This window comes from Pectinophora gossypiella, chromosome 5 (genome assembly GCF_024362695.1).
Source record: "Pectinophora gossypiella chromosome 5, ilPecGoss1.1, whole genome shotgun sequence".
NCBI classification, from domain to species: domain Eukaryota; kingdom Metazoa; phylum Arthropoda; class Insecta; order Lepidoptera; family Gelechiidae; genus Pectinophora; species Pectinophora gossypiella.
In genome coordinates this window covers 1,339,771-1,410,771 of record NC_065408.1, presented here as the reverse complement: position 1 = coordinate 1,410,771, position 71,001 = coordinate 1,339,771, and the positions used below count along the sequence as shown (strand labels likewise).

The window sequence follows — 71,001 nt, the reverse complement described above, 5'->3', positions numbered from 1 at the left end:
TATTATGTTTTTAGTAAGAAATGAAATGACATAAATAAATGTACCTATATAGTTTTAATATTGCCATGGCTTCACCACAGCTCATGCTGATCCAATATCTTTTCCCCTTCATCTATATTTCAAATTATTATTATTATGGACTAAAGTTTATTTTTACATCATCATCATCATCATCAGCCGTACGACGCCCACTGCTGGGCATAGGCCTCCCCCAAGGATCTCCATTTTTACATAATGTTAATTAATAAATGCCCAACTTCTCTTTAAAAAAATTGATGCACTTCCGAGATTTTGTTTAATAAGCCACGATTAACAAGAGTCCAATTAAATTTAAACTTAGAATGTCAAAGAATTGAAAACCATAAAATATCCACTGTAAAATTTTCCAAAAAAATCGTATGCAATATTTTTCGGATAATTACGAAAGGGGTATTTGACGAGAAGTGTACCTAGTTTAAAGATTCTCACCTTGTGCTAGGCTTATAGCTAACAGGAAAACTGCGAACGTGATTAATAGCCTCATGTTGTTGGTTACACACAATTACATAGACTGGCTTTGTTTTTTGATGTTTACCTTTATATAGGTGGGTAAGGTACATACTCTGGTATTTGAAAAACATGTTTCTTATCCTCTTAGGCTGGCATTAGACTGGTTTGAACCCACAAATATATATGCTGTTCAGTATTATTAGTATATTTTATAACAATGCGTCACGCCTCTATCCCCTAAAGGGTAGGCAGAGCTGAATAGTATACATTACACACCCACACCTCGCTAGCTATGTTTAAGCCCCATGTAATAGGGGGCTAGCCTGTTGCCATTAGCCCGGCACGTATCCTGGTAAACACAGCCTTTGCGGTCTAGTGTCTAGAGCGTTGGGGTCACGATCTGGAGGTCTGGGTTCGATTCCCGATGGGGACATTGTCGAAATCACTTTGTGACTGACTGTCCTTTGTTTCGTCATTGCAGGCTTGAATCACCTGATTGTCCGAAAAAGCAAGATGATTCCGTGTTTTGGAAGGCACGTTAAGCCGTTGGTCCCGGCTATCAACCGTAAAACACCACCAACCTATCTTCAGGTTAAGTAAGCGGACCCTGTGAAAAACGGGATAATGCCTGCTGTGGAGCAGGGTGGTGGAGTATGCTTCATACACCCTCCGGTTGATTGAGGGGAGGCCTGTGCCCAGTGATGGTAAGTATATACTTAGGCAGTTTATGAATCCTGTTATATTTTATACTTAGTAGGTAATTTTGGGTGACTAAACCTTATATTGGGTAGGCATTCCATTTAAAAAAATCTGTAAAAGGCTGGACCTGTCAAATCTTAAGGGTAGGTAGCGGAACCTTGAAAACGGGATGGTGAGACTTTGTATCACTTTATGAATATATAAAAATTTTGAAATAGGTACTTATTCGTGTTTTCATTACGAATAATTCGTATGTACGAATAATTATACCCGGTAACTCCTACTTGTAGTAGGTGTGTATTAGTAAAATAAGAGAGAGAAAAGATAGCTCCTTTTATCACCTCTAAGAGTGGTAATTATAAACGAATATCAGCTGAGACTGCCCTCAAGATCATGCTCAAGTCTCTGTTTTTATATGAGAACTGTCACAATGACATGATCTTGAGAGCAGTCTCGAAGCTGAGATTAGTTTATTAATTATTAATATCACCCTAAGTACCTACTTACTGATCATAATACATACAGGTATTCATTTGTTTTTATCCACCACGGCTGTAGGTACCTACATAACTATAAATATTTATAAACGTTCATGTACCTACCTGATACTTTACTCATCAGGATTATGAGCAATTCCGGGGATTTCCAATTTCCACCTTAAGAAAACCGCATTGAGAAAGACGAATTGCCTGTTAGCCCTATAATAATTGTTAGAGATAAAAAAATTTAAAGTGAATCAATTAACATAGCATCACGCCTCTATCGTCGAAGGGGTAGGCAGAGGTATATACCCTATCCTCGCCAGCTGTTTAAGTCTCATGTAATTGCCATTAATTAGTGAATTCAATCTTAGAAAGTCGAGTCAGTAGTTTAGAGCCCATGCCGAGATTCGAACCGTCTATAGTATATCGAGGGCTTCCTATCTACGCAGTGAATCCTATCTACGTGGATAAACGTTAAATGACTGTGAACCTTTAAACCAATGAGATAAATATATTAATTTATAATAATCATCATATCATTTATCATCCAAAGCCGTGTCTGGCGACGGCGACTCCTAAATGTCTATCCCATAACAATTATAATAATAATAATAAGGGTTTCAACGAGAACTGTAACTGAGCTTTTCAATAAACATTATTATTATGTTTGTCATTTCCATATCTCGGGACTATGGAGTCCCGGACTTTTGGAAGGCGTGCGTGGGGCCGAAGCCAACGAGTTATTCGTCAACTCGTCCCATATGCCTACGGCCCATTTGGGACGAGTTGCAGAAAATCAAAATAAACAAAAAATTCATTCTGCAACTCGGCCCACGTTAGTATCGACATGATAAAATGTACAATCAGAAGCAAAAGTGTAAGGATAGAAATAATAAACAACTATGTGTTTGTTACAAATTATTTAATCATACCGATTTGTCACTGAATGAACATAATAATAAAAAATTACAAAAGTAATAATTATAAAGCAATAAACAGTTAAAAAAGATTTTCATCACAGAGTTTACACCATTTAAACACACAGTAATCAAATTCAAATCAAAGTCCAAAATTCGAAGCCAGAGTCACAGATTTCACAAAGGGATCGGAGTCCAAATTCAAAGCAACGGTAATATTTTTGAAGATGTTCCACAGGCACTGAATAACGTAGCACTTCACTTTTCCTGTCGGGAAGTAGAAAGCATACTAACCCTGTTTTTAAATCAATCATATCTATGTAATATTCCCTCTCCAAGAGCGGCACGTGCAAAGATAAGAGAAGGATCAACAAAGTAATTTTATTACTTTATTGTCTATAAAACATCACTGGACAACAAAAAAAACAAAAAATATTTTGCCGTCTCATTTTTCTATTCATAGGCCACCTGCATCATTTACTTCAAAAGCAAGCGCCACAACCATTGTTTGTTTTCGGCAAGTAACCAAAAGCCATAAATATCTATTGTATTCACTTGTACCTTTGATAAAATTTGTCCATACGTCGGTAAAATGAAACAATGAACTATTTTCGCAGAAAATCTTTAAATCTTTAAATTTTATAATATTAATATAATCAAAACAATGTTGATAAAAAAATCTTAAGAAGACAACAGTTTAAAGGAATACATTTTATATTAACACTTGTCTTGCTGACAGTACTCAACGTTGATGAGGTTTAAAGTTCCACACAGAAAATAAATGGGACGAGTTGCACAATAAAAATGACATTTTTTTCTGTTTTCTTCAACTCGTCCCAAATGGGCCGTAGGCATATGGGACGAGTTGACGAATAACTCAAGCCAACACGCAACAGAGGACCCTTAAGACAATTTAATCTAAATGTTGTGTGATACCAACCGGCGATTATCCCTGTATGCACTATGGAAGTGCACCCAAAGACAATCCCCGGTTCGTGTATACTATTATTATTTATAAAGTATACTTTTGGCGGCAAGGATGTGCTGCCGCCAAAGGATGTTTTCGGGGTATTATTTTTAAACAGCGAAGAAAACATCGTGAGGAAATCCACAATCCCGAGAAATGTGTTCCGGTATGTGACCTAACCTCTAGGGAGCTGGTTTACCCTTCGCGGGTTGGAAGGTCAAGACAGGCAGGCTTATGTAAAAATCCTGACCTGTCAAATCTTCAGATTAGGTAAGCGGACGCTGCGAAGGTCGGGGTAGCGGTAGGAAGATGATGATGCTTTAATTTATTTTCTGTATTCTAATGTCAACATGTAGTTGTCAACATCTTTCATCATGATGTCGAATGTCAGCCGCAGGGGAACGTGGTCCGCGCCTGCGCAGAATGGTGGGAGTACACGGAATGTGCGCAGGAGAGTGGATAGTAGTGTCTTCATTGCTAGCATTGCGAAGTGGTTGCCTGTAAGCATATAATAAAGAATACATAAGGATAAAAAAAAATGGCTCAAAGGCACTTTTTAAAAAAGAGCTTACTTTTATACGCGGGAATTTCAAATTGCTTTTTAAATTAGTTGCTTCAATGTGGTCTTTTTAGAGAGCAGGCCTTTCCAAAAAAAAAGACGCTTCGACTCAGTATGTCTCCGAAAACGACACGTCCCATAGAACAAAGTGGAAGAGAAATACAAAGAAGGCAGACTCCACTATCAAATGGAAATACGTAATAAATGCCAAGGGGAGAGGGAGAGAGAGAGAGAGGACGCGACCTTTTCAGACCCCTGGATGCTTTTGAAGACTGGAGAGATCACTCTGGACAGAGGCCTTTGTCTAATAGTAGGATACTATAAACTAGGAGAAAAAAACTAACCCAAACAGTTTCGTGGTCCGTAGCTGAAGGGCATGAACTGCGCGGGATGCGTGAGCGGCGTGAGGAACCTCTCCGGCCGGAACTGCTCCGCATCAGCGCCCCAGTACTCAGGGTTGCGGTGCAGCGCCCAGATGTTCACCAGGACACCACTACCGGCTGGAAGGACGATGCCTGAGGCTACAATAAAATTGTAGGTACGTAAGTGATTAAATTATTTTGAAAGAGGGCTTACTGCGTTTAAGTAACATTGTAATGCAGGTCCAATAGTAATCACTCATTAAGTACCTAATACCTAAATACTAGGTATAATACTAGGTCCGTGTTGCTTTATGAGTGAGTGCGCAGGCCGACTGCAACTAGTTTTTATAAAACTACCTGTCCTGTGAACATATAGGGTCGCAGAGGGGAACGCCTGCGAATAATGTCTACTCCCTTCCGTGTTGCTCTTTGAACAAATATCGACTAAGATGCAAGAAGATCCCTCCTTATCACAGGAAAATTAAAAATCTTACCATGGTCGGCTTTTTATCAAAAAAATACTTTTGTAAGTATGCAGTAAGTATTTTACGAACAGAATTGATAATATTGCAGCCTATCACATAAAATAGGTATACAAAGAAAATGACAGATATAACTTAAAATAAAATTAGATGGTATTTACAGGAATTAGCACCATTGCCGGTAAAGTGGCTATGGAATTTGAGAAGCAGTAGACCTATCGTACTTATCTGTTTGCAGGAGTAGGTATTTAGTAGTAAAAGAGAGTGGAGTTGAACCGATGACAGCGGTTCTCATACAAAATGCGCGTTAGGGCTTTTCCAACCTCTTACTTCTATTCCGTGGTTTTTATCACAAATCCGGGAAGGTAATACAGGAGAAGCTTCTTTGTTTTAATTAGCTCCCAGCATCAGGACTACTTACGTAATTTGACATCTTCTTCTACTTTTCTCAACACGACAGGAGCAGGTGGGTACAGTCTCAGAGATTCCTTCAACACTAGATCTAGGTACTGCAGTCTAGGCAGATCTTCAGCTGTCAAAGAACGCGTGGAGTCACCAAATACTTCTTTTAACCTATGAAACGTGAACAAAGAATTCAATGAGAAATACTAAGAATGCGCTAAGCCATAATAATGTGCGTACGTAAACTACTGTTTACATACATACATAGTACATACGTAAATAAGCACGAACCAGTTTACACGTAGATTTATCATTACAGAACCCCGTTACTGACTCCGTCGGCGTGGTCGACGATTTCCCTCATTCAGCGCTTATCGCTATCGACCCACTAGTGTCGATTAATTATTTCAAATATAATCCCGTAGTCACAGGTTCGCGCCCAACTGGGCACCCTCAGGGCTGTTGTCTTAAATTATGTACCGGGTGAGAGCCCGCAGTGCTCCCCATTTGTCCGGTCAAGTAGTTAATGCCATTTGCGACAAAAAAAAAACGTAGATTTATTGACAATCAGATGTAGTGGGTAGCCTTTAGTCTTTAGAAAAATCTCGTAGTTGCTCATTGCTCGTGCGGCGAATAATCTACCTCTATCTCTGTTGTTTGGCTACGCTCACCTTGGCCCTTCCAACTGCTTTCTTCTATTTCGTGGGTACCTACGTATCTTCCTACTTACTCGTCATAAACTTTCAGCTGTACATCCTGGTGTCTAGCCAGCATAAGCAGCGTGAAGCCAGCACCGGAGGCCGACGTGTCGTTACCAGCTATCATAAACGTCAGGGTCTCTTCTTGAAGCTCCAAGTCGGTGTACCCTTCACCTTCTGACGTCACTAGCATCAACTCAAGCACAGATCTGGCTGGAATATGGTAAGAAAGATTTTTTTTCTATGGATTCTCCGGGGCGTGGCAGACCGTTTAATCTAGGCGGATTATATTAAGTATCATTATTATGTCGCTTTACCGTGCGAGCGAGACTGTCAGTCCGCTAAGGTGTAAACCTTAGCTAAGTCACACCCCGGACACTTCATACAAACAACCTCGAGGAGCTCGGTCTGCGATTGTTGAAGTAAAGCAACTTTCGCAGAGGCCGGTCATAAGATGGGTGACCACAAAAACAAAAGTTTTCATCTCGAGCTCCTCTGTGCTTCGGAAGGCACGTTAAGCCGTTGGTCCCGGCTGCAATAGCAGTCGTTAATAATCATCAATCCGCACTGGGCCCGCGTGGTGGTTTAAGGCCCGATCTCCCTATCCATCCATAGGGAAGGGCCGTGCCCCAGCAGTGGGGACGTTAATGGGCTGATGATGGGGGAAGACCTAGCTCAGATGCTGGTGGGGAGCAGAGAGTTACCGTTCTACATGTTGGATGTTGCTAAACCTTGACTGTCACTAACTATTTGCTTCTGACTGTATCTACTTAGTAAGTTAGTGAGTGTAGGAATAGGATCATTTGCAACTTAGGCAGGCCCTCAGAGTATGTACATTCCAGTTACATTAACAGAAGAACATAATAATAATTATTATACTTACTGCGATTCCGGTCATCATTTCCGTCTTTTAGTTCCCTTATTCGTTTTCGTTTGTCACTTATCACCTGCAAAACGATTTTGTAAGTAAGTAGTATGACAATGATGCCGATTCTGATAAAAAGAAGTTGCTTTTACCCGACTACGCCAAAGCAAAAAAGAGGGTTATGTGTTTGACTTACATCTTCAATAAACGTGTACAAATACTCGACGAGTACTTTAAGCCTCTTAAAGCTGGGCAGGTTACGGTAGACCAGGTTGCTATGCAACCAGGGTGTGCAGACGCGGGTTGCAATCAGCTGACAACCCTCGGTGAGACCCTCCGAGAACGGGTTGTGAGGGTTTCTCTGTGCTTTTAAGTCTATGCCCAGGATTGTTTCTGTTACATGAGAATTTATTTATTATCATCATCATCATTTATTGCCAAAAATGGTCACTGTGGTCCTGTGGTACACCGGCTTGCTTTTCAAACGGAGAGTGCTGGTTCGAAACCCGGTACGGGTCTTGCAGTTCATTTATCTTAATAATAACCTTAATACTAACACAGTTACTAACATAGTACGACCTCCATGGTCCAGTGGTTGAGCGTTGGGCTCACGATCCGGAGGTCCCGGGTTCGAATCCGGCAACATATCACAAAAATCACTATTGAGTGATTGGAGTGATTGTCCAAAAGTAAAATGATCGGAGGGACGTTAAGCGCCGTTGGTCCCGGTTACTACTTACTGATGTGAGTAAGTAGTCGTTACTTGAGCCATGTCAGGGGGGCCTTTGGCGGCTCAATAATAACCCTGACACCAGGGTTGATGAGTTTGGTAATTCACCTCACAACCCATACGATAGAAGAAGGAGAATACTAACACAGTTGGCTCGATCATTATACGTAGACGGCGATACGGCTCACCACCAATCATATTGGTCTAATAGAAAGCTCAGTGAGGCAAAACTACTTAGTTCGTCTTGCTATGGATGTGCCTCAGGATAACCCAATGAAGGACTTTCCAGACTACATTCTTCAAAAACAATATAGATGGCGCTGTTACGGATTTTCGTTCGTTTAACCACCTTTTTTTATTTTTTTCATCTCGGGCTCCTCCGTGCTTCGGAAGGCACGTTAAGCCGTTGGTCCCGGCAGTCGTTAATAACCATCAATCCGCACTGGGCCCGCGTGATGGTTTAAGGCCCGATCTCCCTATCCATCCATAGGGAAGGCCCGTGCCCCAGCAATGGGGATGTTAATGGGCTGATGATGATGAACCTCCTAATTTCATGGATAACAGACATAGGCATTTTTTATCTTTATTTTTGGGTATACAACTAAGTACTTATAGATACCACAGACGATGTCCTGCGTACAAGCAGAGAGGTGTCTCCAGGCAGGGACGTCGCCTGGCTTTAGACAGTCAGCCATCACCTGAGACTGTCTCGCGAAGGAACTCACGAAACTATTCAGAATCTTTTTGCTGAAGTTTGACGCGAGCATCTTGCGGCGGCGACGCCAGATTTTTACTGGAAGTATTAAATTAAAATATTTTTACTTTATTAGAACTTAGTTATAAATACAACACTTTATGAGTTAGAATTCATGTTGCTTCAAAAAACCAGTTGCGAGCTCATTTCGAATCCTTATGCGGATATTCGTAGGATGTTACTATTCTGTATGATGTATTTTGTTTCAATACTTGTTTTGTAAGAAGCTAAAGTAGTTTATACCGGAACTTTTCCTATGTGTTTTTTTTAATTTGTGTGTTTGTGTATGTACTGTTGTTGATGCACCAGTTTTATACTTTTGCGAAAGAAAATTCCATTTGATATCAACTCGGAACGAACGAACGATGCGCCTCAGTGAGCTGAACCATCGTTCAGCCGGACGGACGGCCCTCAGCGTTCGTAACGATCAGTAACGTGTTCACTAACACCCTGTATTAGTATTCCTATAAACTCACAGCTCGCCAACAACGATAGACAGTGACGTCACGATATGTTTTGACGTCATATTTGGGAAGATAATCGCTCCCAGTCCAGCGTGCTTACCTGGGGCATAGATACTGCCATGTCCGATAGCGTCTTGCGTGAACTTCGTCAATTCATCCTTCTCTAAACATGTTTTCAGGATCAGTTCCGCAAGCACTGGGTCTGCAATCGCTGCAAGAGATTAAAATTTAAAAAAAATAAGTAATTAAAACGTTCACTCGACTCAGCCTCAGCTGAGCATTTTGGTATTTTAAGTTAACATTTACGTCGTCCACTTGAGGACTTACTCACTGGAGTCGAGCATATATATTATACTGCCAACAAAATAATACGAAATTAATGACGGCATGTCTTCCTGGGATAAACTCGAGCTATGGTTGAAGCGCTGTTTAAGAATGCCAATTTTGAGCTGAATTAGAGGAAGACCTTGGGGTCGTCTCAACTGACGGAGTCGAGGAAGGTTGCAAAAAAAAACACTTTTTTGGGGTTATGTATACGTTTTCACAATAAAATACCAGAATATATTTTAAATTTGTCAGAAAATAAATTTAAAGCTCATGTGAAGCTTACTTTATGTAAAAAAGGTTATTATAAGATTAATAATTACCTAAATGATAAAAATGCCTGGTATTAAATGTGTTCCTCTAGTTATTAAATAACTTGTAATGTACCCTCATTGATTTAAAATCTTAACACCTTGCGAAATGACGTAAATTCAAAAATGTTACATTGACCTTCAACAAGTTTATCCATGACAATTACGTTGAATAAATGATTCGAATTCTGATTCTGTTGGAGTTAACATCTTAGAATACGGCTGTTAGAGTTCATTCCTTGTGTTGTTATTCTTTTAGTGCTGAGACACGATCGACATAACTCACTGACCATAGGGGAGCAAACTACGAGTCATCAGAGAGTATTATCAGTTGACAAAAAACAAAAATTTAAAAACTATAAACCGACTACTAAATAATCACGCTATAAAAAGTATGAAACAAGAAAATAGGTAAGTATTATTATTATTAATATTAGCCTGTGTGATCCCACCCACTGCTGGGCAAAGGCTTCCCCCATGTCTTTCCAAGTATCCCGTTTCTGTGTGAGTCAAGCCAAAGTATCCGCCAGGCTAAAGTGGGACTGGGCTGGACACGTATGCCACATGCATCCGGAACGATGGGCAAAGATCATCACGCACTGGGACCACAGCACGGACACCATAGACGTGGTAGACCCCGGAAACGATGGCGCGATGATCTCGAAGATTATCTAAAAGACTGGACTAGATAGGTAAGTATATTTCTCTGAAATTCTTTCAAATAGTGATGTTTAGTAGATAGCCGTGGTCGTATGCCGTGGTTAGCAAATTTTTAGGACAGATTGGCATACGACCGTGGCTATCTTCTAACCACCACCGGACAATCAAGGCGCTTCTATTGACACCTCATATGTTAAATTCTGATAGCTGGTTTAGAAGTTAGATTGGAACATACGTGCATACACACATACATACAAAGTGGTCAAACATATAACCCTCCTTTTTGCTTCGCCAAAGTCGGATAAAAATGGCTTGCTACCACGCAATACCATATGTAGAACAAAATGAATATAACACAACATAAAATATTTAATAATAATTAGCTTACAGATATAAAAACGAGGGCCGAACCACGCCCCAAGAATGCCGCTCTGTTTAATTGTCTCACGACCAACCACTTCAATTCCTTTCATGCGGTCTGAAATAGGTAAATAAGTAGGTACATTAATTTCAAATGCTAATTTCCATTTTCATCAATTATTACATTTATTGTACATCCGAATTTGAATTCAGAACTAAATACTAAATCTAACACAATAATTGATGAACATGGAAATTAGCGACATAGGAGCCAAATTGGAGATGTCCTTAGAAAAGGTTTAATACGATCTACTCTGTACTGGTGTGTATGTATGAAACAATTGATGAATGTGGTGGAGGAAGCAAGAGAAGTGTGTCTGGATCGAAACAAATGGAATTCTATAGTCTCCGCTTATCCTGGTTGAAAATAGGCGTGAGTTTATGTATGTATGTATGTTTTATTCGGAAATCCGATGATTGAGGATAAAGATATTAGAAACATTGTATAGGTACAAATACAAATAATATTAAGTATTCTATATTCGCCTCTAACAGCGTAAATAACTTACCTAATCCGTTTCCAAAAAACACGTAAGATATACCTAGCAAGGGATATGACGTCAAATCATGTTTCAACCGTCTTCCAATTTCAAAAAATCTTTTATTTTCCACCAAAACCAAATAGACAATACAATAGTTAAAAGGAACAATAATAACATTTTTAATTTTATCCCCAATATAAGATTCAAGAAATTGCAAAATAACAACAGAAAACTTATTTTATATAAGTACCCGGAACAAAATCTACACGCGAAATAAGTACATGGCAAAAATCGGTAGGCGACCTACCTCATATCGCGATTCGATACAGATTTACATTATCGGCAACGGTCATGCGATCTAATAAATTGTTTGGTAAATCGCCAGATCTGTCTAGCGATATCGCTAATTTGATAACAGTCACGCACGATGCCAGGTGATCCTTGTCTGGGGCATTGTGTTTCAAAGAAAGGGCTGGTATTATGTAGTTTTTGATGCGAGTGGAGGAGGCTAAAGTGGTGTATTAGAATCGTGTAGATAAGTGGAACAAACGGGAAATAGGGGTCTCCTTATCGTGGGGGTTGTGAAGTGGATTACCAACCTCATCAACCCTGGTGTCAGGGTTACTATTGAGCCGCCAAAGGCCCTTGACATCTTTTATCTTTGTTTTTGGGTTTAAATGACGACCATTTTTAATACACCCAGGCACAATTACATCATCCACCCATCATTATTCTGATCAAAATAAAGAGAAGCAATATAGGTAACAACAACATTCTATACATGATGTGATCCAAACATCAAACAACAATTATTTTTATATACGCTTATGCCATTGCATTGTAATTTGTAATAATTATGTACCCGAGTTATGGGAAATTACATACATAATATATATAAACTCATGTCTTTTTCCCACCGGGGTAAGCAGAGACTACAGAATTCCATTTGCTTCGATCCTGACACACTTCTCTTGCTTCCTCCACATTCACCAATCGCTTCATACACGCACGCCGGTTCAGAGTAGATCGTATTAAACCTTTTCTAAGGACATCTCCAATTTGGTCAATGTAAGTCCTTCTCGGTTTATGAGAAAATAGAATAGTTAAAGCTGTAAAGTCATTCGACATCGCACTAATCGTGTCGCGCAGTGAGGAAGCTCGTGTTTTTGTTTTTAGTGGAAATTAACAAGCCATTGTGTTCTTGCTACCTTAAGGATAGAACCCATTGGAACAAATCTGAATAAGTAACGGTACTGTGTAAAACAAATGCCTATGTTTAAACCGCAATGTTTAAAGTCTGCTTTCAAGCTGGACTGGGAGCGAATGAGGGGCGTTTCAGGCTACATTTCTCAAAAACAATATAGATGGCGCTGTACGGTCACGAGTACTAATATGTATACACTTTGATACCATCATCATCAACAGCCTATATGTATACGTCCCAATGCTGGGCACAGGCCTCCCCTCAATCAACCGGAGGGGGTATGGAGCATACTCCACCACGCTGCTCCACTGAGGGTTGGTAGAGGTGTTTTTACGGCTAATAGCCGGGACCAACGGCTTAACGTGCCCTCCGAAGCACGGAATCATCTTAGTTTTTCGGACAATCATGTGATTCAAGCCCGAAAAGTCCTTACCAAACAAAGGACATTCTCACAAAGTGATTTCGACAATGTCCCCATCGGGAATCGAACCCGGACCTCCAGATCGTGAGCCTAACGCTCTAACCACACTTTGATACCATGTCACAATAACTTTTTTAACAAATCAAATCGTAAGTCTCATTAAATGCCACATATGATAGTGCGACAGGGTTCTAAAGTGGGTACATGATATTGCTGATGACTGTACAGATTTTCCTTTGTTTAAACTTCTAATTTCATGGATAAGATAGATAGATAGATCGTTTATTTGCATGAACACAGTACAATGGTCTTAATAAGTAATATGTATGTCCTTAGTGTATTCAGCCTGCTTGCAGGCGTGCAAATATTAATTTACAATAAAAAGTATAATACAAATTTAGCTTGAAACAATATAATTGGCATGCACTCAACCGACATATGTATCTTTTATAATTCTTTTTAGATATAAATGATGACCCTTTTTATTACACCCAGTTATTCTGAACAAAATAAAGAGAAGGAATAAGGCAGCAACATAATTCTATACATATATTATGCTTCTGTCATTTATATGCCAATTATAATCAGAAATCAGAATCATTTATTCAACGTAATTATCATGGATCAACTTGTTGAAGGTCAATGTAACATTTTTGAATTTACGTCATTTCGCAAGGTGTTATGGCTGAGGAGAAGAAATGACAAGAAACTGCAACAGCAACACATCTTTTTAAAAACCAATGAGGATTATACATTACAAGTTATTTAATAACTAGAGGAACACATTCAATACCAGACATTTTTATCATTTAGGTAGTCATTAATCTTATAATAAGCTTTTTTACATAAAGTAAGCTTCACGTGAGCTTTAAATTTATTTTCTGACAAATTTAAAATATTATCTGGTATTTTATTGTAAAAACGTATACATAACCCCAAAAAAGATGAATTAATTTACTTAATCTAGAATTTTGAATAGCAATTTTATGTTTATTTCTTGTATTGTAAGTATGCCTTCCACAGTTTCTCGGAAAGAGAGATAAGTTTTTACGTACATAATTAATACGTATATACGTAATATATGTTACCTAAATTCTCATCATTACTGAGGTACATAATTATATTTATAAATAACTAGCTTTTGCCCGCGACTTCGTTCGGGTGGCGTGTTATAAAAGAGAGGTCTTTGTGTGTGTGGGAGTGCATGTCAAATTTCAAGCATCTAACTTATGCAGTTTAGATTTTTTCATACAACATATTTTTCCCGCTAACTCCCATTTTTCAAAATACAGCCATAACTAAACTTTATATTTACTAAGGTATGCATGCATGCTGGATTGAAAACATCTACTCGTATCTTACGCGGTTTAGATTTTTTCATACAAATGTTTTTTTCCCGCTAACTCCCGTTCCCTTGGGAATTTTGCAATATCCTGTAGCAACTAAGCTTTAAGTTTACTAAGGTGCCTGCATGCCAAATTTCAAGCGTCTAACTTAAGTGGTTTAGATTTTTCATACAAAAGGATTTTCCCGCTAATTCCCGTTCCTGTGAGAATTTCGGGAATTGCTTTTTTAACGCACCTCTACGGTACCTAAGCTAGTCCCTTCCAAATTTCAAGTGCCTACGTTTAGCCGTTTAGGCTGTGCGTTGATGTCAGTCAGTCAGTTTCTCCTTTTATATATTTAGATTATAATGATGATAATTTAGGTAATTATCACGTTAAATCTGGACAGCGACACCTATATTATTTTAGGGGAACGTAGTCTATAAAGCCCCTCATTAAAATCAGGTGTTCAGCTGCCTGTTCTCCTGGGCGTTGTCGTAAAAACCGACAGTGGGGCTGTGTTATTACTAGTGATGTTCCGAATATCCGTATCCGTATCCGCGGATATCCGAGATAAAATAAAAATCTGTATCCGTATCCGTGTCCGTTACTTTTCACGCGGATCTTTTACGGATCTTTTAAGGTGATTAAGTAGATTATTAAATAAAAAGGCTATAAAATTCCGTTCAGATTGTTTTTATTTCTTAAAATCAAATTATTTATATTGCAAACATTTAGATAGATAGATCTTTATAATGAAAGCAAGATAAAATATCACTTTTGTAACAATGAAATAACTAAAACTTTAATCTTTTTGTTTAAGAAAATAAAGATCCGTATCCGTATCCGCGGATCTTTACACTAAATATCCGTATTCAGATCCGTATCCGCGGATATACATTTTTAACGATCCGGCACATCGCTAGTTATTACATGGGTATGTACCCATGAGCGATGAGCGATCACCTGTCTGTTGTTGCGACTGCTAGCTGTTTCTGATTACATTTAGCTCTGCCTACCCCTTTAGGGATAACGAACGTGAATTACGCATTTATGTTGTCTAGTATACTACACTTTTTCATATTCTTGTTATTTTAAAGATTTTTCTAATAAATCTGAAACAAAAATCAACATTGAGTGTGTGCCTTATATACCCAGTTTGACCTGTTTTGTTATTTTTATGTATCTTTTTTATTATTTTGAGAATCAAACATATTAATGAACTGTCTTTCTATTAAGGCGATGGGTTTATTCTTTCGAATGCGTTGCACCTACGGTCAATGACCGACTTTACCAACACATTTACTTCGTTTTCGTTGAGATAATAAGTAGTTAACCAAAGCTAGAAAATTACTGATTTTTTTTTTACCTTAAACGCAGTCGGCACTGATAGTTATGGTTGTAAGATTAAGCGGCCCATTGCCATAAAATTAAAAAAAAAAAACATACAAATAATCAGTTGGTTACATAGAGCGACGTGGGTTTCCGCGGGCCAGAGTACTCTAAGGTTGATTATGAGAACCTCATTTGATGTAAAACCTGTTTTTAGATTATAAACTAGAGATGCGCGTATTTGTTTGGTATTTGCCATATTCGGCACCAAAACTGAATATTCGTTTTCTTCTATTCTGTGGCACCACGGAATCATCTTTTCAGTATAGTTTTTAGTAGTTCAAATGAGAAAAGAAAGAAAATAAAGCCTTTTTCAGAAAATAACCAAATAATATGACAGATAAATAAACTGACCTGGCGAATATTTTTATAAAACAAGATATACATAACATAACATAACAAATATTTTATTGCACAAACAGGAAAAAACAAAATACAAAACAAAAGAGAAATAGAATTAGTACAATAGGCGGCCTTATTGCTAAGTAGCAATCTCTTCCAGGCAACCTTTAAGTATAGGAGATATTGAATATTATGTAATTTAGCGGGATAGTGCAGCATGGGAATACTTGTACATATAAAAATACACTTTCGACTACATAATAATAATACACATAATTATAATTGTTATAATAAATAAATATCACTACTTAAACTACTACATATACTATGGAAGAAAGGAGTAGATAGATTATGAAGATGAAGAGGAAATAGAGGTAAGGAAATGCGCCTTGACTTTCCCTTTAAAGGACTCCAATGACGAAGCTCTCCTAATGCTTTCAGGCAGAGAATTCCACAAACGGACAGCTTGCACCGTGAAAGACTTGGAGTAGAAAGTTGAGGAATGGGAAGGAATATTTAGAGACAGATTGTTGGATGAACGGAGGTTCCGGGTAAGAGTGGAAGAATGAAAGACGAAGCGATCTTTAAGATAGCAAGGAGATTTAGGGTTAAAAAGGACGGAATATAGAAGGAACAGGATATGGCAGTCTCTCCGACGATAAATCGGTAACCACCCAAGCCTCGCACGGTAGTTGGAAACATGATCAAACTTCCGCAGGCCAAAAATAAATCTTATGCATAGGTTTTGTAAACGTTCAAGTTTTGCAACCAGTTCCACAGAGAGATCCGGGTAACAAACGTCCGCGTAATCTAAAATAGGCAGGACGAGACACTGTGCTAGAGTGATCTTGGTTTTGGTCGGCAAGAGGTTTTTTAGACGCTTTAGCGACCCGTACGCGGCAAACACCTTCCTGCTAACTTCTGTCACCTGAGGTTTCCAGGAGAAACACTCGTCAAAGATAATGCCCAGATTCTTAACCGTATGGCTATACGGAACATGTACACCGTCAAACGTTATAGGGGGCAAAGTATTTAAGTCAATTCTAGACACGAACCAGCGACTTCCAATTATAATGGTCTGAGTCTTGGTAGGATTGACCTTTAGGCCATAAGAGTGGCTCCAGTCTGCGATGCACTTTAGATTTCTGTAGCAGCTACATTGTATGAGAATGTCAAATTTTCCTTCAAATCTGTCTTTCTTGCAATCTTTGAGGGCTAATTACTTAGTTTTATGCCCTTATTAAGGGTACTTTTTTTGGATGTTTCTAAAAGCCTATTAAATGGAGCAGTAGGTATTTAGAAATACTTTCAGGGTCCATGACAATCTCATGTGTTTATTATTCTTCGGCGAAGTATTAACAACTGTAACAATTTTGGTCGAATTCTCACTTTGACTTCCGATAACTTTTTTTTATCTTTGATTTGACTTTGATTGAGCGGTACACAGCCTTAGGCATAGTTGTGAAGAATAAAATAATTATTAAGAAAGGGATATCGACAAAATGATTATTTCTGAAGTAAGGTAGAAAATCTAGAAAAAGGTACAAAATGGGTCATAATTAAAACACATAATAACGGGTTCTTACCGCGTTTAAATGGGGATATGAGGATATCAGTCATCCCGTGATCATGGCACTTGCAACAATGTCGAAATATCGGGAGTCTCATATCCCCATTTAAACGCGGTAAGAACCCGTTATTATGTGTTTTAATTATGATAATAACCGCGTAAACTTAAAACAATGTATAAAATGGGTCATATCTCCTAAACCGTAAATAATTGCTGAACATACATGGGGTATTTCTGGTAGCTAATGAGCCCCTCTATCTAATTTTTCATTTTGAACCTGAACTTCTGGGCCACCCTGTATACATTAAAACATAATAATAAGTAATGGATGGGTTATTTATAGAAAAAGGAGATGTGATTAAAAAAAAACTAAATACTAATTGCTTTCCTACTTTCTAACGATTTACGGAAAAAAAACTATATTGTGTATATTTAGTTTATTATAAGTAAACATTAACACAGGTGTAAAAAGAAAATAAGTCATATTATTTACAAAGTTAAAGAAATATATGTAAATATTATGTCGGAGACGGAGAGTTCATTAAAACTTTATTTTTTTTTATGATAACAAAATCTAGTTCTTCCAGACTAGATCTTCGTGCATCAAATATAAATCTAGCTTATTAGTCTGTATGAAACCATATATCTGTGTGTTTAAAAATAAAATCTAACTTATAATTCTATATGAATAAACTAGATCTGCGTGACCTACTACAATACTTACTGTGTGCATCATGAGACCTACCATAATAGTTACTGTGTGCATCATGAGGCTTACTACAATACTTACTGTGTGCATCACGTCGGCGCGTCCATTATTAATTACTATATAAATCAATAATATATGAAAACTGTGTGAATATTTAAATAGCGGCTTAATTAACTGCTATTTGAATCTGTGTGATTGTATTTTTGTTTATTTTATTTAAATATAATAAATCTAGTAATTAAAGGAAAAAGGTTTATTTAAAAAAATATATAAATAAATAAAAAAGAAAATTAAAATAATAATAATAGTTAAGTGTGTGTTAGTTAAGTGTGAAAAAGGTCAATATGTTTTTTTTTCTCTGTAAGAAAACCAATAGTTACTGCTTGTTTTGTTTCAGGGGCAAGCTGAAGGTGTCCGTGGGGCACGGCCCATACAGGATGGCCGAATGTTACAAGTACCACCCCCTTCACGCCCCAATTATAATAATACTAAGCAGCATAATACTATAATACATTACCAGTCATTTATTAAAATTGTATAATTAATATTTAGTTATGTAAGTTTAAACCTATATAAATACTTTATTGATTATAAAAGACTGTTTATTGCTTTGTTAAGATTGATTTATACTTTAGTTTGTCGTTAGATAGATGGCGTTACTGTTGTTGCAAATAACTGTGCCCATCACGCCTAATTTTAATAATACCAGTTACCAATAATTCACTAAATTATATAATTAATATTTAATTAAGTTAAAACCTATAGAAATACTTATTTAATTATAAAAGACAGTTCATTACTTTGTTTAGATTGATTTATGTACACTAGATGGCGTTAGTTTGTACAATTTTATTTTTTTGTTTTGGTTTTCCCCGAAGGGTAAGGCAAAGGGAACTATGCCCATACAGCCATGTCTTACGTATTTTTTTTCTTCTTGATGATTAATTAAATGATGAAAGGTGATGATGATGAAACCTAAGCCCCCACCCTCGGAGTAGATTCCTACTCCGAACCCCAAACGAATTAACTCAAAAGTCCGCATAAATTTTCGAGTTATGAAGCGGCTCGAAGCGAAAATAGGCAGATACACTTTGTTTACTGAATACTCCGATATAATAACACTGTCGCGAATGTCTTCCCACTAACTTAATGCGATCATTAACCACAAAACACCACTTCGTATTAATTATTTAGATTACTCAATAAAGAAAGCAACTGTCCCGTTCCCGTTCCCGCCAAAAAGCCTTAGTATGTACAATTTTAGAATTAGTTTCAAGCGTAAGTGAGAGATATTCAAATATGGTTGTAATCGTTGAAGTTTCTAAAAAAAGAGAACGGAATTGTAAAAGTAAATAATAAAATATTGTGAAGATTAACTGGAGTTTCCTTCTGAAGTGTCTGGCAAGTAATACTTTGTTCTGGGTCTTTAACCTTGAATGGCCGCAAGCCGCTATAGAGTAAGGCTCTAGACAGACGGATCGCATTTCAACTGCAATCCAACTGCAAATTGCAGTTCAGGTGCAGTTTGAATGCAGTTGACACGACTGCAATAGAACTGCAAACCAACTGTGCAGCACGTCTGCACGCCGACTGCAATTGAACTGCAATCGGTCTGCCCGTTTGGTTTGCAGTTCTATCGCAGTCGTGTCAACTGCATTCAAACTGCATCGGAACTGCAATTTGGCAGTCGGATTGCAGTTGAAATGCGGTCCGTCTGTCTAGGCCTTAGGGGGAGAGCGCGCGGACTGTGTCTCGCTCACACTTAAATACTTAGTATTATAGAAACATCTTATCTATCGCGTTCATCATGTTAGAAAATACAAAATCCCAAATATTTCCAAAATTCCAATATAAGTAGGTATACTTATTTAGGTATATAGGTTACGTATTATTTTTATACTATATGTTGTAAGTATATTTATTTGCATCTATTTATTTATTATTATTTATTACTCAGATATATAATTATATTTATTATTATGATGAGAATTTAGGTAATTATCACGTTAAATTTTTTTTATTTTTTTTATTTTATAAAGCCCCTCATTAAAATGAGGTGTTCAGCTGCCTGTTCTCCTGGGCATTGTCGTAAAAACCGACAGTGGGGCTGTGTTATTACATAGGTACATGCGCGATGAGCGATCACCTGTCTGTTGTTGCGACTGCTAGCTGTTTCTGATTGCATTTAGCTCTGCCTACCCCTTTAGGGATAACGAACGTGAATTACGCATTTATGTTGTCTAGTACACTACACATGTTCATGTTCTTTTAAAGATTTTTTCAAATAAATCAGAAACAAAAATCAACATTGAGTGTGTGCCTTAAATATCCAGTTTGGCCTGTTTTGTTATTTTTATGTATCTTTTTTTATTATTTTGAGAATCATACATATTAATGAACTGTCTTTCTATTAAGGCGATGGGTTTATCCTTTTGCACCTACGGTCAATGACCGACTTTACCAAAAATTTACTTCATTTTCGTTGAGATAATAAGTAGTTAACCAAAGTAATTCTTTTTCGAAAATTACTGTTTTTTTTTTACTTTAAACGCAGTCGGCACTGATAGTTATGGTTGTAAGATTAAGCGACCCATTGTCATAAAATAAAAAATAATAATAATATATTACAAATAATCAGTTGCTTACATAAAGCGACGTGGGTTTCCGCAGGCCAGAGTGCTCTTAGGTTGATTATGAGAACCTCATTTGATGTAAAACCTGTTTTTAAAGATTATAAACTAGAGTTGCGCGTATTTGTTTGGTATTTGCCATATTCGGCACGAAAACTGAATATTCGTTTTCTTCTATTCTGTGGCACCACGGAATTATCTATTCAGTATAGTTTCTTCAAATGAGAAAAGAAAGAAAATAAAGCCTTTTTCAGAAAACAACCACATATCACAAATAAATAAATTTACCTGAAGAATATTTTTTAAAACAAGATATACATAGTAGTCCTAGAATTGGTAATTTTTAAACTTTATCTACTGTTATTATTATCAAGTATAAGTATTGTTGTGTGCGTCCATAATTGACAAGCATACCGGAACATGTGCATAATAAATAAATAACTTAACTTTTTGTTATTTTGGTTATTGTGGTTACTTTCTTCAATGATTTCAGGAAATTAGGCACTCATTGAGGATTCACCAAAGACGTAGCACAAAACCGGATAGTTCGGGCGAAGATTCGTTTCGATAATAGGCAAATAGGAACAATACATACATAAACTCACACCCGTAATCCCTAATGGGGTGGGCAGAACCACAAGTACTCAAAGACAACTTGCAGCCACTGTTGATACGCTGTAAGCTGGATATGATGAACCTTATGGCGATAAGGGATCAGCCTATCGTTAGAGGACACAATCCCTCTGTCGGATTTTACGACATGCTCGGGAAGACAAGCAGCTGAACGTCTTCTATGTTTTTATTTGGAACACTGTAGAAGCTGTAGTAGCATAAAATAGGAACAATATTCAGTAAAAATAATATTAAAAAGTAACAGTGATTCGGCGTACCTCTATTATAAGTAAATGTTCATGGCTACCAACATAGTGATTAAATTATCTTTGAGTTCAAGGTTGATTGTACAGTCAGTTGCCTGCCAGTTACCACCGGTGAAACTGGTAAACAACGCATTTATTTGCTAAATAAAACAGATTGCATACTAATTTATCGCACAAAATGATTATAACAGTGATAGTGGCTCTTTTGGTGGTAATCGTTGTGACGTTGACAATTATAAGGCTTCATGAGAAACAAACAAATGCAATGTGCAAGTCGAAGAAGAAGCTTGAAGGAAGAGTAGCCGTGGTGACCGGCGGTACTGCCGGAATGGGCCTGGAAATAGCAACAGACTTAGCCCGCAGAGGAGCCAAGGTCATCATAGCTTGTCCTTTCGAACAAGAAGGTGTCAACGCTAGAAGAACAATAATCGAAAGTACTGGCAGCCAAAAAGTGATATTCAAACTATTAGACTTGAAGTCTCTCGAATCTGTAAGAGAATTCACTGCAGATATATTAAATACAGAAAAAAGACTGGATATATTGATAAATAACGCTGGGGTTGCGTTCAGTGCTAATACCAAAACGTACATTGGAACAAACTTTATGATGGCTGTGAATTACCTCGGACATTTTATTTTGACTTTACTACTGCTGCCTCTATTGAAGAAATCTGGAACATCTGCAGAACCTAGTAGGATCGTCAACGTGTCTTCAGTTCTACATTTATTTGGCAGAGCCAACTATGAAAGCTACAACAGAATGGCTATTTTCTACAGGTTTTTTCATTACTGTCACAGCAAATTTTGCGTTATGTTGTTCACACACGAACTGAGCAAAAGATTAAAAGATTCTGAAGTTGTGGTGAACGCTGTGGACCCAGGTGCTGTGGGCACAAATATTTATCAAAGTCTGAGTAAAGTTATAGGACTGGTAGTCACATTTTTGTTCAAGAATATGTTCAAAACCCCCTGGGAAGGTGCTCAAACGGCGCTCTATGTGGCACTAGATGACGAGACGCGGAATATCTCAGGACAGTATTTCAAGAACTGTAAGCTAAGTCGTGCTAAGAAATCTGCGTACGATGACAAGCTATCAAAAAAGCTATGGAATGACTCAATTAGATTAGTAAAACTTGAAGAAGACGAACTAAAAATATGTGGTTTATAGATTTTTTTGCATGTAAAGGGACACAGACACACCAGGGACCTTAGCTTAGTTGCATAAAAAGTTGAATAAAAATAAAATTTACCCTTACTTAGTACGTGTGTATTAGTATATTACTGCTGCTCTGACTTAAATATAATATTACTTACTTAATTATTAGGTATCAACTAAACCCTGCCAGGAATTCAGATTTTTGAATTTCTTTTGATATTGCAGGGAAAAATATAAATTTCAAAACTAAAACCCGACTACGGAGTAATCACACTCTAAAAAGGTACTAATGTAAGAGCAACGCTCTTGTCGGTGTAGCATTCTCCATGCTACGTTTTTAGGGACAAAAAAGGGCAGTAATTTCGCTCTTGCCTTCCGCCCCGCTGCACTATGTCTGACGCAAGTGCCTGGTGGCGCCCAGAGTGGTTTATTTCAAAGCCGTACTAGGACTCCTGTCCTCCGCCTCTGAATAGTACTGACAGTTACTGCAGCCATCTGTCAGACGGGACAGATAGACAAGTGAATTTTAACTTAGGCCAAAGTTTGTGGTCTCAATTTTAACCCGGAATGGAATTAATTGAAGAAACTGCAGGTTTCAAATCAGATCAGGATGTGATTTTTCAAAAAGGCGTTCACTGGATTTTTCCTTTAAGGCAACTTTACATGATTCTGTTGTAATTGTCCTACTTATATTTTTTTAGCTTTATTCAATGTTCTGTCGAGGTTCGAGTCTGATCAGGAAGTTCTCCGCGTCAGCGAGGGTAATTTCGAGTGAGGTCCTCAGTGGTGGGAACTGGTCTCCGTCAGTCGGCGGCAGCACGCGGTACCGTCGCAGCAGGGTCGCCAGCGTCGTCTTTATTGACATGAGCGCGTACTGGTAACCTGGTGGCAAGAAAATAATTTTATTATTAGATAATTTAGAGAAACAAATTATTCATTATACGAGTAAAGGGGACGTCACACACAGTGGCTCCGATTCCTGCAGACATCTAATGTTATTTTAAGTTATACCCGTCATTTTCTTGTCCGCCGAAAAGGAAAGGGACGGATGATTGTCAACAAGTTAATTTTAAAATGAATGAATAACCCGTGCGAATAAAATAGGCATCTCTCTGGCATGTAATCCGTTTGACGTGCTGTCTACTTAATTTTGTCGGGTTATTGGCCGATATAAAAATTTAGACGGTTGTTGTAGATTTCTACTTAAAATTGACGTGTATTCCATAAATTTTATGCCTGTCGGTTACCCGTCCCTTTCTTTTTCAACGGATAAGAAAATGACAGGTATAACTTAAAATAAAGTAAAAATAAAAAACATCAGACTCAAAACTTACAGAAATTGACAATTAAAAAGAAAACAATGATACTGGAAGGTGGTTGTAGACGTTCTCAATCAATGGGCCGTGTACTAGATTCAAGATAAATTATGAAATTCTGATTAATAAATGAAGACAGATTTAAAACTAGCGAAAAACATTTTCTTTTTCAATTTTACTTATTTAAGAATTTTAATAAAAAAGTACTTAATAATAAAAGTAAGATAATCCGTGCTTCGGAAAGCACGTTAAGCCGTTGGTCAAGGTTACTACTTACTGAGTAAGTAATCGTTACATGAGCCTTGTCCTTGTCAGGGGTCTTTGGCGGTTCGATAGAAACCCTGACACCAGGTTTTATAAGGTTGATAATCCATCTCACAACCCGCACGATAGAAGAAGCAGTACTTATATTTAGTCCTGTACGTAATATAAACAATTTGACCTGGACAGTTCCTGGGTCCGTAGCTGAAGGGCATGTACTGTGAAGGGTGTTTGAAGGATCCTTCGAGGAACCTCTCTGGTCGGTACTGCTCCGCATCAGCGCCCCAGTACTCGTAGTTGTGGTGTATGCCCCAAATGTTGATCAGGACGTTACATCCAGCCGGAACAGTCACTCCTGTCGCTAGAAACATTATTTTTTTGACGTGACTTATTGTAGATTTGCCGCAGATGGCATTAACTACTTGGCCGGACAAATGGGGAGCGCTGAAGGCTCTCACCCGCTACAACGTTCAAGACAACATGCCTGAGGGTGCCCAGTTCTGTTCTGTTCGTCTGAGAGGAAAAATATTTGAAAGAATTAATCGACCACTAGGGTCGATAGCGATAAGCGCTGATTGAGGGAAATCGTCGACCACGCCGGCGGGGTCGGTATCGGGGTCCTGAAGTAATTCGCGCAACGCGTGGCGCCGTGCCGCGAGGGCTGGCTAACACTAGCTAAGGATGTCGCCGTCGACGGATACGTCAGGGTGATCCCAAAGGCAGTCCCAGAATGGTGGCCACGAGAACGGAAAAGGATGACATCGGATGACGTCGTTGCATGCAATGGCGGGAGAGTTGTGGACGAGGTTAGCGCAGGACCGAAATGGAGGAGGCCTATATCCAGTGCGATGAAGCGGGCTGATTGATGATGATACTCATAATATACGTACGCAACGTCAAACTTTTCACAACTTTCCTCAGTACTGCAGGCGCTGGAGGATACAGCCGCAGCGACTCTTTGATCACAATTTCCAAATACTTCATCCGAGACAAATCTTCTGGAGTAACCGATCTGCATGTACCTTCAAACACTTCATTTAACCTTGAAAAGAAACAAACTAATTTATTTCCCTAGGCTGACCGAAAATTTTGACAATCAGATTGAGTTGGTGGCCTTTTTAAGCCCCCTGGTCTCCCGTTAATCGATCGAACGAAGGGTACCCATGCCTGAATGCATTCTCCACCACGCCCCTACAGCCCTGGTTCGGATGTTTAACCCAGTAGCCCTCCAAACGACCTCCGTGGCCCAGTGGTTGAGCATTGTGCTTACGATCCGGAGGTCCCGGTTCGAATCCCGGTGGGACAAATCACAAAAATCTCTTTGTGATCCCTAGTTTGGTTAGGACATTACAGGCTGATCACTTGATTGTCCAAAAGTAAGATGATCCGTGCTTCGGAAGGCACGTTAAGCCGTTGGTCCCGGTTGCTAATTACTGATGTAAGTACGTAGTCGTTGTATGAGTCATGTCAGGGGCCTTTGGCGGCTCAATAATAACACTGACACCAGAGATGATGAGAATGGTAATCCACCTCATAACACACAAGATAGAAAAGTATATGAACCTTAACGTGCTCCAAAGGAAAAATCTGTCCAGAAGTCAGTCGTTTCCATCAACGCGACAGTCAGTAAGTACGTATAATATGGACTTACTCTGCGTACAATTTGTCCTGGACTTCAGGGTGTCTGGCTAGCATGATTAAGGTAAACCCGACGCCAGCTGCAGAGGTCCCAATACTAGCCACCAACAACACCATCAGTTCGTCTCTCAGCTCTTCATCAGAATACCCTTCCTCGCCGCCTGATGACTCGATCAGCATGTCCAGGAATGATTTCGTTATTGATTCTGCTGTAAAATTGGGTTACCTACGTCATTGACAGAGGTTGCTTCACGGGTCATTCATTTAATGTTTATTCATTCTTGATGTTACTGTAAAAACCCGAAGTACAAATACAGTAAATCTTAAAATTTACCGGTAAATCCTAAGATTTATATATTTATTTGTATATTTATTGATTAAAAACCAAACTGATTCACAAATTTTACCATAAAGGACTCAATTTACCAAGTGATGCCGGTAAAACTCCGAATTTATTCAATAAGTAATCGTTCATTGCATTCTTTTGCAGGCTATCGTACGCTGTACACGTCTAAACAGGTAAATCTTAGGATTTACCAGATGTCTGCCAGTAAAAGTCCGCAATAAACTGTATGTCACTTGGTAAATATTAGAATTTACCAAAAATATGAAACTTGGAATCCTTGAAAATGTTAAGGTTGCTTGCTGCCTTCTATGTCTAATATAATTATTTACTAGACTTTACCGTAGATATTACACTCTTCAATTCATCGGATTGGTTTGCTTGTCCAAAACTCAAGTTTTCAGGACACTTTCTACACTATATATTAGTTATACGCCTGTAGATTTGACTTTACTAATGTAGCATTATCATCACTTTTGCTATAAACTTAACACCAGGAGTATAATCTGAACATAATGGACCTCTATGGAGTCTACCACACTCACCATCAGTAGAGTTTTGATTTCGATCCTCTTTAATTGATTTTCTTTTGGAAACGATAATCTGAAAACAAAATATTTAAACATTGTTTTATGTTTACGCGGTTATTATCATAATTAAACACATAATAACGGGTTCTTACCGCGTTTAAATCAGGGATATGAGACTCCCGATATTTCGACACTGATGCAAGTGCCATGATCATGGGATGACATAGTTGATTTGATTTAAACGCGGTAAGAAACCCGTTATTATGTGTTTTAAAAGATTTAAACGTTTTTAGTTGCGTATAGACAAAACACGCGTGCGTGCGCGTTGCGTGTTTTTAGTTGGTAGGGTGGTAGTGTAACAGACAATTAATTTTTCATGTTGTATTTTTATTTTGTCCAAAATTCTAGATTATTTTTTAGATGGTTCGGGTGATACTTACAATTATTTTTTTTGTTTGTTTTGTAGTGACAATAATAATTCCTTCAATTTCATATAAAAAACTAGGTAAGTACTTACATCTTTAACAAAATCAACCATAACTTTTTTGGCTCTCATTAGTTTTTTATAAGACGGGACGCATCTATACACGTAATCGTTGTAAAGCCAGTACTGTGACATGCGCGCGGAAGTGAGATTAAACCCCTCCGTGAAAGCCTCAACAAATGGATGCCCTGACTTCTCTTGGGCATTCAGTGTGATACCGAGCACGGATTCTGTGAAAATTGAAACATTTTTTTTTTCTTTTTTACAATTTTCTTTTTCACATTTTTCAAATCGCATTTTTTTTCACAATCAGACACTGACCGCTGGTGATTGGCCTTCCATCAGGCCTAAATTAGGACACTTAGGATCAGGAACACGTTTTTAGACGTAGGAAGCGTCAGCGATGAAAGCTAGTTCTCTCTTTGGTCATAGAATTAGGAATAATACAGATAGAACGGAAACTTGGAACTGTGGTAGCTCAGTTGCTAGAACGCTTGCCTCGCACTTTAAGGTCGCAGGTTCGAATCCTGCACAGGTCTAAACCAATGTTTGTCGAATTTGTTTTTCGAATTCATGTTTGCATCATAAATGATTATGACGTGCTCAGCGCAGAAGTAAAACATCGCGAGGAAACCCACATTCCCGAGAAATGCATTTTCGGAGGTATGTGACCTAAACCTGTATTGGGCTGGTTTTCCCTTCGCGGGTTGGAAGGTCAGACAGGCAGTCGGTTGTGTAAAAAACCGGACCTGTCAACTTTTTATAATATCTTACTTAATTATAATATCTGCCAGAATCTAAGCAAAATATTTAATGCAAAGATGTGTTACCAGAACAAAAATAACAACATAACTTAAGCTTACAACTATAATATAATATAGAACTAAGTACTAGGTATATCGTGGGAGCAACCTACTGAGGCTGCAAAATATTTCGGGGAGTGGAAGTCTGTTATTCAAGCCCTACGTCCCAACAAGAGATAAAAGGATTGGAGGAAGAAGAGAAGAAGTGCTAGAAAGAAATCATGTAAAGTAAGTAATAGTTAATCAATCTCAAAGAATGCTCAGAATCAGAATCATTTATTCAATGTAATTATCATAGATAAACTTGTTGAAAGTCAATTTAACATTTTTGAATCTACGCCAGGGCTTTGACTAAGAGGACGACCAAAAACAAGACGGGCGGATGTGGTCAAAAAGGACCTGTGCATGTGCAATGTCTCCGAGAACGACAGACCGAGACCCCACCATCAGATGGGAATAATAAATGCCAAGAAGAGCGAGAGAGAATCTACGTCATTTCGCAAGGTGTTACGAGTATGGCTGAGGAGAAGAAATGACAAGAAACTGCAACAACATCACATCTTTTAAATCTATACCTATCTGGCCAGAATAATTACGTTTTATTATATTTGCTCTTAGTCTTACCACTGACAGAATCCATATTGTAAGCAGCGAAGTGGTTGAAGATCGAGAAGGGTCCTGTTCCCACCATACTCATTAGCTTCTCCGACATTATCTCACTGTGCTTAGTAAAAATGTACACGAACTTGTTCAAATTCTTCATGTTGAATGTAGGAACCAAGTTCTTGCGGCGGGTTCGCCATATAGGAACTGCAAAATTCACAGTTACATTATCTCATTTGTATACTCTCCTTGCATATTAAAAATAGCAAACACCAGAACCGAAGGTTGTTCAAACTTGGCTCGACAACTTTTACCTCGAGAGCCCTCAGCGTTCCCCATTTGTCCGGCCAAGGAGTTAATGTCATTAGCGGCAAATCTATAATAAGTCAGTTTAAAAAAACTTAACTTCAAAAATGGATCACAGCTTATAATCTGACCGATTCTGAATTTTGACCATGATTATGATGTATTTTCGATTTTCCTCAGTTGACATTTATTTGTCAATGTTTTGGGTAGACCATTTTGTACCTAGATTTATACTGACATAGGGTTATCTATTAGAAATCATCAGGTTATATTTGGTATAAGATTCATATTTCCTATTAAGTAATTGCTATTATAATTCAGAATTCACTTTTGAACAATTTTGAGACGGTAATTAAACATAAACTTTGTAACAAAAGTTTATTATAAGATATGAGATTATCTAGAAGATATTAAATGCATGGGATTAGATGTCTGGGAACTGATATTAGCCAGCCAAAAAAAAGAAAGAACGTCTATAGGGCTCTGTGCCAAGTTTTTTTTTGCAGTTTCTTTTCCCCGGTTATACAGATTGTGAGAAGCTGCTGTAGTTTTAGGCGGATTAGACGTTCGTTATGTAAAAATAACGATTCTAAGTGTAACTATGTTACCTATTGAATGAAGATATTTTTGAATTTGAATTTATAGATTGATTTAATTGTGGATTCCATTAATGACGGGACATTCTGCTATCCCGAGTTTAGCTACCTCTTAGAAGAAAATGATCGAGTCATAAGGATCGTGTACAAAAACCTGCATCGTACGGGTCCCAACGTGCATAAGGATTAGGTAAGCAGGCTTAGGTTTAAAATACAAACATACCCTGCGCAACAAGAATCCCATTGCCCAATAGGGACCCTAATATTTTTGGAAGTACGTCATCTTTGTCCGAACATGATTTCAAAATAAACGTCGCAATTTCCGGGTCCGCCACAACTGTAACAAATTATACAACATTAATTTATTTTAATAGTCCATGTATGCAAAAAGTAAATACCTCGGGGTGTTAAAAAGGCCAAATCAAAGCAATTCATCTAAAAAAACCATCGTTTATTTACAACAGGAGAAACAGGGAACCCTTGTCTTTTTAAGTCGGTTTATAATATCCGATAAGGCTGTGCGCGTTTATACTGTGTGCCTTTTATGTGGAAGGATAAAAAATAATGATTTTCGTAAACGTGATCATTGCTGATTAATAGTAGATTTCTCAAATCCTTCTGTGGATCTGTCGGAAAATTTCATTTATCTTCCACGGGGCTCCCTTGAAACTGGTTTTACGGTGCTACTAATGATATGACTTACTTAAATACAAGGAAGGCCCGAACCACTCAGCAATGACCCCACCTCGCCTGATGGCTGCGAGTCCAATGGTTTGGAGAGAACGCATACGTACTGAAAGAAAAAAGAAGGAAAAGAAAATTAAATGGAAAACGGGACGGTCCTCCATAGGATATTTTTGTTATTTTTTTCTTTGTGAGCTTCCCTAAGCAAGTGTGAGTGCTAAAAAAACAAAATCAAATTCAAATTCAAAAATATCTTTATTCAGTAGGTAACATAGTACACTTTGAATCGTCATTTTCACATAACGAACGTCTCATTCGCCTAAAACTACTGCAGCTTCTCACAACCTGTATAGCCGGGAAAAGAAGCTGCAAGAAAAACCTCGGCACAGGGAGGGCCCTGTGAACGTCTAGGGAGACGTTCTTTAAAAAAATAAAATGAACATAAAATATTGTTATACAATTGAGTAATTTAGCTGCCTAATATCAGTTCTCAGCCAGTTAATCCCATGCATTCATATCTTCTAAATAATCACTAACTTTATAATAATATTTTTTGTAAAGTTTTCCTTCCTCCTCCTTTCCTTTGGAATAATAACAATTTCACAGTAATTTCTTATGAAAAGTGACACCTAATTCTGAGGTCGATTAAGAGAAAGAGAGAGATTATGTAAAAAAACACAGAAAAATTCAAATCACATATCGTCAGTAAAATAAAATATTTACATTACCTACAGGGTGTTAGTGACATCGTAACGAATACTGACAGGGATGACTCAGACCATGATTCTGAGTTGAAATCAAGTAGAATTTTGAGGGGGACTCACAGGCACAACTTAATCATCCACCCTTTATTATTCTGATTAAAATAAAAAGAAGTAACATAGGTAGTAACATAATTCTATAAGTACATAATGTGATCTAAATGTCATGCAAATTTTATTTTTATGTATGCTTCTGCCATTACATTACATTTTTGGATAATTAAATATGTAGCCGAGTAATGAGAAAATAGGTAATTATAACGTTACATCTATACAACTAAACAAATTTGGGAAGACCCTCCTTGGTATTGAAATCGAAATGCATTTATGTAACCAACCAAGCTTACTTTACTTTTTTTTTTGACGTGACTTATTGTAGATTTGCCGCAGATGGCATTAACTACTTGGCCGGACGAAGCCAACCAAGCGATGTTTTTATTTAATTTATCCAAATGACACATTTGGGGTATTACAAAAAAGATGTGCCGTACTTCGAAAGCAAGTTAATTCGTTAGCGGTTACTACTTTCTGATGTTAGTACGTGGTCATTATATGAGCCTTATCCCAGACAATTGAAGAAGAAGACAATAAAACATGACATAGCATCACTTCTGTATTCCCTAAGGGGTAGGAGAGGTGTATTGTATAAATTTTGTATATTCTACAAATCTCATTCATTCACATTAAAAAAAAAAGTTTTCATCTCGAGCTCCTCCGTGCTTCGGAAGGCACGTTAAAGCCGTTGGTCCCGGCTGCATTAGCACTCGTTAATAACCATCAATCCGCACTGGGCCCGCGTGATGGTTTAAGGTCCGATCTCCCTACCCATCCATAGGGAAGGCCCGTGCCCCAGCAGTGGGGACGTTAATGGGCTGATGATGATGACATGCTTTTTAATCATGCATAATCCTCTACCTTCGCATAGACAAAAATCTTCATTTCAATATCAACATGACCTTACCCTCATTGTCGCCAACAGCTAAGTAGGATAATCCAAGAAAAGGTATAGTCGGTAAATCATGGCTGTAATGTTTCTTCAGTTGTTCAAGATCGTAATTTTTTACTTTAGATATTATTGTATAAAAAACTGATACAAATACTATCGCTATGATAAGCACCCACATTTTCACAACTTTAACACAGTAAATCGTTCGCCGCCTTAAAGCGCCTTACGTGATGTGATTTCCTTCAATTCAATTCAAAACACTATATTGCACATAAACACAACACAATTCCTTTTTTTGACGTGACTTATTGTAGATTTGCCGCAGATGGCATTAACTACTTGGTCGGACGAATGGGGAGCGCTGAAGGCCCTGACCCGGGAAAGGACAATTAAAAATAGAGCAGAAGTACGAAAAGTCCAATCAGTTTCTTGCAAAGTAATAATTTAACTGGTTGCACTTAAGACCTCCTGGTTACATGTCGTTTCTGTAATGTGTTTTGGCTTAATGTGTTTAATTATAAGTTTATATACCCCACGATAAGGCCGCCTTTACCCACCTTAGAATAAGTTTATCCTGTAAATGTTTTGTAAAGTAAAGCAATAAAGTGTTTAATTATTATTATTTATATCTTTAAGTATCTATTATGTAAGCTGTTTGTTAATAAAAATAAATAAATAAATAATAGACCAAAACCATCTAAAAAAACATAAATTTTATAATTATGACAACTAATGGTTCATAATTGCACCACTGTTTACAAATAAGTCGCTTGGCTCAGTGACTGCACTTTTGCTCTTTGATTGTACAATTGACAACCTTATTGTTAAGCAGTTGTTATATCTTGATCAAAACCTCGGATTCATTCAATGAATGTCATTCTGGGTAAAAATTTACACCGCAATTTTTAACCTGGATTGAAATTAAATGAAATTAGCTTGTTTATTGCGAGGTTTTGTTAACAAGAATCTCATCCGATTATGACTTTTCAATACAATAATTGAAATAATAATATATATATATTGTATGGATTACGTGGTTATCACTATAAGGCGACGATATGTGCACTGTGTTGAAGATGCAAAGATGCACTGCGTTCTTATGTTCACTACAACATCAACACAACAAAATATTTTCAATCAATTTATTTACAACAAAAAATGCGTAAAAAATGTAAAGACAAAGTACTATATAGTTCTTTATCGTCACAAATTACTTTGTAATGCAATGTAATTATTTCAGAAGCCAGTCAAGTGCGAACCCGACTCCTTACGGAGGGATCAGTACACACTACTTGCCGTAAATCACGAAAGATAATGAAAAAGGAGATCATCGGCTCTCCATACTTTGGCCGGCCCAAATTTGAAAGTGCCGGCCAGAGAAAAAAAATGTATCGGACCTTTCGAGTAGATTGCTTTGAACATTTTTTACTATGACACCAAACGTGTAAGACCATTAGTTTGGCTTTAATTGGATTTTAAAAATCAAGATTTTTCATACATTTTGTAAAAAAAATATTATGTCCGTTTAAAAAAAAAGGGATACAGGCGTATTACAAAGGACCGTTAGAACATTTTTTAGTATGGCGCCAAACTTCTATGACCATTATTTTGACGTTTATTGGACTTTCCGTTTTGGTTAATATGTTAAAATGCCGGCAATCGAAAAGAATACGTCGAATCTGTCTAATAGTTGCTTCTCAATATTTTTAATATGACACCAAACATCTATGACCATTATTTTGACTTTTATTGGAATTTACGTTTTAGTTCAAATGTGAAAAGTGCCGACCAGCAAAAATACCATGTAGAGAGTATCGAGTAGATGCCTATTAACATTTTTTTCTATAGCACCAAACGTGTACGATCATTAGTTTGGCTGTTATTTTATTTTAAAAATCTTGATTTCTTATTTATTTTGTTTAAAAATAAAGTGCTTTGGGCAAAAATTGCTATACGGCGGATTACAAAGGACCTTTAATACAACTTTGAACATTTAATAATCTGGCGCAAAACATTTTTGACCATTTTTTTGACTTTGGCTTTTATTGGACTTTTTAAAAATCTTTTTATACATTTTAACAATGACAACAAGCAGAGCTTTCCCAATGACTAGTTATTAGTCAGACAAATACTTTGTGTTTTTGTTTTGTGTGTTGTTAGGTGAACTTCTATATTAATACTATCTAATCTTAGATATGACGTTGGCTGTAGTTTTTGCATTCTACTCAACGTTACGGCCTAAGTTTAGGTTGAATTATTATGACCGTAGATGGTTACCAGCCTCCAAAGATAAGCTTGTCATCTAGTGACGAAACTCGTATTTTGGTATGATGTCTGAAGTAGCTGTTAGGGACAGACAGGAGTCAGGCAGTTGTACTTTTCATGTATGCCGATCACAATGTCCTGGTGCTACTCGGCCAATAACGTAGTACCTCTATCACCCCACTGTATTTTCCTTGTATACACACTTTTCTTAAAAAAAAGTAGCTTCTAAAGCGTAAACGCAAACCTATTTTTAATTTATAAAAATGTGTCAAAAAGACGACTATATTACGCTTTTAGCAAGATAGTTCCATTATCACCAGATAAAAGTTTTTTTCGCCAAAGTGTAGGTATCTATGAAAACACCAGATTTTTGAAAAATCGAAATAGTGGTCATAGACGTTTAATTCCATTTAAATAACGCGCCTGTTATGTTTTATTTTTTTACAAAATGAATCAAAAATCGAGATTTTTTTTAAATCCAACAAAAGCCAAACTAATGGTCATACACGTTTTTGTCATAGCTAATAATGTTTACAGGTAGATTTGACATGTGTTTTTTGCTGACCGGCACTTTTCACACAGAAACTATAACGTAAAGTCCAACAAAAGTCAAAATAATGGTCATAGACGTTTGGTGCCCTCATAATAAATGGTCAAACGGATAAGTTATAACGGAGTATACCAATATTGTTTCTTGGCCGGCACTTCACATTTTCACCAAAAATGTATGAAAATTCATGTTTTTTTAATTCGAATAAAACCGAAAATATTGACCCTACAGCTTTGGTGCCATAGTAATAAATGCTCAGACGGATAAGTTCTAAGGATATATACCATTATTGTTACTTGGCCGGCACTTTACATTTTGACCAAAAATGTATGAAAAATACAGTTTTTTTAATTCGAATAAAACCGAAGATATTGACCCTACAGCTTTGGTGCCATAGTAATAAATGCTTCCATAGATAAGATCTAACGGAATATAGCAAAATTATTTTTTGGCCGGCACTTTGACTTCTGGGCCGAAATCCGATGATCTCCTTTAATTGAAAAAAAAATTAAATAAATGAAATTTATTTTATTTCATGGTTTTTATTTCATTTTTATTAATAATATTAATATTATTTTATTTATTAGGACATTGACAATTTTAATTTTATTTGATTTTATATAATTTAATTTAATTTTAATAATGGAATCTAATCTAATGTACTTATAATTATGGATATTAATCTGAAATAAATAATTTGAATTTGAATAATGTAAGGAATGCTTTAACTTTGCATTGAAAAAATACTGTCCCGTACATCGACATAGGTGACATAGGTCGCGATTAGTTTAGTACATAATGGCCAAAACATATTTTTTGTGAAGGAACAACAACGCTGTATGACCATGCATACATAAACTCACGCCTAACCGGGGTAAGCAGAGACTATGGAATTCCATTTGCGTCGATCCTGACACACTTCTCTTGCTTCCTCCACATGACCTTCCTTTTTACCACATTTTGTGATTTTAGGTCTTCGGGATTCACTCCATAGGTTTTGTTTCCCCTTCGAAATGTACGAAAACAAAGCTAAAAAAAACTGTGCCTTTGGTTTGCGTTGATTTAGAAGCTTGTTTTTTTATTTATTTGTACACAATAAAACAGACACAAGGGACATACAAAGAAAACAGATAGTACTAAGCTTATCCCTAAACAAAGAGATTTCTTCCAGCTGACCTATATGACAAGAAAGACATTCAACGTATAATATTATATAGATAGACATATATACGCGTACAAATTATTTAGAAATTACTTATACTAATATAAAAGAAAATATAAACCTAAACCTACAAACCTGAAATAAATGTAAATAAATTACATATAATATATATTCCATAAATATATAAACACATTATATACTTTCAATATTGGTGACCGTGTCAGAACCCCGGTTTTTAAAAAATGATCAATTGAGATAATTATTTATTTTATAATGAAATGTATAGCTACTTACTGACAGTACAACATTTCGATAGACTCAATTCGTACTAAATTCGAACTTTAACTATTTCTTGCATAACTGGCGGTGTATACAGGGTGTTAGTGACATCGTAACGAAAACTTTGAGGGATGTTTCAGACCATGATTCTGAGTTGATATTAAGTGGAATTTTCCGTCGCAAAAGTATGGAACTGAAAATAATAAAAAACAAACACTAAAATTTTCATAAACCGACAGGAAATTTCACTTGATATCAACTCAGAATCATGGTCTGAACCATCCCCCTCAGTATTCGTTACGTTGTCACTAACACCCATGCCTACTTTTATGGCTACCTGTATGTACTTGCACGGGGTGTAAGTGACATCGTAACGAATACTGAGAGGGTTGATTCAGCTCATTGTTCTGAGTTAACATCAAGTAGAATTTTACATCGCAAAAGTATGGAATTGGAAATAATTAAAAAAACAAAAAAAAATAATTTTGCGACAAAAAAATCCACTTGATATTAACTCAGAATCATGGTCTCAATCATCCCCTTCAGTATTCGTTACGATGTCACTAACACACTGTATATTGTAGTAAATGCGAAAATAACTGTCTTTGTCTTTTACCTTTTCAGGGTCAAACCGTTGAACCGATTTAGACGAAATGTGTTATGGAGACTTTTGAGAGGTTGCATATTTAATCCCTTTTTTACATGTGCCGTATTCATTAATTGCGTGGCGCGCGCGGTAACCAATGTCCACGCGAACCGAGTCGAGGTCGGAAAGCTAAGCTAGTAATGGATATATTATTAGACGTAAGTGTACCTAGTTCAGCTAAGGAACCCTGTATTTCAGGTCAATAGGTAACCCTTGTCATTTAATGGTACAAAAACAACAAAGTAATATATAATTAGTGCTCATCTTGCGGTAACGAAAACAAAGGTCATGCATACAACGACTCCTGCATGATTAAGTGACGACGTGTGTTAATTGTGTCTCTTGATAACGGATATGACGTCAATGGCTAATAAAAAAATGAAAATATTTTATGTTAAAAAAGACTGATAAAAATATTAACTTATTCCAATAATTAAACGATTAATAACTTACATAAATAATGGTGATGATACCAATACGCACTATCTAATTTTATTTTAAGGGTGGTATTTACAAACTAAACTCAGCTGAGACTGCCCTCAAGATTAATCTCAAGTCCCTGTTTTTATATAAGAACTGTCACATTGACATGATTTTGAGCGCAGTCTCAAAGCTGAGATTAGTTAATTAATACCACCCTAAGTTATACCTGTCATTTTCAAATTTCTTATCCGCCCGAACGGAAAGGGACGGGGTAATCGAAAGGCATAAAAATTATGAAACACACGTCAATTTTAGACAGAATTTTTAAAAATCTTCCCAATATTTTATATTGCCCAACCCGACAGAACACACAAAGTTTGGTGTAATTTGAGACATGACATTTCATTTCATTGTTTAGGAGTCGTCTATTCTTAGCCTATCGTTAGTATAATAAATTTTAATAGTATCGCGAAATTTGCGAATGACGTTTTGTTTTGGTAATAAAGTCCTTGAGACTTTTTCAAAGAGAGGAAACTTGTTTTCCAGCAAAAAAATACTAAAAGTTGTAGGTACGTTTTTTGAACGGCTCTGCTATTTAAAACACTTCCTACATTTTTTGATACTATATCTTTTAGTCATTTTTATAAAGTGTGTTTTCCAAAGGCAATGTCTGTATAGGCTTTGTTTTGTAAATTTTCGATTTCTTAATTCAAATTATCGTACTTATTTTTGTAATTCAAGCAAGCAGACTTACCTAGACCGTCGTAGGTAAAACATCTCTGAAATAAAAAGAAACATTTTTATTAAATAATATTAAATATTTTTTTTATTATATACCGAATAATAAAAGAAATGTTATGGCAAATAGTATTGGTGTTAGTAATGGTAGTAACATTGAGGTATAGGTGGAGGAAAAGAAAACTAATACAATCTGCCGAGCAGTTTACGAATGACTTAAAAATGCTACCTCTTGTTGGACACGGATACCAATTCATGGGCACCGATCAAGGTAAGGTAGATTTCTCTATTTTTTTATTTTTACTTTTTATTTTCATTTACTTTTTTGCGCGCTACACTGCAGCTATACAAGTGTACTATATCCTCTGCCGAAGGTTGTCTAATATCGCTCTTGGCGATTTTCTATCGTGTGGGTTGTGAGATGGAATACCCATCATCAACCCTGATGTCAGGGTTACTATTGAGCCGCCAAAGGCCCGTGACAGCCATGTCATGAATGAAGTCGTTACATGATGGCTTATGTGACAGTCTAGTTACATGAGCCATCATGTAACGTCTACATACTCTAATTCTATTAAAATAATTTGGTGTATATTATAATGTACATACACCATTAACACATGTTTATGAAACACGATGATCGTGCGTCACCCAACAGGGTCCACATAATACCAGCGTCGTGGTTCACGCCGCGACTTGTGCTGAGTGATGCCCTTTTATCTCAGGACGTCCACCACCTTATGGTCATTTCGACAAACATCCGTCTTGCTTTTTTGTAATTGTTTTGGTGGAAATTTGATATGATGTTGTTGTCTTTTTTTTGTGTGTGGCGTCCTTTTATAATAAACTTTTTCTATTCTATTCGATTCTAATAATTATATTCTATACTTACATCAGTAAGTAGTAACCAGGACCAATGGCTTAACGTGCCTTACGAAGCACGGATCATCTTACTTCCGGACAATTAGTTGATCAGCCTGTAATGTCATAACCGAGCAAGGGAGCACAAATAAATTTTTGTGATATGTCCCCACCGGGAATCGAACCCAGGACCTCCCGATCGGAGCCTAACGCTCAACCACTGGACCACGGAGGTCGTTGCTCTAAGCGATGAAGCCGCCTTTGCCCACCTTAGAATAAGTTTCTCCTGTAAATGTCTTGTAAATTTGTATGCACTAAAGTGGTTTGTTATTATTATTAACTATATTTCCATTAGGGGTAGTCAGAAGTAGGTACATCTATCGCCAGATGAATGAACTAAGTTCCCACGAAAATTTTACTTCAGATAAATTAATTATAATAATTCATTAATGGAAATCTGGTAGCGGACATCGAACCGGCGCGGCATTCGAGAATAATGTTTCGTATTTTAGGTATTTTCGGATTTCCAAAACAAAACAACAAGATAATAATGACTTAGGTAATCAAGCTATATTTATCTGAGAAACGTGTTTTTAAATCATGTCTGAATTTTTTAGGAGGTTACTCATTCATTCAATAGATAATTAAGTTGAAAGAACTCTAAATTCTACTGGGCCAAACCAGGCCAGGCTTAAGAGTACTCTAAACCGGGAGTAGTATAAGACTTTGACGAGAGTGTGTCAGGAATAGTCAGGATCCTATTAAGGTGGTCCGTGGTCTCTGCCTAACCCAACGAGAAACGGCCTCCGTGGCCCATTGGTTGAGCGTTGGGCTCACGATCCGGAGGCCCCAGTTTCGAATCCCGGTGGGGACATATCACAATAATCACTTTGTGATCCCTAGTTTGGTTAGGACATTACAGGCATATCACCTGATTGTCCGAAAGTAAGATGATCCGTGCTTCTGTAAGCGACTGATTGCTTCCGTAAAAAAGGACCTGACGGATCTTCAGCGGACCTTGTGAGAAACGGTAAACGACACTATATAAAGATAATAATTGTATTAGAACTCCGCACAACTGAAGAATATATTATACAAATGGAAGAAATAAAACGCATGAATGAATGGGCACGTTAAGCCGTTGGTCCCGTAAAAGTAAAAACACCTCCACCAACCCGCAGTGGAGCAGCGTGGTGGAGTATGCTCCATACCCCCTCCGGTTGATTGAGGGGAGGTCTGTGCCCAGCAGTGGGACGTATATAGGCTATTTATGTTTATGTTATGTACAAATGGAAGATAGCTGGTACTTATAGCACAGCTTGTAGCTATTGTAAGTGCCAGCAGTGCTTTAAAATTGTTAATCTTCTAGCATTATCATTATAATTGTACCTATTAGTTTTTAAGTTGTTTGGAACAATAAATACATTTTATTAAAAAAAGACTACTCGCGACGTTTCGACGATGATGGGTGCCCACAAAAAAAAAACATCTCGAGCTCCTCCGTGCTTCGGAAGGCACGTTAAGCAGTTGGGTCCCGGCTTTATTAGCAGTCGTTTATAACCATCAATCCGCACTGGGCCCGCGAGATGGTTTAAGGCCCGATCTCCCTATCCATCCATAGGGAAGGCCCGTGCCCCAGCAGTGGGGACGTTAAGGGGCTGATGATGATGATGACGCGGGACGTGACATTTGGTAGGGAGAAGAGAGCACTTTATGTTAATGTTAATAAAGTTAATTTTATCATTTCAGCGCGGATGGCAGCTATCCAAGAGCATGGTAGACAAGCTCTGAAGCATGGCGGGACCACGGTGACTTGGCTGGGCTACAGCATGTTTGTCTGTAAATGAACGAATTAATACTTTAATAATTAAGAATAAGGATTATAATGATAAAAGCAGCCGTGGTAGCCCAGTTGATAGAACGCTTGCCTCTCACTTTGAGGTCGCAGGTTCAAATCCAGCCCAGGTCTAAACCAATGATTGTCGAATTTGTTTTCGAATTCATGTTTGTATCATAAATCATTATCACGTGCTCAGCGGTGAAGGAAAGCATCGTGAGGAAACCCACCGTCCCGAGATTGCATTTTCGGAGGTATGTCACCAAACCGCTGTATAGGGCTGGTTTTCTCTTCGCAGACCCTGTGAAAAACGGGATAATTTATTTTTTATTTTTATTTTTCTTTTATTAGCATACAGTAAGAATGAGATTTTTGTATGGAGTGTCCTAAGTGCGTCCTGCCAAGTACTTTAATATGCCATTTGCGGCAAATGTACGGTAAGTCATGTCAAAAGTTACCAACAATTTTACAATAATAGTAATAGTTTATAAATAAGTAAAAAATGTCCTCCAGCTCAGCACATCGAGGCAAAGTCCCCAGAATACGTTGTATGTTTGCACCGCCAAACTTACTCTTTGGACAAAATAACTGCCAGCTCTAGGGTTGCCTCGATGAGGCGCGCTGAATACATAAACATTTTTGAATTTAGAATTTAAAAGTTTACTGAATTGTTACATTTGGCAGCAATAGCTGATCCAGTGCAGGCGGAGTGGATCCTAAGAACTTGTTTGGAGAAGGACGATGCTTTCAAACTCGGACGCTGCTTCACCGGCGATGTTCTAGCTATAGCTCCGGGTAAGTAGCAAATTATTTATTTATTTTCTTTATTTATTCATCCGTACAGTCATGAGCAATATCATGTACCCACTTTAGAACCCTGTCGCACTATCATATTTGACATTTAATGTTACATGGTTTCAAAGTGTATACATATTAGTACCTACTCATGACCGCACACAGCAGAACACACGAAGGAAATATACAAAGAAAACAGACAGTACAGGTAAGCTTATCTCTAAGAAAGAGATGTCTTCTAGCTGACCTAAAAACCTTCCCCCATTGGCACAACAGATTCTCCGCTGAAACTCATTCCCTACCTAACAAAATGTACCTTTTTCTAAATTAAATTTTTGAAGGATGAAGGATAATAGAATTGCAAAAGCGAAAGCGAAAGTTGATAGTAGGGCTAGCGTAGACCTAAAAGGACTTACATTGACCAAATTGGAGATGTCCTTAGAAAAAGTTTAGTACGATCTACTCTGAACCGGCGTGCGTGTATGAAGCGATTGATGAATGTGGAGAAAGCAAGATAAGTGTGTCAGGATCGAAGCAAATGGAATTCTATAGTATCTGCTTACCCCGGTGGGAAATAGGCGTGAGTTTATGTATCTTAATTTTTGAATAGTTTACCACATAGACCATAAGATTTTTATTGTAGTTGTTTTTTTAATTTGATATTTTTATGAAGCACATTCCATACTTCTTTGTTTTCTGGAAATACCAGTTGAAAAAAATCTAGACGGAGATTATAAAAAATGCTTACTGACCTTAAACCGCGACTACTTTCTAATTAAATAGCGAGAATATTTTTAATTTTTTCCATACATTTTTTTAAACCCCCTGCACACTTGTGGCTGGTAGCAGCAGTATCCTCGCCAATTGTCACGCTGCTGCACGCTACTATTACAGTTTCTTACTTTTATTTTTACTTATTAGTATCTCCTTGCATAATGTACTTATCGTAAGATCCCACAGCAGAGAACGGGTTATAAAGAACTGGCTTCCTAACACTAGCAGCTGTCGCGCGCTTTGCAACTATGCTCTAAGAGCCCCCGCAAACCACAGACTTTCTATATCAAATTCTGATTGCTGAATAAAGATAGATCTAAAACAAACGAAAAACATTTTCCTTTTCTATTTAACTTATTTTCATTAATTTTAATCAAGAAAAACGTAATATAAAGTCCGAAATTTTATCACGTTTTTCTATAACGTCACAGTGTGCTTTTTATACAAATTCCATAGTAATTTCGTGTTTTGACGTTTAGTAAAAAGTTACTGATTTGACTAGTTGGAAACAGGCCTATAATTGATGTACTTAACAATTATTTTTCCAGTGCCGATATGGCGTCAACGTCGGAAGATATTCACTCCGAACTTCAGCCCTAGGATGCTGAACCAGTTCGTGGAGGTATTCTATCGCCAGAGTAGTGTCTTGGCTGATAGACTTAAGAACGTCGCCAACACAGGACCCTTCCAGTTATGGAGTTACATCATACGGTTTACCATGGACTCTTTATTTGGTGAGTGAAATTAATGGTTTATGGAGACACCGCCAAAAAGAGCGGCGGCGTAATGCGGTGCATCAACATCATTGCTTTATGAGCTATGTAAATCAATTTATTATTCTATTTTAGAATCAACTCTTGGCATTCAAGCTCACGCGCAGACGGATCCTAATCAGCCTCTACTAAAGGCTTTCAAGCCAGTGGGACCGTTGTTCTCGTCTCGGATGTCACAACCCTGGCTACACAGTGAGGTGGTATACAAAATGTTGCCAGCATATTCCAAGTTCTTGAAAGCTAAGAGTGCGGTGTATTCTGTTGTTGAACAGGTAATAAAGTATTCAGTTGATTATTCACATACTTATTTAAGATTATAGAGGTAGTAGACCCGGTCTTGATTTGCCTTGGCTTACCTGGATGTCTCTAAATAGACTTCGGACTCAGGTGGGCCGAAGTAAGGACAACTAGTTCAGGTGGGGTTTCTCGGACGGCCCAAACTTAAGGTTCAAGTGCGGCACTGTTCCCCAAAAGGTGGAACATCTTACATCGTGTCCTGGAACACTTGCACGCTGGAGGATCTGATGAGCGCTGCAGTTAGTGCCATATTTGTTGCCAAGTTTTAGACCGATACTGTTTAGTTTGCCATTGACACAATAAGAGTAGACTCGTACATTGACCAAATCGGGGATGTCATTAAAAAAGGTATGGTGTGATCTAATCGGAACCGGCGTGCTTGTATGAAACGATTCATGAATGTAGAGGAAGCAAGATAAGTATGTTAAGATCGCAGCAAATGGAATTAAATTGTCTCTGGTTACCCCAGTAGGAAATACGCGTGAGTTACTACCACGCGGAAAGTTGCCTCACTAGTGCTATAAATCATATTGGTACGCTCGTCCTGAAGGCGCTAGCGTGATCGGGTCTTTAGGAAAAGTAGTCTGGTAGAACAAAACTTGTGCCCATAATCGGGATGGCTAGGAATTCAATTCAATATATGAACATGTAAAAATTAATTAACACAAAACTTGTTTTTTTTTTTAAATTATTTTCAGTACGTAAAATCAAAACGACAAGACTTAAAATCGAAACCAAAGGCGGGTTCATTTCGAACTCTACTGGACACATTGCTGCAGGTTTCTGAAGATGGATCGGGATTGTCTGATGAAGAAATCCAGGGGGAAGTAGTGGGACTGTACATTGCTGGCATAGACACGTCTGCTACCACCATTGGATTCGTTCTTCATATGCTGGCGAGATATCCTGAGGTGCAAGATAAAGTTTATGAGGAGTAAGCGAAGTATCTCACTTTACCCTTACATACACCCTCTCACCCTCACACATACCCCGATACCGACCCCGCCGGCGTGGTCGACGATTTCCCTCATTCAGCGCTTATCGCTATCGACCCACTAGGGTCGATTAATTCTTTCAAATATTTTTCCTCTCAGACGACGCCCTGAGCCGAGGTTCGCGCCTAACTGGGCACCCTCAGGCCTGTTGTCTTAAACGTTGTACCGGGTGAGAGCCTTCAGCGCTCCCCATTTGTCCGGCCAAGTAGTTAATGCCATCTGCGGCAAACCTACAATAAGTCACGTCAAAAAAAAAAACCTCACACATACCCTTTCACATTCAAACCAGGGACCTCCGGATCGCGAACACAACGCTTAACAACTGTACCACTGGGGCCGTTGGACACTGACAACCGATCATTGACCTTACATTCATAAACTGGACAATGTCATGATAAAACGGAATAACAAAATGCGGAAGTATCGCTTTATTGCCGGGGCCTGTAATCATGATACTTGTCTTAGCATTCGTATTGTAGAATACGCACACTGCTTACTAAACGGGATACTGCAAAAATGGTGATTTACCGTGTGAAAGGGCTGTACAGTGGCTATAGATGTAAGGCCGGTTTAAAACCTAAACCAATCCGTTTAAAACGAAAAAACCGTTTAAAATCGAGATCAAACATTTATTTCGGTTTAAAAAGGCTGCTGTTGACGACTATGTTTTTCTTAATTATAACTACATTTTCTTGATTTTTTTTTTCGTTTTTTTACGTTTTTGTTAATAATTGTGATTTTGTGTACATTTTTTTCCCCCTACTGTGTTTGTATTGTTACTGTGGCGTCCTCTAATAATAAATACTTTCTTTCTTTCGTTCTTTCAGATAGGGATATAACGGAGTACCTATAAACTGATTAAAGATTTTTTGAATGTGCAATAAGTATACTGGTATTGATAATAATATACTTAGCGTGTTTAATTCTGTAGGTACTTTTATTGATATTCTATAAACTAAAAATACGAAACATGACGTCAAGTGACCTTAAATTGCCCATAATGAAGTTTAAAACACAGTTCTTTTATTGTTGTAGGCGAGTTTTCAACGGTTTAAAACGTTTAAAATCGGTTGTTTTACATCTATAACAGTTGGTAGCCTTAGGGCGGCGCGCTTGCTACGGGTTCTAAAGTGATCGTGGTCGTATATGATTTCAGACTCAAGGAAGTATTAAAAGATTTAACAAAGCCCATAGTAGCTGAAGATCTACCCCATCTCAAATACCTAGAAGTCGTGATCAAGGAAACCTTGAGGTTATATCCTCCAGCACCAATCATTGCCAGGCAGATTACAGAGGATATTACAGTTCGTAAGTAACAAGCAAAGGCAGGTTTTTTTCCCTTCATCCAAACATTATATTCTGCCAGAAAACGAGGTTGGAAATATAACCACGGTCATAGAATAAGGAATAATACTACGTTGTGTAAATAATGCTATAAGTTCCCCTAAGAAAATAAAATAAATAATTAATAGAACGGCAACTCTCCGCTCTCCACCAGTGGCTGAGCTAGGTTTACCTCACCCCCTCGGTCATACTTTAGTCTTCAAAGGCGTTAGACGTCACACATACAGTTACGCGTGTACGATAACGTCAATGTATATAGGTCTGTGTAAAACGAGGCGTTTTGTATGAAGTGTCCGGGGTGTGGTGCATTTACAGGGTTTGTAATTCTAGCATTGTATTCAACAAAATATTATTTCTTACTTTTTATTAGGCAGTTTGTAAAGTAGGTTTTTTGAGTTATGAATTCATCTTTTAAGAGCAGTTTACACTAATACAGTTGGTTCGACCATTATACCTAATATAGACTGTGAAATGGCTCACAATGAGGAGTAAGTAAGTAAGTAAAATGTTTAGGTATTTTTCATAAAAAATACCAAAAATATTGGCACAATAAAAACCCCACAAAACCAATTCCTCGGTTTGTCTGTGGGAGTGGAGAGTTAGTTAGTAGTAGGGAGTGGTTACTAAGTTTATATGGTGATGGATATACTTCTGACTGCCACATTTCGTGGCTGAATTTGCAAACTGGCGTATCTGCAATTTTTTGCAAAAATAATTTGTGTCTTATTGACAATAACAGCAGGTACAAATCGGATTCGCTAAAACTTCAGATACGATGTTTTTGTTCATTACGATTTTTTATTAAATGCCTATTCCAGAGAGTATGCTCCGTACCCCCTCCGGTTGATTGAGGGGAGGCCTGTACCCAGCAGTGGGACGTATACAGTTTATGTATGTATGTCTATTCCAGCATCAGGCTACCACCTAGTCGGAGGCACATCAGTGATAGTGCACATCTGGGCGCTGCACCGCAATCCTGCGTACTGGGGCGCTGATGCGGAGCAGTTCCGGCCGGAGAGGTTCCTCACGCCGCTCACGCATCCCGCGCAGTTCATGCCCTTCAGCTACGGACCCCGGAACTGTATTGGTAAAATCTATTAACGTTAGTTACGTTGATAACGGTATTAAATACTTACTGATATTTACGCAGACAGAGAAAATAGTGTCTAAACTCGAGTGGAGACGCTTTAATACCTAACCTTAAAATTTGTCAGGACCAGTTTTTAACAGAAGCGACTGCCTGTCTGGACTTGCTACCCGCGAAGAGAAAACTAATTCAATACAGCCAATTCAATTCTCAATTATTTATTGCGTTCTATGTAGTACAAAGCCAATACCTTATATTTACGTTAAATTATGATTTTCCTAATATCTGAGCTGCCAAGGGCCCCTGACGTGGCTCATTTACTTATTATATTATTAAAGAGAAATAAAAGACATGTGTTCACTATTAGATAGATAAGATAGATAAAATACTTTATTGAGCACAATGGACACAAAATACAGAGATAAGGACAACATATACAGAAAAGCACAACAGGCGGCCTTATTGCTCATGCAGCAATTTCTTCCAGGCAACCTTTGGGTACAGGAAAATTTTGTACAAGTATAATAATAGCGGGTTAGTGCATTCTAACAAAATAAATAATTAAAAGAACAACCTACATAAAATAAGTACATTTAACTACATATATATATTATACATAAATATATAAACTATACATAAATATATAAACTATATATATTTTGGTTTTTTAAAGAATGTTCTAATGCAGTGGGGCGTTATAAACAAAAAGCCACTTTTATAAGCATTTATTATTATTTATTAAGATGATAGAAAATTGTCACAAAACATATCACACGTATTGACGCTGCGGAGGTTGGGCTTTTTTTTTTGACGTGACTTATTGTAGATTTGCCGCAGATGGCATTGACTACTTGGCCGGACAAATGGGGAGCGCTGAAGGCTCCCACCCGGTACAAAGTTTAAGACAACAGGCCTGAGGGTGCCCAGTTGGGCGCGAACCTCGGCTCAGGGCGTCGTCTGAGAGGAAAAATATTTAAAAGAATTAATCGACCCTAGTGGGTCGATAGCGATAAGCGCTGAATAAGGGAAATCGTCGACCACGCCGGCGGGGTCGGTATCGGGGACCTGAAGTGTTTGGTGTCGCGAGCTGATTGGCTGCCTCTATGGCTAGAGTAATCGGGTCGTCGGGATCGTATATTACGTCCTTCGGACGCCGATACTTTTCAGTACCGTCCCTAAGCGGAAGGAGGTTGGGCGAACAGAGAGAGAGTGAAGAAAAGAATGAATTTAGTATGGATACCCGTGAATGAATACTAAACAACATGATTAACCTTTTTTTCTCTTTCATGCGAAATGAGATAGTATTATGGAAAGACAGGGACGTAATAGTTTGCTGTTGTTGGTGGTGTCACTCCATGAGTGTGACATTTTCTAAACAACGCTGTACGTTTCCATGTTAGATATAAGTAATTGTTTGTAAAAATTACGAATTTCGCTAAGTTTACAGAAAATCTGTAACTGTTATTTATGTAAGTACCAACCTAAGTTAATTAACAAACACTCCGGCCAAGTAGTTTATGCCATCTGCGGTAAATCTACAATAAGTCACGTTTAAAAAAAAAATATATCAACAAACAAAAAGTAAAGTCCGGTGTGAATCCGCCTTTCCATACCTAACCTTACCTATTCCAAGAATCAGATAGTTATCTTTATTTACACCATAAACAAAACAGTTACAGAACAAAAATATGAAAAAAAAACAAAAATAAAATAAAAATAAAACCTAAACAAATAAACAGAACTCAAAATAAAATAAATTATGTACAATTAACACTTAAACTAAACTATATTAATTAAAAAGCCCGCTTCGAATCGTACCTGGTGCAAATGTTAATTAACTCGATCTCTATTTCGCAGGATCTCAATACGCCATGATGTCGATAAAGACAGCGCTAGCTACCGTGTTACGTCGATACCGCGTGTTACATGCGCGTGGGCAATCTGGCGACGCAGGAACTGTGGCTCCCTTACGAGTCAGATTCGATGTCGTCATTAAAGATATGGATCGGTTCACTTTACAGTTGGACTCTAGGAAGTAATATCTTAATGCTGCATAGGGCAGCAAAATACTTAAATGTAGCTGTTTGTAGGCGTAGAAAATACAATTGCCCTGATTCCTGTAGACACCTCCTAATTTTATTTTAAGTTATACCTTTCATTTTCTTATTCGCCGAAAAGGAAAGGGACGGATGATTGACAGCTGTTAATTTTAAAATTGAACAATAACCCGGGCGAATCAAATAGGCATCTCGCTGATATGCAATCCGTTTGACGTGTGGTGGCAACTAAATTATTTCGGGTTATTGGCCAATACAAAAGTTTGGAAGGGTATTTTTTTAATTTCTACCTAAAATTTACGTGTATTCCATAAATTTTATGCCTGTTTATTACCCGTCTCTCTCGTTTTCGGTGGATAAGAAAATGACAGTTACTTAAAACTTAAAATAAATTTAGATGGTCTGTACCGGAATCAGCACCTGTGAATTTATAAATATGATAGTCCTTACAAAATTATGTATTGTATGATAAAAAATGGTCAAAGTAAACATAAACCATTTGTCTATATTGGGTGTCTTCATTTCCCTCCCGTTTTTCACAGGGTCCGCTTACCTAACCCGAATCATAGAATAAAGAAATCGAATATTGTTTTACAGAAGTGACTACGCACCTGTATCTGGTGAGAAATTTGAAACTTAAAATAAATTAAATATACAAACCATAGTTTCCGAAATAAATATTTTGAATTTGAAACGTCTTAAATATAAGCAACATAAATTAAATCCTCTCTACCTATTAATGACGACGACTATTGAATGACGTTTACGAGACCGGAGAAATGGGGAGTGTTGAGGGCTCTCAATCAGCGCTTATCGCTATCGACCCACTAGAGTCGATTAATTCTTTCAAATATTTTTCCTCTCAGACGACGCACTATGGATCGAAAAATGGCTTTCATAGACATAGGGATTTAAAATTTTAAGTGGCGGTTTTTTTGCTGGATATAGCTTCTATTACCTATTACTATATAGGAAAATGATACCAGAGTTGATTCTGTGCAAAAGCGGATGAATTATAATTTTTTTACGAAAAATTTGTATGGAGCTACTATGAAAAATCCGATTATCTCGAAAACGGCAAAAAAAACCGTAATATCCTGACAGATGGTTATCGTACTAATTATTTATGATTTTTTGACATAACTCATATAACGGTTTGAGATGCCGTTTTTTTTTTAAAAATCGTCAAAATAAAAAATATTTATTTTTTGTTTAGAAACGGTTTCTTTCAAGTAACACAGGTATTTAACAACATTATAAGACATAATGGCATCACGCCTGTATTCCTGATGGAGTAGGCAGGGGTTAAGTATACCCAAGTAAGTATAAAAATGGCTTTCATAGACATAGGGATTTCAAATTTTAAGTGGCGGTTTTTTTTTGCTGGATATAGCTTCTATTACCTATTACTATATAGGAAAATGATACCCGAGTTGATTCTGTGCAAAAGCGGATGAATTATAATTTTTTTATGAAAAATTTGTATGGAGCTACTATGATCCATAGTGCGACGCCCTGAGCCGAGGTTCGCGCCCAATTGGGCACCCTCAGGCCTGTTGTCTTAAACGTTGTACCGGGTGAGAGCCTTCAGCGCTCCCCATTTGTCCGGCTAAGTAATTAATGCCATCTGCAGCAAATTTATAATAAGTCACGTCAAAAAAAATACTCGGTATTTTATTACATTAATTCCTCGACTCTATTTGCACGACGTAATTGTCAATATCCTTCATCATGATGTCAAACTTCAGGCGTAAAGGCTTCGGATCCCCCTTGCTGACATCCACGTCGCTTGAGGCGGCTGGTAGGACCCGGTAGCTTCTCAGTAAGGTCGCCATCGCAGTTTTGATGGACATCATGGCGTACTGGTACCCTGAGAATAATAAAACCGATTACTATTACAGTTATCAGGTGTAGGTCAAATATGTTTCTTTATTGGTGATTAATATAAGCGCCCCCCCACACGTTTTCAAAGTATTTTATTATCTTATAACGGCCTCCGTGGTCTAGTGGTTGAGCGTTGGGCTCACGATCCGTAGGTCCCGGGTTCGATTCCCAGTGGGGACATATCACGAAAATTACTTTGTGGTCCCTAGTTTGGTTAGGACATAACAGGCTGCTCACCTGATTGTCCGAAAGTAAGATGATCCGTGCTTCGGAAGGTACGTTAAGCCGTTGGTCCCGGTTACTACTTACTGATGTAAGTAAGTAGTCGTTACATGAGCCGTGTCAGGGGCCTTTGGCGGCTTAACCCTGGTGTTGAGCCGCCAAAGACCCCTGCCATGGCTCATAGTTCAGACCCCTCCTTCCTTTAGTGAGGGATTTTCCAAGCTACGTACAAAAAAATCAATATAGATGGCGATGTAGGTACAGCTTTAACATGATAATTTTCTCATTACTCTGGTATATATTATTCCAAAATACAATTTATTTATATAGGCAGAAGCATATATAAAAACAATTGTTGCTTGATATTTGGATCACATTATATGTATAGAATTTCGTTACTACCTACATTGCTTCGCTTTCTTTTGATCAGAATAATAATGGGCGGAAGATGTAATTGCGCCTAGGTATAATAAAAAGGGTCATCATTTTATTATCAAAAACAAAGATAAAAGATGCATATGTCTGTTACCCATGAAATTAGAAGGTTAAACGAAGAAAATATGTACAGCGACTTTTTTGTGAGTTCTCTCTAAACATAGGTAAAGTGCTACAAAAACAATTAATAATTTATTTTCTGCAAGTTTCTAGTTTGCATACCCAAGGACTTGTAAATTGGGGTGCAATGCAAAGCGTTTATATTTTAAGCCATTTAATTCTTACCAACACAACTCCGAGCACCAAAACTGAACGCGTGGAATTGCGCCGGGTGCTTGTACTGAATGTTGAGGAATCTCTCCGGACGGAACTGCTCCGCATCAGCACCCCAGTACTCCTGGTTGCGGTGAAGAGCCCATCCGTTGACCACTACTCCGCACCCCTCTAGTAAAGTCACTCCTGATGCTGTGGAAGATGATAGAGTTGCAAGATTTCTTGAATAAGATGTTTGGCATGGAAGATGTTTTTAGTTCTTACGAGTTATATAAGTAGTTAGTAACAAATTAGTGCCTAGACCTTAGAAACAGGTAAAAAAACTTCATTAAAACAACATAGGTAGTCACTAATTGATTTGATAAGTATGGTAATTTTGATAAGACAGTAAAATAAATGTAGCAATATTTTTTCATGGAATGATAAATCGTTAAAATGCCAATAAAAACCATGAGAAAACCATGTCTGTCACAGAGAATTATAGTTTTGTAGATTAAAGTGAAACAAATGAAAGAGAAGGTGAACAAAGCAGTCAAAGAACCAGGGCGGTAAAAAGGCCACAGGCCCATCGAAGCAATTCATCTAAAAAAGCAATATTGCAATTTGACATTTGCGCATATAAAAGTAAGTGCGCAATGAAAACAAATGTCAAATAGCAATATTGCTTTCTTAAATGGATAGAAAATATAATTACCAGCAAGAGCATAGATCTTAAATTTTAAACAGAAAGATAATAAAGTCTAGGGTACTAACGCAAAGTGACGTCAGAGGTCATCTTCCTGGTGGTGATAGGCACTGGCGGGTACAATCGCAAAGTTTCCCTGATGACGGCATCCATGTACTTAAGGCGAGGAAGGTCTTCTGGAGTCACCAGTCTTTTAGAGTCGCCGAACACTGTCTTTAACCTAATTAATATTTGCAATATTAGATAGGTCCTATCTTATTATTAGAATAGATGAGGTTGGTACTCCACCTCACAACCCACACGATAGATATAGATTAGAATGAATTGTCGTACTGTTTGGTGTTTATTTGAGAATCTATCTTATAGCTCTATTACCAAGCGTGGCTGCAAATAGTCTTTTGATGAGGGACACGCCCCATCTTAGGCCTTTTATATGCCTTCGGCAAGTCTGGGTCCAAGAGTAAACCCATCAAAGGTAAAAAAGACACATTTGAGAAAACATACCAGCGATGTTGAGTTGGTCATGTACCTGTAAGCCTGCAAGTATGGGTCTTTAATCATAGCTCATTGTGTTTGTGTGTCGGTTGTCAAACTGAGGCGAGCAGAGAGATGTGCAATCGACCAACATAAGCGTGCAAGAGACCAAGAGAGAGTCACTACGTTGTTCTCTTTCTTCATCATCATCTTGCCGATAACACGAAGAGAAAGATGGTTCTTCAGAATATCTTACTCATCATAAACTTTCTGCTGCACATGCGGGTACCAGGAGAACATAAGAGCAGTGAAAGCGGTCCCCACAGCGGAGGTGTCAGTACCCGCCATCACCAGCACCAGGGTCTCCTCTCTGAGCTCCTCGTCTGTGTACCCGCTGTCACCTCCTGACGTCTCGATCAGTAGCTCCAAGAATGATTTGAACTGGTCTAGTTTCACTTCTGAAATAATTTTATGTAAACATATGTCTCGGAAGTCCTATGCAACAGAAGACAAGCCTATATAAAAATGTATTCGAGATCCAAAATTATATATTGCACAAACAGTAAAAACAAAGTTACAAAACCAAAACGAATTAAGGAGCACCATAGGTGAACTTGTTGCTAAGTAGTAGTAATTTTTCAGACTACCTTTAGGTACAGCTGTTATTGAAGATCATAATCAAAATGATTAAATGTCTAATCTTCATTACTGTCTAAAGTAACTTAGAAGATGTTGATAATCATTCAATCAATGAAACTTACCCTTATTGCCATTTAATTCCGTCTTCTCTTTAATTTCTCTCCTTTTTCTCTTGATGATCTATCAACAGAACCAAAAAAAATAATGTTGTTTGGAATTCTCCGAAAAATAGCAGATAGAAGTACTGACATCAGATTATCCAACAAATACTTAACCAGACAGTTACCAGGGGCCTGTTTAATAAAACTTACAATTTATTGTAAATTAGAATGACAATTTGATGTACATTGCGGAGTTAGTGATCACAAATATTTTGCAGTTTCATATTAGCTACGTAATGAACACCAAATTGTCATTGTAATTTACAATTGTAATATTTATGAAACAGGCACCTGGTGGTATTTAGGCACCAAAACGGTGCTGTATCATTTTTGCAAAGATCTTTCCAAACCTTACCCCGTTAATGAAATCATCCATGCAAATTTTGGCTTCAGTGAGCAGCTTGAAGTCGGGCAATAGTTTGTAGATGAAGTCGCTATGTAACCAGGGTTGGCACATTCTCCTTGACATCAGACAGCAGTAAGAATCGAAAGCCTTGAGAAACGGGTGGTTTGGATTTTTCTGAACTTGCAGTTGCGTGTTAAGGGTTGTTTCTGAGGAGAAAATTAGAATAATTAGCATCATTCATGGTTATGCTGTTGTAAATGCAGTATCAGTGATTTTCAAAACAGTGACAAATGATTGTCTCAAATTTCCATCTGTCGCTTGGACTAGTAATAGTAGGCATAGTGCATGATACAATGTCTACAATGGCTTGGATGCATTTTCTTTGGGATGGAAATGATGCAAGAGAAATGACAACTTTACTAGATGTACCTATATTCCAAGGTTTTTCTCATGGTACCTACCACATACAGAATCCATAGTGTAAGTAGTGAGGTAGCTCCATAAAGCAAATGGGCCTGTCCCAGCTTTGGACTTCAGCTGTTGCACCATAATGTCACTTTGCTTGGCAAAGATGTGCACGAAGTGGGCCAGATTCTTCTGGCTGAAGGTCGGAGCCAGGATCTTGCGTCGAGGTCGCCAGATTGACACTGTTACAAGAATCAATTATGTACACAAATCACTTTAGCATAAAAATACAGATACGTCAGTTAGCAAAGTCAGCCATGATATGTCTAGTAGAGTTACAGCATAGGTACTTAGGTATATAGGTATGTTTACCTGGTGCAAATATGCTGCCGTTCCCGATGATATATTTGGACAACTTAACGACGTCGTCTTTCTCCAGGCTGTGTTTGAGGACAAGCTCCGCTACTTCTGCATCGGCTATCACTGTAGAAGAGTAACAACATTAATTATACTTAAAACAATAAAAACCGACGAACAAATTGCGTCCTTTCCAAATGTGAGATATTTCGTGGTTGATCATCTGTCAAGCAGTCGATCTATTATTACATAGCTATATTTTATGTAGTCGTAGGTATGTAGTATAGAACATGATAGGTAGTAGCTTTTGTAAAAAACTGGTTAATATAAGGTTAGTGCCTATTTATTAGATATGAATGCATGGGATTAACTGTCTGGGCACTAATATTAGTCAGCTAAATTACTAAATTGTATCCATAATAAATTTTGTTTATTTTTAAAAGAACGTCTAGGGCGCTATGCCGAGGTTTTTCTTCAGCTTCTTTTCTCTGGCTATACAGGTTGTGAGAAGCTGCAGTAGTTTTAGGCGGATGAGACGTTCGTTATGTAAAAAATTACGATTCAAAGTGTAACCATGTTACCTATTGTAGTATTTTTCATGATGCATGTATTTATATAGATAATATACTTATTTACACACACACACACACAGCACACACAGCACACACAGCTACACACACAGCTACACAGCTACACAGCTTCTCAATAAATGTTTCTTGTTTCTTGTTTAAAATTTTGTGCGCCGCAAGGCAAACATGGAGAACTTAAAATGTTAACATTGTCATCTGTATTTATATTACTCATGTTTAAGCAAATAAATTATCTTTATCTTTATCTTTACTGGATAAAGATATTTTTGAATGTGAATTTGAATTGGAACATGTAAACGGGATAGCGCTAGGGAGATGACGATGTGACTTTACGTATGTATGCTTGTAACACGGTGTACGCGACATCCTTACTAATTAAAACAGTAAACTCACTCACTGATATACAGGCGATTTCCAAGCCAAGCCGATGCAACTCCACCCTGCTTCAATGTTGCTCGTCCTAGCTTTTGAAATGTCGTCATTCGGTCTGAAAATGAATACGATTGTCAATATAGACTTGACAGGAGACGGTTACCATTGCTACTCGTACGATTGATTCCCAGAAAAGAAAAAAGATGTAATTTTTACCATTACATTTCAGCTTTTTGATTCTATATAACGCGCGGCGCGATTTATATCGAGGGCTTCGGCCAATAGACGCAGCGAATGCTATCTACGTGGATAGACATCGTATGGCTATTGGTCGATGCCCTCCACAACAACTAAATGATTCCGTGTTTCGGAGGGAACGTTAAGAACGAGTATTCTTATATGAGACATGTCAGAGGCCATAGGCGGTTCAATAATAACCCTAACACTAGGTTTTTTCCCCACCGGGATTCGAACCCGGGACCTTCGGATCGTGAGCTCAACGCTCAACCACTGGACCGCGAGGCCGTTGATAATGATGATGATGTCGGCCATTAACATCATCCACTCGAGAGGAGAAGCAGTCGAACGTATTAATTAATAAACTTACCTTCATCATTGCCAACGAACAAGTAGGAGTGTCCTATAATAGGCCAGCACCTGAAGCCACTTTCCAGCTGTTCAGCTAAATGGTAATACTTCCTCATTTTCCATCGTATTATACACACCCATATCACTAACAATGCTACTGTTACTTGCCATAACATTATTGATTATTTACTGAAAAAAAAAAAAGGTTATTGCCAGCAGGGTCTGCACGCCAACCGCGTCGCGCGCGGCGCGATTCATATCGAGGGCTTCGACCAATAGACGCAGCGAATGCTATCTACGTGGATAGACATCGTATGGCTATTGGCCGAAGCCTTCGATACTCGTATAAAGCGCGGCGCGGTTGCCATGCCAACATACCATAACCATGAGAGCAGGTTCTTTATTAAAATCATTGTTTATATTAAAATCATCTCCTTCATCATCATCAGCCGTATGACGCCCACTGCTGGGCATCGGTCCTGCGCTGCCCGCATCCAGCGGCTTCCCGCGACCTTCACCAGATCGTCGGTCCACCTTGTAGCGGGCCTACCCATCATCTCCTTAGCATTATCCTATTATCACAGCGTCCGCTTACCTAAACTGAAAATTTGACAGGTCTGATTCTTTACAGAAACGGCTGCCTGTTTATTTTTATATTAAAATAAGTTTAATTAGTTTTGTTTCTTTTTAAAGACACCTACTATAGACACGTTTAATTCTAAGCTAGTTTAAAACACAAATGGATATCCTGGAAGAAAAACATATGAAATAAGACAAATTGTCTGATTGTAATTTGTAATAATTTTATCTTTTTAATAATTACTAAGATTACTTAACCAGATCTATTGTTCAAAAATGTACTTGTATGTCTGTATTACCATCGACAATAAGGCGACAATTTGTGACACAGATTTCTATAATCTATCTATCTATCTATATCAGCCTAAATTTATATCCAATTTTGGACGTAGGCCTCTTCCATGTTTTTCCATTTCCGACGATCCTGGGCTATCGACATCCAGCCATATCCTGCGTGCCGGACAATGTCGTCCTTCCATCTCATTGGTGGTCTTCCTCTCGGTCTTGTGAATGCTCGTGGGCGCCACTCTAACAATCTCCGGGTCCATCTTTCCTTGCTCATTCGAGCAATGTGTCCTGCCCATCTCCACTTGCGTTCGGCAATTACTTTTACCACATCCCTAACCTTGGTTTTAGATCGAACCCAAGTATTTCTCTTCCGGTCCCGTAAGGAAATGCCGAGCATAGCTCTTTCCATTGCTCTTTGAGCAACACGGAGATTCTCTGCGGATTTCTCAGTTAGGGTCATGGTCTCGGCTCCGTATACGAATACTGGCAGAACACATTGCTCAAAGACTCTTCTTTGTTATAATAAAGTACCTCCTTATATTTGAATTTGGATTTATATAATGCTCTTTACAACTATAGCCTATTTTAATAATCTTAGAAAAGAAAAGAAAAGAAGAAAAGTCACAGTCAGCCGCTTGTTTCATTATTAGCCTGTCATTGTATATTTTTTATAAAGTACATAAAGTACGTAAAGTACATAAATGGTTTATAATTATGTGTCAAGAAACTATACTTACACTTTTTTATTTAATTACATTATAATTAAAAGTTACGACACTTGGAATGACAATAATAAGCTAAATTAGTACTTCAATAGAAGTTGTCTTCTGCGAAAAATAAAAAAAAACTAAATTAGCTCTTTTTTCCCCGTGCGTTATTTCACTAGTGGGTTGACCCAACTTCGTTTCATAACTAATTTAAGAGCCACGCTCTTGTCGGTGTATCATTCTCCATGCTACTTTTTTAGGGAAAAATAGGGCAGTGGTTTCCCTCTTGCCCTTCGCTCTGCAGTACTCTGTCTGTTGCGAGTGGGATGGCGCCCAGAGTAGTCTATTTCAAAGCGGTACTAGGACTCCTGTCCTCCGTCTCTGAATAGTACTGATAGTTACTGCGGCCCTCTGTCAGGTTCCAGGTTACAGTCCCTGTGACTTGCCCCTTTCGTCCTGCATTACCATATCGATGGTTTCCATCTTCGCTTCTACGATCGTTGAAGTCTTTCCCCGTATCCCTGGGCAAGGTGTACCCAGCTTCGTCCGCGTATGTTTTTTTTTTTACTTTTACCTACGGAATCAGTCCTCTTAGGTGGTTATCATACGACGCAGTCGCGGTTGGCGATGAAGCGCTCGGCAAGGTAGTGTTGACTACTCTTAACACACGATTTATTTTCCTTCTCGATTTATTTCCTTTTTGCTTCGCCACAGGCGGGTAAAAAACATACCCAAATACGTGAAAAAGAAAAATGAATAAAGTTGACATTAGTGCTCTTATGTGGGACAATACTGACGGTGAGATTTGGCTGAGCTAGTAGATGTCGATTTTTATCCGTATTTCAATAATTTATTTAAGAATGTTCAATGCCTACTCTGATTTTCGAATTCAATTTTGGGTCATAAATGATGATCACGTGCTCAGTGGTAATAGAAAACATCGTGAGGAAACCCACATGCCCGTGAAATGTGTTTCGGAATTATATGACCTAACCTAACCTGTATTGGTTTTCCCTTCGCGGGTTGCAAGGTCAGACAGAAAGTTGCTTCTATAACAAATCTGGACCTGTCAAATCTTCAGGTTAGGTAAGCGGACCCTGTGAAAACGGGATTACGCTAGGGAGACGGTAGTTCAATACTGACATCATCACTTCCATTTAATTGAGACGTCATATTCAGTCCTAATATAATAGACTAATATAGTAAAAGGTGGTCTTCAGTGAACGTATAACAAGCAGTATGAACTCCGCAGTCAGCTACTACGAAATATCCAAGATGATAGGTAGCGTGGGACCTGTTTTTGCCAACCATACTAGTCATTCAAACAGTGAAACTGTGAAAGGCATACTTACAATACAAGGAATAAAAATAAAATTGCAATTCAAAATTCTAGATTAAGTAAATTAAATTCATCTTTTTTGGGGTTATGTATACATTTTTACAATAAAATACCAAATAATATTTAAATTTATCAGTAAATAAAAAAGGTCATGTGAAGCTTACTTTATGTAAAAAATCTTATAAGATTCATATTCATATTAATTTATTGCAAGTCACAAACATAAATTAATGACTAATGATTCTGATTTCTGAAACACTCTTTCTATTTCTCTTTTGTTTTGTATTTCCTGTTCGTGCAATTGTCCGTCGTACCAAATCCAATCGTCTACGAAGATTATTTCCAGTATAATTGCAGTGTGTTATTTTTTTTGCTTTTATGGTATAAAAGCGCCAAGTTATTTTACACAAATTTTATTATTTCATGCTTCGCTACAAGAATAGTTTCTTTCCTTTGAACATAATTCGCGTAATTGTTATTTGTGTGTTTGTGCAATAAACAGTTACTTTTGTATTGTAATATATAAAAAAGGCAAAAAATATTAAAAACAAATAATTCTCTCATTAAACAAAAAAAAAGGATTTTGTGTAATTTATGGGACAGTAATTAAGTATAAGTACTTATTATGATTACGATTTTCGATCATCTTACAAAACTATGTCAGATAGTTAATTAGTAAGTCAATTTAAACTGGATTTTGTACTGGTTGTAATAATTAGTTTAATACATACAGCTCACAAGATAAGAAACATAATACTCTGTAGTCGGACAAGTAATGTTGTTTTATTAATATAAATATACAATTATACAATGTTGTGGCAATTATTTATATTGTTGTTATTTATTGGAATATTAATTAACTGGTGGAAAAACAGGAAATTAGTAAAATTATCTAAACGTTTGAAAAGTGAAGTGAGAGGAATACCTGTTATAGGACACGCGTATAAATTCATAGGAAATGATGAAGGTAAGTTCATTTCAATGTCATTTTGACCATATTTGACCATATAATATAATAATTGGCCTCCGTTGTCTCGTAGGGCCGGGGTTCAATTGCCAGTACGGACATAATTATCACAAAAATCACTTTTGTGATCCCCAGTTTGATTAGGACTTTACAGGCTGATCACCTGATTGTCCGAAAGTAAAATTATTCGGGCTTCGGATGGCACGATAAGCCGTCGGTCCCGGTTACTACTTACTGATGTAAGTAAGTAGTCGTTACATGAGCCATGTCAGGGGTCTTTAACGGCTCAATTAAAACCCTGACACCAGTGTTGATGAGGGTAGTAATTCATCGCACAACCTACATGATAGAAGAAGGCCATGAAATAAAGAGAAACACTACGTACAGTCATGAGCAATATAATGTACCCACTTTAGGACTCTGTCGCACTAACATAATTATTTGACATTTAGTGAGACATAACAGTTCAATTTGTCAAAAAAGTTAATGTGACATGGTACCAAAGTGTATACATATTAATGCTCGTGACCGTACAGGACGGACACTCTTCGTCCCGCACCAATTCGTATCGGTGCCGAGCTAGATTTACCTCACCCCTCTGCCGGGTCTAACTTTAGTCTAAATAGCCGTAAAGGCATTCTCCATTTTTTTGTTCAGGGTGTGTTTTCACTAAAGTTTTAATATTATTACCGTTAGCTTATCTGCAAGTGTTGCAAGAAGTCCTAAGTGTTAGTTCAATTGCAGAGCAAATGAAATCATATCAAGAATTTGGTAGAGAAGCTATAAAGCGTGATGGGATGACATCTATGTGGATTGGACACCTATTATTTGTGGGTAAGCAAAGTATACTCGTGTATCTCAATATTAATTTTCGCTTTAGACAATCGGTGTGCGTTTAATCTCATTTCTGAAGGTTAGACGAAAGCTAGCGTTATCCCGTTTTCACACGGTCCGCTTACCTGACCTGAAGATTAGACAGGTCCAGTTCATTACAGAAGCGACTGCTTGTCTGACCCTAGTCACGTACCTCCAAAAATGCATTTCTCGGTAATGTAGGTTTCCTAACGATGTTTTCCAATTCTATGAACTTATGTTAATATGAACAAATACAGAAGGTATTAATTTGTGCCAGCGTACCCAAGAAATTAAATTAATATTTTTTTAACACTTGCAGTTATAGCAGATCCTGTGGTAGGAGAAACTGTACTGAAAACATATTTGGAGAAGAGTGTAATAATGAGATTCGTGCGTGAAATAATCGGAAATGGGAGTATATTTGCCCCAGGTAAGTTTAAAAGCCAACGAATTCATTGCCATCGGTACGGTGATAAGGGCCAAGTCATACATATAGTAGTATATAGTCAAGGGACTGTAAACAGAAACCTGATGTCGTTTACGCGTCCCTTTCCTTTTCGGCGGATAAGAAAATGATAAGTATAATTTAAAATAAAATTAGATGGTGTTTATAGGAATTAGCACCAATATGTTTCTCTTTCGTTGTAGTTCCAATCTGGCGTCCTCGTCGCAAGATCCTCGCTCCGACCTTTAGCCCGAAGAATCTGACCCAGTTCGTCGACATCTTCGCCAAGCAGAGTTCCATCATGACGGACTTTTTGAAACCCAGGGTCGGCAACGGACCATTTTCTATCTGGCATTACTTTACCACATATAGTATGGATTCCGTGTGTGGTATGTTAATGAAAGTTGCTGTAGATTTTTAAACTCGTGTTTCTTTTATTTGTTTTTCTTTTTTTCAGAAGATTTGATTGGATTTATAAACCCTTGAATCGCATTCGAGAGGAAGTTTATGAGGCAGTTTTATTAAAATTCAAATTAAGAAATATCTTTATTCAGTACGCAACATTGTTACACTTTGAATCATCAACTTTTACATAACGAACGTCTCATCCGCTTAAAACTACTGCAGCATTTCACAACCTGTATAGCCGAAGAAAAGTAGCCGCAAGAAAACCCTCGGCACAGGGCCCTAACAGTCTTAGAAAGCAAATATTTTAGATTACAATTTCGTTTTTAAACTTTTAAGCTTTTTTAAACCTCCTGATAATTGATGATATTTTTAAAAACAGAATCAACTCTGGGCGTTAAAGTGGATGCTCAGAACAATCACAACCACCAATTTCTGAAGTCCTTCGATGAAGGTGCTCAACTGATGGCCAAACGCGTCATCAGACCCTGGCTCCACTCCAGCGTCATCTATCAGCTGTTGCCATCATACCACTCGCTGCAGAAATGCAAACGATACATTGAAGGATTTATTGATGATGTATGTTTTGATATTTTGATTCAAAGTTCTTTCATTAACGTTGTCTGGCAGAAATTGCTGTTTAGCTGATTTTGCTTTTTTATTCACTTGTAGTTATTGATTTTTTTGAATACCTCTTGATTCAAATTATAAAAGTAAAAGTTTTATGCACATCTTCATTTGTTTTCAGATAATAAAATTAAAGAGAAAGGCAATAGAGAAAAATAATAAAGAAGGTAAACATTGTTCAAAATTAATTCATTATTCCTTTAAATCTTTTCCCTCGGCTCTCTTTTGGAATAGTTTATTCCACCTCGGAAAACAGCTATTCTGTTACAGAATATAAAAGGGAGAACTTCAAAACATTTCTGGAATTGCTGATGGAATCATCAGGGGGCGAGAGGGGGTACTCAAACGATGAGCTCCGAGAAGAGACGACTGTTCTGGTGATGGCCGGCACGGACACGTCTGCTGTTGGTGCCGCGTTTACCACCCTTATGATGTCCAGACACCCTGATATTCAGGAGAAGGTTTATGAAGAGTAAGATCCTCCGCACCACACAATCCTTTATCACACTTATTTCTTTTTAAGATTTTGTGATCCCTAGTTTGATTAGGACATTACAGGCTGATCACCTGATTGTCCGAGAGTAAGATGATTTGTGTTTCGGAAGGCACGTTAAGCCGTTGGTCCCGGTTACTACTTACTGATGTAATAAGCCATGTCAGGTGACTTTGGCGGCTCAATAATAACCCATTTCGTAATCCACCTGATAACCCACATGATAGAAGAAGAATAACTTGTAGAAAGTGCACTTGCAAAAAGGAAATCACGAGTCACATTTCTAGTCGTTGGTAACTAAATGTCAAGCGAATTGGTTTTTACAGAAACGACAGGACTTATTATTTCAACAACATTTTGTTCATCTTGGTTGTTTAGGAGTCCTAGTATGGCTTTGTAATAGACTTCTCTGGGCGCTATCCCACTTGCGTCAGACAGAGTACTGCGGGGCGGAAGGCAAGAGGGTAACCACTGCCCTATTTTTCCCTAAAAAGTAGCATGGAAAATGCTGGACCGACAAGAGCGGGGCTCTTAAATTGATGATGATGGTTGTTTATAATATATAGGTTAAAAGAAGTGTTTGGTGATTCAACGAGAGAAGTGACTCCAGAGGATTTGTCTCGCCTCAAATACCTGGACGCTGTCATCAGAGAATCTCTCAGGCTATATCCTCCGGTGCCCATGATTGTGAGGCATTGTGAACATGATATGATGCTACGTAAGTTCTGCATTTTAACAGTAGCCATGTCAAGGGCCTTGGCGGCTTTGTAATAACACTGACACCAGGGTTGATGAGGTTGGTATTCCACCTCACAACCCACACGATAAGAAGAAGCAGAGTAGTTATACCTAACCTAATGGATGATTGAGGGAAGGGCTGTGCCCCGCAGTGGGGCGTATATTATATTAATAGGAGAGCTGACTGCAGCAAACCCTAGGTCATTGAACTGCAGTATAGAAAAAGAAAAAAATGTATTGAAAATAGTTAACTTGAATTAAACATAGACAAAGATAGATAAATCATAAAACATTTTTTAAAAAGAAAATATTAACTCTTTTACGCACTAGTACGCACCCTAGTACGCACGCACGTAGGCGCTCACGCACGCACGCGCGCGCGCACACTCACACACACACGCACACACACAAACACACACACACACACACACACACACACACACACAGCACGCTCACGCTCGTTGATACATTTGTACCACGGCAAGGCACTTTGACCTGACTAATTAGTAACTTACTCCAGTATTTTTCAGCATCAGGAGTGGAGCTCGTGAAAGGCTGCGTGTTATTGGTGAGCATCTGGGCGCTGCACCGCAATCCTGCGTACTGGGGCGCTGATGCGGAGCAGTTCCGGCCGGAGAGGTTCCTCACGCCGCTCATGCATCCCGCGCAGTTCATGCCCTTCAGCTACGGACCCCGGAACTGTTTGGGTAAGTAACAACGAACGTAAAAACAAACGGCTTTCCCGTCTATTTTTTTTTTCACACGAGAGAAGACCTAAAAAAGCAATCTTGTGTTTTCCCTTCGCGGGTTGGAAGGTTAGACAGGCTTTTGTAAAAAATCGGACTTGTCAAATCTTCAGGTTACGTAAGCTAACCTTGTGAAAAACGGGATAACGTTAGGGGGATGAGAATATTATGGATGAAAGGTCATTGACTCGTGGCCAGTATCCTTAAAAGTGTACTTAACTGTTCTCTTCGTTTTCAGGCTACCAGTACGCGATGATGTCGATGAAGACAGCGATGGCAACACTGCTCCGCCGCTACCGAGTGTTACCAGACTCAGACCACCACAAACCTTTGAGGGTCAAGTTTAACATCATGATGAAAGACGTAGATAACTTCACTGTGCGATTGGAGAATAGAAATGTTATGTGATGAAAGTAATGCCCACCTGTGGGCACATATGCTGGTTTATAGGCCGATTTATATTATTTAATCGCTTTTTCCCTTTTTCTCCATTGAAAACGACGAAAAGTCAAAAGCAAATAAAATTTCACCTCCTCTTTGAAGGGGTTGGGGGCAGATATCGAAAAAAAAATGTGCATATTTTTCTTTGTCACAAATAGTCCGCATACCAATTTTTAGCTATCTACCTTGAAAATTGAGGGTTGCTCCATACAAACTTCCACCCCCCGTTTTAGGGAAAAAGGGGGGTTAGAAAGAGACATAAAATAGACTATGTCACTCTCCATACCTTCGACTATCTCTACTTATAAAAATCGCGTCAATTCGTCGCTCCGTTTTGCCGTGAAAGACGTACAAACAATCGAACAGACACACACATACACTTCCCTATTTATTATTATAAGTATAAGTAAATAATACTTAGTTATCTTCTTCTATCGTGTGGGTTGTGACAACAATGACCAATCTCAACAAATCCTGGTGTCAGGGTTATTATTGAGACGCCAAAGATCCCTGACATCGCTCATGTAACATAATATATGCATATTATTATTATGTTATGGAAATTGTATAATGCAACAGTGTATACGGTTTAATCTGTAAGATAAGATTCTCATTAAGGGTGGGGTTTGAGGTCTATGACCTACCTCACTAATTCTGGTGTCAGACTTATTATTGAGCCGCCATAAACGACTGACGAAAAATAGTATGTTCTATTTTTATTTAAATTGGAATTCGTTTCTTGAAACATAATTCATCTTTTTTTTTTATTTATTTTTTTTGGTCTTTTATTTAATGAAGGGATCATTTATTTATTTTTATTTTACCTACTTATAATAATGAAAAAGTTATTTGTTTATGGGATGATGACGCTTATTTGATAATTAATAAATATAGTAACTAAATTATACCTTAAGAAGCAGGCATAATTGTTAATTTACTTTCTTTAAATAAAAATAAATAAAATGCATCGAGATCTTTCAATGCTGTCCCAAGAAAAGTGATACAAGAAACCTCAATTAGATTATGTAACAATAACTTGCGATACTATATTGGCCACAAGTCTTTACTAAAGAAAAATCCACTTTTTGTCCACTATTTACACTCAATGTGAACACATCTGCACTATGACTCGGTTCACAAGTTCAGTAGCCGTAACAGGGTTGATGTAAATGTATATGTGTGTCGTAGGTTTTACCTAAATAAACTTTTTTATTGTTATTATTTGTATGTCGTTTCCATATCTCGGGCCTATGGAGTCCCGGACTTTTGGAAGGCGTGCGTGGGGCCAAAGCCAACACGTAGAGGCCCCTTAAGACAGTTTAATCTAAATGTGGTGTGACACCAACCGGCGATTATCCCTGTATGCACTATTGGAATGCTCCTAAAGACAATCCCCGGCTCGTGTAGGACTATTGCAGATTATGAGAACAAAGGTAACTTCGTAATCGCGTGGGACGCGAAAGAACCAATGGAATTGGTTTATTTATCGAGGGGAAACTTCGTAATCGCGTGGGACGCGAAAGAACCAATGAAATTGGTTTATTTATCGAGTAGCCAATAGAGTTGATTCGTATTGCCCTATGCTGCGGCCTTTGTACTTTACTTACTAATTTTATACAACTATAATCCAATAATGTTGTTGGCATATACTTCAGTTATCATTTTCACTTTTTTATATAAGTACGTACATAAACTCATGCTTCCCACAGCAGACAGAGCCTATGGAATTCCGTTTGCTTTGATACTGACACACTTCTCTTGCTTTTGTTTTGGTTTTCCCCGAAGGGTAAGGCAAAGGGAACTGTGCCCATACAGACATGTCTTACTTTTTTTTTCTTGATGATTAATGAAATGACGAAAAGTGATAACCATGAATGATGAAACCTAAGCCTCCACCCTCGGAGCAGACTCCTACTCCGAACTCCGAACCCCACACGAATTAACTCAAAAGTCCGCATTTCGAGTTATGAAGCGGCTTGTTGGCAAGAAGCGAAAATAGATAGAGATACACTTTGTTTATTGAATATTCCAATATAATAACACTGTCGCGAATGTTTTCTGACTAACTTAGTGCGATTATTAACCACAAAACACCACTTCGTATTAATTATTTAGATTATTCAATGAAGAAAGCAACTGTCCCGTTCCCGTTCCCGCCAAAAAGCCACACTTCTCTTGCTTTCTCCACACTTTTACTTTTTTCTAGCTAATAAATAAAGAGATATATTAGTAATTAACTAAATTAATCGTTACAAATTCCAATTACTTTGCACACTCCACAACTAATGAACCGAGTAGCAAACACATAACAATTCGCGAGAAAAAACTATAAAATTGTTTTGCGTTCTGATTTCCCTTTTCCTTTCGCAATAAAGTTTAGATTATGCTGTAGCAGCTGACTAAGATGTTTGTGTGTCTGGTTTCCGGATGTCTAAGCTTGCAGTTCCCGGCGCTAGGAGCAGACAAGTGGTTGTTTAAGTCTAGGCAGAGGTGCTCAACAATGGGGTACTTCTAGGAAATTTTTCGAAGACTGAATACTGACATAATATGACTGGGTACTGTAAGATCTCGTTGAGGTGCATGTCCCAAAGATTTTTTTATCAAGCAAATCTGTATGTGGCCATAAACTCATCATATAACTAAGTTGGTAACGTCACGCAGCTGACTTAGCCCAAACTAAACCTGCTCATCATCTCAAACATGACGTGACGAAAATGGCAGCTTGTGGTTCTTACGGCACATCAATAGAGATTGTGGGCTAGAGTTAAAATTACGTTGAGAGAGAGAAATTATGGGCTTAAGTTTATAACATTACGTTGAGAGACAGGGATTATGGAATAGAGTTTATTTATATCTAAAATTAAGCTATAAAGTATCTGAGTATCTATAAAATATCTGTATTATAGGGTAGAATTGCTTTGAGAGAGAGACGGAGAGAGAGAGTAATTATGGGCTACAGTTTATAACATTACTTCGAGAGACATAGATTATGGTGTAGAGTTTATAACATAACGTTAGGGTAGGTAGAGACCAAGGAGTTCCACTTTGACACAACACTTTCTTCTTCTACCCTGACCAGTCTTCATGCATGCTCGCCAGTTTGGAGTACTCTTGAACTGGTTTCTCTTTCATATATCCTGATTGTGTTCGCGTTATGAAAATTAAGAACATCGTAAAAGGAAAGATAGAAGGAAAGAGAGGAAGGGGAAGACCAAGACAAGCTTATAAGGAACAGGTTAAAGAGAAGGAGAACGTCATATCTAATAAGGAAATTAAACAATTGACCTTTGATAGACAAAAATGCTACCTACATCGACAAGAGTGTAGCTCTTAAATTAATGATGATGATGATGGAAAATAAAGTTATAATCCGTATCGTAGAGTAAGGGCTGGGTACCGCTGGCTAGTTCAGCTGGGTTCACTCACCCCCACTTCCCGGTCTAGTCAGTGTCGATATTACACCGCGCCTGTCCATACATACACACGGTAAGTTCAATTATTTTATAGAAATATTTTTGCACAAGCATACTCACATATTTAAAAGCTCGCCAAAAAAATATATTGCAATTTTGCCAAACATAAATAAAGATTTGAAAAGTGTTTCTGAAAAAAAGTTTAAAAAAATCTGGGGTCTATAAAAGACACAATGTATCCATTCATGTAAAAAAGTAATATCGCTACTTGACATTTGTTGACATTGTGCATTTAATTTGATACGGGAAAATGGCCTTATGTGGCCCTTATGCACGCCCTGGTCTCAAACATTTCTGGTCTGAGTAAAAATCTTTTCGATTTATTCTTTATAATGTTTCTATTTAATATAACTTAGTGCTCCCCATTTGATCTGAGGTAAACTTATAATAAGTCACGTCAAAAAATAATAATCATTATTTACTTTCGGCTACTTGAAAAAAATAATTTGAAAAATAATTTAAAATCCTACGTCACCTTTACAGATGCAGTGCTTTATTTGTATGACGTACATGATCTTCATTGCGACAGCGCACCCGAGTAAAGATCGAGAGCTGGTCGCGCAGCACGAGCGGTCGCTGTTCCGTGACGTCATCGAGTCCCTGCGCATACGATCACAGCTGCCCGAAGATTTCGCACAAAATGAAAATAACCTCGCCCAGAACTACAACCAATACGGCTACGACAACCAACAACAATTACCCAGCGATGCAGACTTCGTCCCACGAAGAAATGACCGCATTGAAATGCCAACCCTCAAATACCGCTTCCCCAAAAGCCTAAATGACACCGATGACTTCATTGAGCCTAAAGAAGAAATAGTCGTTTTTATAGACACGACGAAAGAACCACGAACTACAACGCCAAAACCTAAGAAGCAAAAACGAACTCGACCTCCGGCAAATAAGGTGAAGGTACAAAAAGACGAAGAAATTATCGATGAAAGTGCTACACAAAAACCTGAAGAGAAGCCCATAACGAATACAATGGCCGGACAGAGTCAAATTGGCAACAGAGAATCTCAAATGGTCGTGAAACCAACTGTCATAGTAAACATTAGAGGATCAGTGAGTCACAAAGACGGTGAAATTAAAATCGCTGGAAGAAACAACAACGAAACGGTTGAAACTTTTCCAAATGCACCACAAAATATATTTCATATCAACCAGGAAGTAAAGTTGGAACGTACGTTTACTGGAATGGGAAGTTCTGGAGGACAGAAGAAAGTTTATGGATATCAAGAAGAGAATACTGATGAGAAGCCGAAGAATGAAGAAGACATGATGATGTGCGAGACAGCTACTTGGAATCCGGAGAAGAACCGTGATGGAAGGAGATTGAGCAATGTGTTGCAGATTTTGTTTTCTCTTTAGAGTTGCTGTATATGTGCATTTAGTTCTTTAAGTGATTTAGTAAATATTTACATCTCTTGCCAGTGTTCTTTTAAAGTGTACTTATTGGTCAGTAGTTAAATAAAATAACTATTTTTAAGAATAAATATTAGACTGATTATAGGTTAAGCAATTGTGATAGATTTAAAGTTTAATGAGGTGCTGATGAAATGGTGACTAAGGTTGATACTTTAACTAGGTATTAGTAGTAATGAAGTAAGTAATATTTTAAATACAATTTCTGCATTATTTTATGGTTTTAATTTGTTTCTAGTGAGATCGATAATATTATGGTTCCCATCCCATCTATGTGTTATCAAATGTTAGTAAGATTCTGATGGAATCGCTTTGCCTGACCAAGTAGTGACATACAAATCCGATGATTTGTTTCTGAGCAAAACCATGCGTCTTAAGGCTAAAGTTTATTGCTTTATAAAATGGGTAGGCGTTTAATCCAAATTGAAAAGAGATGTGTATCCGACTCCTCATATCCATTTTAGTATTTCAATGACAAGTATGGAAGTGTTGTCATCGTACCTGTGACTCTACTGCGATAGGGATTAACGTCGTAAATTGTATGTTTATCTAAAACCAGAAGTAAATATCGCCTTCTAAGGAAAGGTTTTCTAGAATAACGTAAGAAAGTAAGGCAAAGCATGACGCATAGATAATTTTAAGCTTGGACAAAACGACATACATCGTCAGAATCGATAAAATGACCGTGACAAAATTTTGCGTGCATGTTAAGCCAGCTGGACTATTAAAATCCCATATAAAGTGATAGTGATACCTTCTGTGGATACATTTATGACAGTACCGTTATTTTCCCGGCACCTTCCTACGCATTTCTCTAAATCTGTCATATCTATATTTGGTAGATATAATACAAAACAATGGATTGTATTATAAATGTTAGTGCCTATATGTGGAGAATCTGGCACGCGCTAATTATTGTTTGTCTACCTATTTTCTTTAACAAAGTTAACTTTTTTCTTTAAATTCGTGAAGATTTCCCTTTGTGAAGAAAGAGTTTTTCAACCTAATAGGTCCATCAGCTGCTTCTTTCAAAGCTTTAAAAGAGCATGATCTATCACGCAATGCCTATAATTATATGCACTTGTGTTTATTTATGTACTTAGATATATGTACTTAGATATTTGTATGTACGTATATACGTTTCTTTTATTTGTACACTTTGTGCCTTCTCACTTTTATTGACCCGTTACACCA

General features: G+C 37.7%; 7 protein-coding genes across 12 annotated transcripts; 4 read left to right on the top strand and 3 right to left on the bottom strand.

The window, feature by feature from the left end:
* Positions 1 to 3,873: 3,873 nt before the first annotated feature.
* LOC126366620 (cytochrome P450 4C1-like) lies at positions 3,874 to 11,185 on the bottom strand. Its single transcript, XM_050009801.1, has 10 exons — positions 11,095 to 11,185; positions 10,554 to 10,643; positions 8,971 to 9,081; positions 8,272 to 8,445; positions 7,119 to 7,315; positions 6,941 to 7,004; positions 6,090 to 6,270; positions 5,379 to 5,530; positions 4,458 to 4,634; positions 3,874 to 4,052 (listed from the first exon to the last, which is right to left on the bottom strand). The coding sequence occupies exons 2-10, from the start codon at positions 10,636 to 10,638 to the stop codon at positions 3,880 to 3,882; spliced, it is 1,314 nt and encodes a 437-aa protein (XP_049865758.1). The 5' UTR covers positions 10,639 to 10,643; positions 11,095 to 11,185; the 3' UTR covers positions 3,874 to 3,879.
* Positions 11,186 to 21,716: 10,531 nt separating this feature from the next.
* LOC126366919 (retinol dehydrogenase 11-like) lies at positions 21,717 to 22,706 on the top strand. The gene has a single exon (XM_050010264.1). The coding sequence runs from the start codon at positions 21,717 to 21,719 to the stop codon at positions 22,704 to 22,706; it is 990 nt and encodes a 329-aa protein (XP_049866221.1).
* An 88-nt stretch (positions 22,707 to 22,794) lies between these two features.
* Positions 22,795 to 33,058, bottom strand: LOC126366610 (cytochrome P450 4C1-like). 6 transcript variants are annotated; one of them, XM_050009782.1, is made up of 11 exons: positions 32,999 to 33,058; positions 31,981 to 32,177; positions 30,278 to 30,367; positions 29,798 to 29,911; positions 28,694 to 28,879; positions 27,300 to 27,496; positions 26,798 to 26,855; positions 25,923 to 26,118; positions 25,162 to 25,313; positions 24,453 to 24,632; positions 22,795 to 23,576 (listed from the first exon to the last, which is right to left on the bottom strand). In XM_050009782.1, exons 2-11 carry the CDS (start codon positions 32,141 to 32,143, stop codon positions 23,398 to 23,400), a joined length of 1,515 nt encoding a protein of 504 aa, XP_049865739.1. In that variant the 5' UTR covers positions 32,144 to 32,177; positions 32,999 to 33,058; the 3' UTR covers positions 22,795 to 23,397. The 6 variants fall into 6 exon arrangements, with proteins under 6 accessions (XP_049865739.1, XP_049865738.1, XP_049865737.1 ...); XM_050009781.1 differs by having other exon boundaries at positions 31,981 to 32,225; positions 32,999 to 33,048; XM_050009780.1 differs by having other exon boundaries at positions 31,981 to 32,205; positions 32,999 to 33,048.
* A 5,192-nt stretch (positions 33,059 to 38,250) lies between these two features.
* On the top strand, positions 38,251 to 48,830 carry LOC126366918 (cytochrome P450 4d2-like). The gene is made up of 9 exons (XM_050010262.1): positions 38,251 to 38,299; positions 40,639 to 40,728; positions 41,411 to 41,521; positions 42,844 to 43,029; positions 43,144 to 43,340; positions 44,064 to 44,299; positions 45,517 to 45,668; positions 46,615 to 46,791; positions 48,649 to 48,830. Exons 1-9 carry the CDS (start codon positions 38,251 to 38,253, stop codon positions 48,828 to 48,830), a joined length of 1,380 nt encoding a protein of 459 aa, XP_049866219.1.
* A 1,532-nt stretch (positions 48,831 to 50,362) lies between these two features.
* Positions 50,363 to 56,395, bottom strand: LOC126366917 (cytochrome P450 4d2-like). The gene is made up of 10 exons (XM_050010261.1): positions 56,299 to 56,395; positions 55,717 to 55,806; positions 54,745 to 54,855; positions 54,429 to 54,614; positions 53,977 to 54,173; positions 53,583 to 53,640; positions 53,078 to 53,279; positions 52,416 to 52,567; positions 51,675 to 51,854; positions 50,363 to 50,718 (listed from the first exon to the last, which is right to left on the bottom strand). The coding sequence occupies exons 1-10, from the start codon at positions 56,393 to 56,395 to the stop codon at positions 50,531 to 50,533; spliced, it is 1,461 nt and encodes a 486-aa protein (XP_049866218.1). The 3' UTR covers positions 50,363 to 50,530.
* A 4,547-nt stretch (positions 56,396 to 60,942) lies between these two features.
* Positions 60,943 to 64,876, top strand: LOC126366916 (cytochrome P450 4C1-like). The gene is made up of 8 exons (XM_050010260.1): positions 60,943 to 60,993; positions 61,334 to 61,444; positions 61,663 to 61,848; positions 62,247 to 62,468; positions 62,762 to 62,963; positions 63,551 to 63,702; positions 64,253 to 64,429; positions 64,707 to 64,876. Exons 1-8 carry the CDS (start codon positions 60,957 to 60,959, stop codon positions 64,874 to 64,876), a joined length of 1,257 nt encoding a protein of 418 aa, XP_049866217.1. The 5' UTR covers positions 60,943 to 60,956.
* A 3,989-nt stretch (positions 64,877 to 68,865) lies between these two features.
* LOC126366647 (uncharacterized) lies at positions 68,866 to 69,753 on the top strand. Its single transcript, XM_050009843.1, has one exon. It carries the CDS (start codon positions 68,866 to 68,868, stop codon positions 69,751 to 69,753), a length of 888 nt encoding a protein of 295 aa, XP_049865800.1.
* Positions 69,754 to 71,001: the final 1,248 nt, after the last annotated feature.

What these genes read in the sequence shown, in the direction of transcription:
- LOC126366919 (XM_050010264.1), top strand. Translation starts at nt 21,717, where the DNA reads ATGATTATAACAGTGATAGTGGCTCTTTTGGTGGTAATCGTTGTGACG.
- LOC126366610 (XM_050009782.1), bottom strand. Translation starts at nt 32,143, where the DNA reads ATGTGGGTGCTTATCATAGCGATAGTATTTGTATCAGTTTTTTATACA. An exon ending in CAATATGGATTCTGTCAGTG is followed by an intron (nt 27,497 to 28,693) that starts GTAAGACTAAGA and finishes CAATTTTCACAG; the next exon opens with AATCCGTGCTCGGTATCACA. An exon ending in TGGTTGATTTTGTTAAAGAT is followed by an intron (nt 26,856 to 27,299) that starts GTAAGTACTTAC and finishes TTTTGTTTTCAG; the next exon opens with ATTATCGTTTCCAAAAGAAA.
- LOC126366917 (XM_050010261.1), bottom strand. Translation starts at nt 56,395, where the DNA reads ATGAGGAAGTATTACCATTTAGCTGAACAGCTGGAAAGTGGCTTCAGG. An exon ending in GTTCGTTGGCAATGATGAAG is followed by an intron (nt 55,807 to 56,298) that starts GTAAGTTTATTA and finishes ATTCATTTTCAG; the next exon opens with ACCGAATGACGACATTTCAA. An exon ending in TGGAAATCGCCTGTATATCA is followed by an intron (nt 54,856 to 55,716) that starts GTGAGTGAGTTT and finishes ACTCTTCTACAG; the next exon opens with TGATAGCCGATGCAGAAGTA.
- LOC126366918 (XM_050010262.1), top strand. Translation starts at nt 38,251, where the DNA reads ATGCTACCTCTTGTTGGACACGGATACCAATTCATGGGCACCGATCAA. An exon ending in ATTCATGGGCACCGATCAAG is followed by an intron (nt 38,300 to 40,638) that starts GTAAGGTAGATT and finishes TTATCATTTCAG; the next exon opens with CGCGGATGGCAGCTATCCAA. An exon ending in GGGCTACAGCATGTTTGTCT is followed by an intron (nt 40,729 to 41,410) that starts GTAAATGAACGA and finishes TACATTTGGCAG; the next exon opens with CAATAGCTGATCCAGTGCAG.
- LOC126366647 (XM_050009843.1), top strand. Translation starts at nt 68,866, where the DNA reads ATGCAGTGCTTTATTTGTATGACGTACATGATCTTCATTGCGACAGCG.
- LOC126366916 (XM_050010260.1), top strand. Translation starts at nt 60,957, where the DNA reads ATGACATCTATGTGGATTGGACACCTATTATTTGTGG. An exon ending in TGGGAGTATATTTGCCCCAG is followed by an intron (nt 61,445 to 61,662) that starts GTAAGTTTAAAA and finishes CTTTCGTTGTAG; the next exon opens with TTCCAATCTGGCGTCCTCGT. An exon ending in CGGACCCCGGAACTGTTTGG is followed by an intron (nt 64,430 to 64,706) that starts GTAAGTAACAAC and finishes CTTCGTTTTCAG; the next exon opens with GCTACCAGTACGCGATGATG.
- LOC126366620 (XM_050009801.1), bottom strand. Translation starts at nt 10,638, where the DNA reads ATGAAAGGAATTGAAGTGGTTGGTCGTGAGACAATTAAACAGAGCGGC. An exon ending in CAGCTGAAAGTTTATGACGA is followed by an intron (nt 5,531 to 6,089) that starts GTAAGTAGGAAG and finishes CACGTTTCATAG; the next exon opens with GTTAAAAGAAGTATTTGGTG. An exon ending in AGAAGAAGATGTCAAATTAC is followed by an intron (nt 4,635 to 5,378) that starts GTAAGTAGTCCT and finishes ATTTTATTGTAG; the next exon opens with CCTCAGGCATCGTCCTTCCA.